At 35.0% G+C, this 63,239-nt stretch overlaps 2 protein-coding genes and 2 long non-coding RNA genes across 4 annotated transcripts; 1 reads left to right on the top strand and 3 right to left on the bottom strand.

Annotated features, from left to right (window-relative positions):
* Window positions 1-28,205: 28,205 nt before the first annotated feature.
* Tsen34 (tRNA splicing endonuclease subunit 34) lies at window positions 28,206-34,081 on the bottom strand. Its single transcript, XM_073984744.1, has 5 exons — window positions 33,950-34,081; window positions 32,481-32,588; window positions 32,264-32,417; window positions 28,882-29,084; window positions 28,206-28,811 (listed from the first exon to the last, which is right to left on the bottom strand). The coding sequence occupies exons 1-3, from the start codon at window positions 33,996-33,998 to the stop codon at window positions 32,335-32,337; spliced, it is 240 nt and encodes a 79-aa protein (XP_073840845.1). The 5' UTR covers window positions 33,999-34,081; the 3' UTR covers window positions 28,206-28,811; window positions 28,882-29,084; window positions 32,264-32,334.
* A 4,794-nt stretch (window positions 34,082-38,875) lies between these two features.
* Window positions 38,876-39,914, top strand: LOC141403670 (uncharacterized). The gene is made up of 3 exons (XR_012412877.1): window positions 38,876-39,131; window positions 39,340-39,426; window positions 39,490-39,914. It is a non-coding gene; the product is annotated as an uncharacterized lncRNA (long non-coding RNA).
* A 2,103-nt stretch (window positions 39,915-42,017) lies between these two features.
* LOC141403234 (speckle-type POZ protein-like) lies at window positions 42,018-42,416 on the bottom strand. The gene has a single exon (XM_073985420.1). The coding sequence runs from the start codon at window positions 42,414-42,416 to the stop codon at window positions 42,018-42,020; it is 399 nt and encodes a 132-aa protein (XP_073841521.1).
* Window positions 42,417-55,068: 12,652 nt separating this feature from the next.
* LOC141400823 (uncharacterized) lies at window positions 55,069-57,351 on the bottom strand. Its single transcript, XR_012412202.1, has 2 exons — window positions 57,184-57,351; window positions 55,069-56,309 (listed from the first exon to the last, which is right to left on the bottom strand). It is a non-coding gene; the product is annotated as an uncharacterized lncRNA (long non-coding RNA).
* Window positions 57,352-63,239: the final 5,888 nt, after the last annotated feature.

Below are 63,239 nucleotides of genomic sequence, written 5' to 3' on the forward strand. Positions count from 1 at the left end.
GACCGATGTAGCTATATTTTAACATTTAGGGTTCTTAAGTGTCAATAACAAAAATGAGAAGACACGTGTCTCGCCGTTTTTCCCTATCTCATCAACTTTCGCGGTTACAGGCCTCCAAAGGTTTGTGGCTTTGATGTAAAAAGGGTCATTTAGTCAGGACTATATCTTCCAAACCGTTACGAATTTTGAATTTATCTCAGAGGCAAAGTTGTAGCTCTTGTCTTAAGGAACAAAAATTTTGAACACATATAACCCATCAAACTTCATCTGCAAGGTCAAAATCGCCATGGTCAAATTTCTTTTAAAATTTTTCTCAAGTTTTGTTATACAGCTTTCAAACCGATCAAATTTGAAGCAAACAGCCTACTACAAAAATGTACTCCAGATCTAAATACACATCTTTCTAGAATATACGAACTCTGTACAAACGGATCTTAATGGTCAAAATAGCAAAACAATTGCGATTTGTATCCTCTTTTCTAGGATTCTGTCCCATAGATATTAAACCGTTCAAAATTCAAGAAAACCATCAACCACAATAGTATAGCAAAGGTTTCAATAAACAACTTTCTGGAATATGCGAAATACCTATGAATGGTTCTTAATGGTAAAAATAGCAAAAAACTTTTGAAAATATCTAATTTTTATACTTTTTTCTCCGACTCTGGTCCAAAGATACGCAACCGCCCAAAAATTAAGGATTTAGTCAACTACAAAAATGTACCTTAGATTCCAACAAACAAGTTTCTAGAACAAATGAAGATTCTAGGAACGATTCTTCAAGCTCAAAATTCGATTGTTTTAGATCGTTATTTCCTGTTCAGGTCCGTAAATAACAAACCTTTTTAACAGTTTGTTATTTCCAAACCTGAGCAGGGGGAATGTTAAAAAATTTAATTGTTCGTGAATTTCAGCCCTAAGAATCATTCCTAAAATCTTCATATGTTCTAAAAACTTGTTTATTGAAATCTTAGGTAAATTTTTGTGGTTGACGGTATCCTTAATTTTTGGGCGGTTGCGTATCTTTGGATCAGAGTCGGAGAAAAAAGTATAAAAAATAGAGACTTTCAAAAGTTTTTTGCTATTTTTACCATTAAGAACCGTTCATAGATATTTCGCATATTCCAAAAAGTTGTTTATTGAAGCCTTTGCTACACTATTGTGGTTGATGGTTTTCTTGAATTTTGAACGGTTTAATATCTATGGGGCAGAATCCTAGAAAAGAGGATAAAAATCGCAATTGTTTTGCTATTTTGACCATTACGATCCGTTTGTACAGAGTTCGTATATTCTAGAAAGATGTTTATTTAGATCTGGGGTACATTTTTGTAGTTGGTTGTTTGCTTCAAATTTGATCGGTTTGAAAGCTGTATAACAAAACTTGAGAAAAATTTTAAAAGAAATTTGACCGTTGCGATTTTGACCTTGCAGATGAAGTTTGATGGGTTATATGTGTTCAAAATTTTTGTTCCTTAAGACAAGAGCTACAACTTTGCCTCTGAGATAAATTCAAATTTCCTAACGGTTTGGAAGATATAGTCCTGACTAAATGACCCTCTTTACATCAAAGCCTCAAACCTTTGGAGGCCTATAACCGCGAAAGTTGATGAGATAGGGAAAAACGGCGAGACACGTATCTTCTCATTTTTGGAGTTCTATCACACTGCGGTGTCAGAATGTGGTTAATAATTTTCGTGTTGCACAGTGTAAACTTATATAACAAAAGTTGTGGACATAGGTTCCCGTTTTGGTATAGCCCCCATATAACGGTGCCCCCCGATTTACGGTGTTTTGATGTTTTTAGCTACATTTTCAGACCGATATAGCTATAATTTGACATTTAGGGTTCTTAAGTGTCAATAAACTTATATAACAAAAGTTGTGGACATAGGTCCACGTTTCGGTATAGCCCCCATATAACGGTACCCCCCGATTTACGGTATTTTGACAGTTTTAGCTACATTTTCAGACCGATTTAGCTATATTTTGACACTTAGGGTTCTTAAGTGTCAATAAACTTATATAGCAAAATTTGTGGACATAGGTCCACGTTTTGGTATAGCCCCCATATAACGGTACCCCCGATTTGCGGTTTTTTGACGTTTGTAGCTACATTTTCAGACCGATGTAGCTATAATTTGACATTTAAAGTTCTTAAATGTCAATAAACTTATATGACAAAACTTGTTGACATAGCTCCACGTTTTGGTATAGCCCCCATATAACGGTTCATTTAAGTTCATATTTTAGTATAGCCCAGATACCTCCGAAATAGCTATTAATGACATTTGAAGTTCCCACGTTATGTACCGATTTTCGATATTTTGAAGATTCTAGCTAAATTTTTTAACCGAATTAGGAGTTATTTGACATTAAAGGCTCCCATCAAAAGCTGTCAACATAGGTTCTTAAGTGTCAATAAACTTATATAGCAAAATTTGTGGACATAGGTCCACGTTTTGGTATAGCCCCCATATAACGGTACCCCCGATTTGCGGTTTTTTGACGTTTGTAGCTACATTTTCAGACCGATGTAGCTATAATTTGACATTTAAAGTTCTTAAATGTCAATAAACTTATATGACAAAACTTGTTGACATAGCTCCACGTTTTGGTATAGCCCCCATATAACGGTTCATTTAAGTTCATATTTTAGTATAGCCCAGATACCTCCGAAATAGCTATTAATGACATTTGAAGTTCCCACGTTATGTACCGATTTTCGATATTTTGAAGATTCTAGCTAAATTTTTTAACCGAATTAGGAGTTATTTGACATTAAAGGCTCCCATCAAAAGCTGTCAACATAGGCCCATGTTTTATTATAACCCCTATATAACAGTACCTCCCAATTTCTAGCCCACCAAAAATTGTCAACATACATAGTTAGATATAGGCACCATAAAAAAGGGCCTCCCGAATGAAGCATAAATGTACATAAACATTATCTGACATTTTAACGTACCCACTTAAAGTTGGGGACAGGAATGAAAAGTAATTATTCCATTTTAGTTCAGAATATTTTATGGTGGAGGGTATGAAAAGTTCGGCCCGGCCGAACTTAATGCTTTTTTACTTGTTTTTCATTTTCAAAGCTTCCAAAGGCCTCCAAAAATATTTTAAAAAAAAATTCTAAGCACTCAAGGCATTTAAAAAAATTTAAAGACATTTTCGAACCCTTCAAATGACATTAAAAATATATATTTTTTTAATATTTCGAAGCCATCAGGACCTTAAAAAATACATTTTTAAATTTTCGAGGCTTTCAAAGGTCTTTAAAATAATTTAAAAATGGCTTTAAAAAAATTTTAAAAATGTTCGAAACCTTCTGTGGCCTTTAAAAATACATCTTTGAATTTTCGAAGCTTTCAAAGGTCTTTAAAAAATATTTTTTTTACAAATTTCCGAAGTCTTCTTTAAAGATATTTTTAAACATTTTCCAAGCTTTCAAAAGCTTAAAAATATTTCTAAAAACTTTCGAACCGTTCAAAGGACTTATTATTTAATTTCTTTTCTGCTTTCAAGGACCTTTAAAAATATTAGAAAACAATTTTCAAAGCTTTAAAAGGCCTTAAAAATATTTTTAAAACATTTCCGAACCCTTTAAATAATAGCCTTTGACAAAAAAATATATATTTTTTTTTAATTTTCGAAGCCTTCAGTGGCCTTAAAAACCCATTTTAAGTTTTCCAAGCATTCAAAGTACTTTCAATTTTCAAAAAAATTTCGAAGCCCTCCGAAGCTTTGAAAGATATGTTTTAAACATTTTCGAAGCCTTCAAAGGATTTTAAAAATATTTTAAAAATACTTTCGGACCATTCGAAGGACTTATTATTTTAATTTTTTCCACTTCAAAGCTTCCAAAGGCCTTTAAAATATTTAAAAAATGTTCAAAGCCTTCAAAGGTATTCAAAAGTAATTTTAAAATTTTTCGAAACCTTCAGAAGTTTGAAGCTATCAAATGTATATAAAAATATTTTTTAAAAATTTTCGAAATCCTTAGTGGCTTTAAAAATACATTTTTAAGTTTTCGAAGCTTACAAAGGGTTTTAAAAATATTTTTTAAATTTTTTCAAAGCTCCAAAGGCGTTTAAAAATATTTCCAAAAACTTTCGAACCGTTCAAAGGACCTTTAAAATATTTAAAAAAATATCGAAACCTTCAAAGGCCTTAAAATATTTTTAAAACATTTTCGATCCCTTTGAAGGATTTTAAAAATATTTTTCAAAACATTTCGAACCGTTTTTTTCATTTAAAAGCTAACAAAGACCTTTAAAACTATTTTAAAAATTTTCGAAGCCTTCAAAGTATTTTCAAATTATTTAAAAAAATATTTCGAACTATTCAAAAGCCTTTAAAATAAAATTAAACCTTTTTGAAGCCTTTAGTGACTTTTAAAATTTCTTTTCTAAATTTACAAAGCATTCTCTGAAATAAAATAAACATAGTTGTTCTTTTTAATTTTCGAAGTCCTCTGAGACCTTTAAACGTTTTCGAAGGCTTCAAATGCGTTTAGAACCATTCAAAGGACTTGTTATTATAATTTCAAAGACCTTTAAAAATATTTTAAAGCCTTCAAAAGTTTTTAGAATAGTTTTATAACATTTCCGAACCCTTCAAAGGATATTACAAATATTTTTTTTTTAATTTCGATGCCTTCAGTGGCCTTTAAAAAACATTTTTAAGTTTTCGAAGCTTTCAAAGTATTTTCAAAATATTTTATAAAAATTTGCCTTCAGAGGCCTTTAAAGATATCTTCTAAACATTTTCGAAGCCTTAAGAGGCCTTTTAAGAACTTTTTTATAATTTTTCGAATCCATTTTCGAACAGTTCAAAGGACTTAATATTTTTTCCATTTTAAAAGTTTTCAAGGGCATTCAAAAATATTAGTTAACAATTTTCAAAGCTTTCAAAGGCCTTTAAAATACTTTTAAAAGGACATTAAAAATATTTTTTAAAATTTCGAAGCCTTCGGTTGGCTTCAAAGATAAATTTTTAAATTTATCGAAGCTTTCAAAGGTCTTTAAAAATATTTTTTAAATTTTTCGAAGTCTTTAGAGGCCTTTATGGATATCTTTTCAACATTGTCGATGCCTTCAAAGGCGTTTAAAAATACTTTTAAAAACTTTCGAACCATTCAAAGGACTTATTATTTTAATTTTTTCCATTTTTAGGGCTTCCAAAGGCCTTTCAAATATTTAAAACAAAATGTTTGAAGTCTTCAAAGGGCTTAAAATAGTTTTAAAAACTTTTTCGGACTCTTCAAATACCTTAAAAATACATTTTTAAGTTTTCAAAGCTTTTAAAGATCTTTAAAAATATTTTTTACAATTGTTTAAACATTTTTGAAGCCTTCAAATATTTTTAAAGCCTTCAAAAGTTTTTAAAATAGCTTTAAAACATTTCCGAACCCTTCAAAGGATATTAAAATATATTTTTTTTTAAATTTCGAAACCTTCAGTGCCCTTTGAAAAACATTTTTAAGTTTTCGAAGCTTTCAAAGTATTTTTTAAAAATTGTCGAAGCCTTTAAAGATATCTTCTAAACATTTTCGAAGCCTTCAGAGGCCTCTTAAGAACTAATTTATGATTTTTCGAGGCCATTTTCGAACCGTTCAAAGGACTTATTTTTTCTATTATAAAAGCTTCCAAGGGCCTTTAAAAATATTAGTTAATATTTTTCAAAGCTTTCAAAGGTCTTTAAAATATTTTTAAAACATTTCAGTGGCCATTAAAAATACATTTTTAAATTTATCGAAGCTTCTAAGGTTTTAAAACTTTTCCGAACCCTTCAAAGGATATTAAAATATTTTTTTTTTTAAATTTCGAAGCCTTCAGTGGCCTTTAAAAAAACATTTTTAAGTTTTCGAAGCTTTCAAAGTATTTTTTAAAAATTGTCGAAGCCTTTAAGAAGAGGCCTTCAGAGGCCTCTTAAGAACTAATTTATGATTTTTCGAGGCCATTTTCGAACCGTTCAAAGGACTTATTTTTTCCATTTTAAAAGCTTCCAAGGGCCTTTAAAAATATTAGTTTATAATTTTCAACGCTTTCAAAGGTCTTTAAAATATTTTAAAATATATTGGCCATTAAAAATACATTTTTAAATTTATCGAAACATTTTTAAGGTTTCGAAGCCTTTAAAGATCTTTAAAAATATTTTTACAATTGTTTAAACATTTTCGAAGCCTTCAATGCCGTTTAAAAATATTTCTAAAAACGTTCGAACCATTCAAAGGACTTATTATTTTAACTTTTTCTATTTTCAAAGCTGATAAATGCCTTTAAAATATTTTAAACAATTCGAAGCCTTCAAAGGCCTAAAAATGATTTTAAAAAATTTTTCAGCCCATCAAAAGCCATTAAATTTTTTTTTTTTTTTAATTTAAAAGCCTTCAGTGTCCTTTAAAAATACCTTTTTAAATTTTCGGAGCTTTACAATTACATTAAAGATATTTTTAATTTTAAAAGTCTTCAGAAGCTTTTAAAACTATTTCGAAGCCTTAAATGGCCTTTAAAAATACATTTTTAAATTTTGGAAGCATTCAAAGGTCTTTAAACATATTTTTTAAAAATTGTGGAAGAAATCAGAAAGAAGCCTTTTAATATTTTTTTTAAATTTTCGAAGCCATCAGAGGCTTTAAAAATATTTTTGAAACCTTTTGGAAGCCTTCCAAGGTCTTTAAAATAATTGTAAAACATTTCCAATCCCTCAAAGGATTTTAAAAATAATTTTTAAATTTTCGAAGCCTTCAGTGGTCTTTAAAAATATTTATTTTTCATTTCCGAAGTCTTCGGAATAGGGATAGGTAGTGGAAAGCAAAAATCGATTTTTCGACTTTTCGATTTTGGTCTAAAACTAAAAATGCGATTTTTCGGTCTTGCGATTACTTCAGTTGTCTTAGAACTCGACTATCGACTTTTTCATAACCGCAGAAAATCGTTTAAAATCGACTATTCGTCGATTTTCGAGTTTTCTTTTGAAACTGTAAAACCGCCAAAAGTGTAAAACCGCCAAGTCAAAAATCGACGGACAAACTCGAAAATCGACAACAAGATAATCGATTATGCGATTTTCCCTCCAGACAAAAGTCGACTACGATTTTTAGATGTTTGACTTCGGAAGCCCTTAAAGATATTCTTAAATATTTTCGAAGCCTTCAAAAGCGTTTAAAATATTTCTAAAAACTTTCGAACCGTTCAAAGGACATTAAAAATACTTTTTAAAATTTCAAAGTCCTTTGTGGCCTTTAAAAATTCATTTCTAACTTTTCGATGACTTCAAATGCCTTTAAAAATATTTTTAAAAATTTTCGAATCCTTCAAAGGATTTTAAACATATTTTTTAAATCCACTAACCGTTTATTAAAAATTAAAATCGACGAAGCTTTCGAGTCCTTTAAAACAATTATTTCAAAATTCTCAAAGCCTTCAAGAATATTGTTTAACAATTTTCGAAGCATCCAGGGACTTCAGAAATTCAAGAAGCCTTAAATGCAACGTTTTTATTTTAACGTACTTTTAAAAATATTTTCTAAAAAATGTCAAAGCCTTTAAGACTGAAATGAACAGAAAGACACAAGTGCCTTTAATTTAAATTCGAAGCCTTGAAAGGTCTTTAAGGGCCAAACCTATAGCTCTGCGTGTGCGTTCAAAAATACAAAAACAAAAATACAAAAACAAAACACATGTATTTTAATTTGAAATACATGTATTTTGTTTTTGTATTTTTGAACGCACAGGCAGAGCTATAGGTTTGACCCTGTTAAAAATGTTCGAAGTCTTCAGAGTGTTTTTTAAAATGTACGAAGCCTTCAAGGATTCATAAGTATTATTTCAAAACCCTCGAAGCATTCAAGAATAATTTTTAAATATCATCGCAGCATCCGAAGCCTTCAGAAATTCAAGAAGAATCCTTAAAAGTTATCCTATATATTGACATTTAAATTTAGTAATATTCGAATAGAGCCGGAACTCTTTAAAAAAACTGATTTATTTTAGTTTTTAATCCTTAAAGAGATTTCAAAATATATTTTTTTTAGTTTGCTAAGCTTTAAGACAGATATTATTTCAAAATCCTCGAAGCCTTCAAAAATATTGTTTAAAAATTCTCGGACCATCTAAGAACTTCAGAAATTTTATAAGACCTTTAAAAATATGTTTTAATATTAATTTAAATTGTGCCCGCTATGCCTTCAAAGGTCTTCAAAGATATCTTTTAAACATTTTCGAAAACTTCAGATGCCTTTAAAAATATTTTTTTTAAGATTTTCGATGTATTCAGAGTCTTTAAATGATATCTTTTTAAAATGTGGAAACCTTCAAGGCTTCGTAAATATTATTTTAAAATCTTCTAAGCCTTCAAGAATATTATTTAAATATCCTCGCATCATCCGAGGTCTTTAGAAATTCAAGAAGCCTTAATGGCTACCTTAAAGATTGTCATATGAATTTAGTAATATTCGAATAGAGTCGGAATCCTTTGAAGCCTTCAAGGCCTTTTCAACCTAACAGAAGACCTCTTGCTCTTGTATGAGAAGACTCTCTGGTCTTTTTTAAGACAGGTAGCTTCTTCTATGAAAAGACTATATGCTCATCTATGGTAAGACTACCTGTTCTTCTATGAGGAGACTACCTGTTCATCTATTGTAAGACTACCTGGTCTACTATGAGAATACTACCTGCTCTTCTATGGAAAGACTACCTACTCTTCAGTGATATAACTACCTGCTATTCTTTGAGAAGACCCTTACTCTTCTTTTAAAGGGCCTTTTGGTGTTTTTAGAAGTCCCGGCCATCAATATGAGAATACCTCTGGTATTCTATTAGAAGACCTCCTGGTCCTGGGGCTTCTATAGACCTTTTCTGAATTAAAGATAGATTCTATAGTCCCTTTCTGAAAGAAAGGACGCTTCTATAGTCCCTTTCTAAAAGAAAGTGTGCTTCTATAGTCCCTTTCTGAAAGAAAGGATGCTTCTATAGTCCGTCTCTGAATGAAAGGCTGCTTCTATAGACCCTTTCTGAAAGAAAAGGTGCTTCTATAGTCCCTTTCTGAAAGAAAGATTGCTTCTATAGTCCCTTTCTGAAAGAAAGGATGATTCTATAGTCCCTCTCTGAATGAAAAGCCGCTTCTATATTCCCTTTCTGAAAGAAAAGGTGCTTCTACAGTCCCTTTCTGAAAGAAAGGGTGCTTCTATAGTCCCTTTCTGAAAGAAAGGACGCTTCTATAGTCCCTCTCTGCATGAAAGGCTGCTTCTATAGACCCTTTCTGAAAGAAAGGGTGCTTCTATAGTCCCTTTCGGAAAGAAAGGGTGATTCTATAGTGTCTTTCTGAAAGAAAGTGTGCTTCTATAGTCCCTTTCTGAAAGAAAGTGTGCTTCTATAGTCCCTTTATGAAAGAAAGTGTGCTTCTATAGTCCCTTTCTTAAAGAAAGAGTGCTTCTGTAGTCACTTTCTTAAATAAAGGGCGTCTCTATAGTCCCTTTCTTAAAGAAAGAGTGCTACTATATACCCTTTCTGAAAGAAAGGGTGCTACTATAGTTGTTTTCTGAAAGAAAAAATGCTTCTACAGTCCCTTTCTGAAAGAAAGGCTGCTTCTATAGTCCCTTTCTGAGAGAAAGGGTGCCTCTATAGTCCCTATCTGAAAGAAATGATAATTCTATCATTCCTTTCTGAAAAAAGGGTACTTCTATAGTTCAAAGGGTGCTTCTATAGTCCTTTTCTGAAAGAAAGGTACTTCTATAATCCTTTTTCTGAAAAAACGTGCTTCTATAGACCCTTTCTTAAGGCAGTATCCTTTAACCAAGAAAATATATTAGTCTGTAGATAAAGATTTAACTTCCAAAAATGGATAAAAACTCTTAAAATTGATCACTATCATCAACCTCATCATCATCGTTATTATGTTGATTTAACGAACTACTATCTGCAACTACCTAATTTTGGCAATCCACTTATTTTTGGTGGTTTTTTTCTGAACAGGCCATTTCTAGTCATTTTCAACTAATGGTCAATGCAATTTGACTTCCAAATAAATGCTAGGCAATGCGTAACTAACAGCCACTACCAAATCACTGACACGACTAGCTGGTCTGATGTTCTCTCCTCGTGTTTAGATGCCAAAGCGAATTGTTGAGATTGACTGTCAACCAGCCCGGCAGATGGGTAAGACATGGCAAGCTAAAAAGAACATCAATGCTATCAATTCAACAAGTAAGCGTCATGTTCATGCCACAAACCAAGGCAACATGTTGCTTGCCACAAGCGTAACCAATACCACCACCACCTAGCCAAGCACCTTACGAAGTTCCACACAAAAAAAGAAACTCATATTTGGTATCAATACATGCTGTTAGGAAGTTGAAGTTGATCGTTTGCCTCTATGCTTGAAATTGATACTTGGGTGCCTGCCTTGGTATTTCAGTTCTTTTGGTTTTGGTAGGTAAAAAACCAACAACAACACGCCTGCCTTTGGGGTCTAATTTCATTTATTACCATAAACGGTGGCAGCGGCAATGTTGGCCATTTTCGGCTTGTCATGGCTTATTTAGGATAGCATTTTAGCCCCCTCGAAACCTAGTCTAACTAAAGGCATGTCTCTAAGATTTGACTCGCACATACACACAGCAGCGAAGGAACCTGCTGCTTCTGAAGCATTTGGCTATTCGCTGGTCAAGTATTCATGTTCAATCACAGCAACATGGGAGTAGTCATCATTACCAATGTCCAAAAAAACTCCAACGAACAAAACAAAATATTATCAGCTTTATTGCTATCTCTCGGCCTAAATATGGTCTTTATCGAATTGAACATTGTTATCTCCGGCTCATTAATCTGCGAAGATGATAACGACGAAGACGACAACGACGAATAATGACGGAAGAACAGAATGTTTGATGAAAGACAAGCTGGACATAAATGGGGAGATATTGCATTGCTGGACATTGATTTCAGAAAGGAACTATAGAAGCACCCTTTCGTTTAGAAAGGGACAATAGAAGCGCCCTTTCGTTTATAGAAGCACCCTTTCGTTTAGAAAGGGACAATAGAAGCGCCCTTTCGTTTATAGAAGCACCCTTTCGTTTAGAAAGGGACTATAGAAGCACCCTTTCGTTTAGAAAGGGACTATAGAAGCACCCTTTCGTTTAGAAAGGGACTATAGAAGCACCCTTTCGTTTAGAAAGGGACTATAGAAGCACCCTTTCGTTTATAGAAGCACCCTTTCGTTTAGAAAGGGACTATAGAAGCACCCTTTCGTTTAGAAAGGCACTATAGAAGCACCCTTTCGTTTAGAAAGGGACTATAGAAGCACCCTTTCGTTTAGAAAGGAACTATAGAAGCACCCTTTCGTTTAGAAAGGGACAATAGAAGCGCCCTTTCTTTCGGAAAGGGACTATAGAAGCACCCTTTCGTTTAGAAAGGGACTATAGAAGCACTCCTTTGTTTAGAAAGGGACTATAGAAGCACTCCTTTGTTTAGAAAGGGACTATAGAAGCAACCCTTCGTTTAGAGAGGGACTATAGAAGCACCCTTTCGTTTAGAAAGAGACTATAGAAGCACCCCTTCGTTTAGAAAGGGACTATAGAAGCGCCCTTTGGTTTAGAAAGTGACTATAGAAGCACCATTTCTTTCAGAAAGGGACTATAGAAACACCCTTTCGTTTAGAAAGGGACTATAGAAGCACCATTTCTTTCAGAAAGGGACTATAGAAGCACCCTTTCGTTTAGAAAGGGACAATAGAAGCGCCCTTTCTTTCGGAAAGGGACTATAGAAGCACCCTTTCGTTTAGAAAGGGACTATAGAAGCACTCCTTTGTTTAGAAAGGGACTATAGAAGCACTCCTTTGTTTAGAAAGGGACTATAGAAGCAACCCTTCGTTTAGAAAGGGACTATAGAAGCACCCTTTCGTTTAGAAAGCGACTATAGAAGCACCCCTTCGTTTAGAAAGGGACTATAGAAGCACCCTTTCGTTTAGAAAGTGACCATAGAAGCACAATTTCTTTCAGAAAGGGACTATAGAAGCACCCTTTCGTTTAGAAAGGGACTATAGAAGCACCATTTCTTTCAGAAATGGACTATAGAAGCACCCTTTCGTTTAGAAAGGGACTATAGAAGCACCCTTTCGTTTAGAAGGAGACTATAGAAGCACCCTTTCGTTTAGAAAGGGACTATAGGAGCAACCTTTCGTTTAGAAAGGGACTATAAAAGTACCTTTTCTTTCGGAAAGGGACGATAAAAGCACAATTTCTTTCAGAAAGGGACTATAGAAGCAACCTTTCCTTCAAAAAGGGACTATAGAAACACCCTTTTTTCAGAAAGGGACTATAGAAACACCCTTTTTTCAGAAAGGGACTATAGAAGCACCCTTTCATTGCGAAAGGGTCTCAAAGACCCTTTGTGAAAGAAAGGGTGCCTCCAAAGACCTTTTGTGATAGAAAGGGTGCATCCAACGACCGTTCGTGAAAGAAAGTGTGCTCTTAAAGAACCTTTAGAAAAGAAACGGTGCTTCTAAAGACCATTTGTGAAAGAAAAGGGTGATTCTAAAAACCCTTTGTGAAAGAAATGGTGTTTCTAAAGATCCTTTGTGAAAGAAGGGGTGCCTCCAAACACACTTTGTGAAAGAAAGGGTGACTCCAAAGACCCTTTGTGAAAGAAAGGGTGCTTCTAAAACTTCTTTGTGAATAAAAGGGTGCATCTAAAGACCCTTTGTGAAAGAAAGTGTGCTTCTAAAGACCCTTTGTGAATGAAAGGTTGCCTCCAAAGACACTTTGTGAAAGAAAGGATGCTTCTATAGACCCTTTGTGAAAGAAAGGGTGCTTCTAAAGACCCTTTGTGAAAGAAAGGGTGCTTCTAAAGACCCTTTATGAAAGAAAGGGTGCTTCTAAAGACCCTTTGTGAAAGAAAGGGTGCTTCCAAGACTATTTGTGAAAGAAACGGTGCTTCTAAAGACTCTTTGTGAAGGAAAGGGTGACTCCAAAGACCCTTTGTGAAAGAAAGGGTGCTTTTAAAGGCACCTTGTGAAAGAAGGGGTGCTTGTAAAGACCATTTGTAAATAAAGGGGTGCTTCTAAAGACCCTTTGTGAAAGAAGGGGTGCTTGTAAAGACCATTTGTAAATAAAGGGGTGCTTCTAAAGACCCTTTGTGAAAGAAAGGGTGACTCCAAAGACGCTTTGTGAAAGAAATGGTGACTTCATAGACCCTTTGTGAAAGAAATGGTGACTCCATAGACCCTTTGTGAAAGAAAGGGTGCTTCTAAAGACCCTTTGTGAATGAAAGGGGTGCCTCCAACGACCCTTTGTGAATGAAAGGGGTGCCTCCAACGACCCTTTGTGAAAGAATGGGTGCTTCTAAAGACCTTTTGTGAAAGAAGGGGTGCTTGTAAAGACCATTTGTAAAAGACAGGGTCCTTCTAAAGACCCTTTGTGAAAGAGAAGGTGACTCCAAAGACCCTTTGTGAATGAAATGGTGAGTCCATAGCCCCTTTGTAAAAGAAAGGGTGCTTCTAAAGACCCTTTGTGAATGAAAGGGGTGCCTCCAAAGACCCTTTTGGGGACCTTGTAAAGACCCTTTGTGAAAGAAGGGGACCTTGTAAAGACCCTTTGTGAAAGAAAGGGTGCTTCTAAAGACCCTTTGTGAAAGAAAGGGTGCTCCTAAAGACCCTTTCCGAAAGAAAGGGTGCCTCCAAAGACCCTTTGTGAAAGAAAGGGTGCTTCAAAAGACCCTTGGTGAAAGAAAGGTTGCTTCAAAAGACCCTTCGTGAAAGAAGGGGTGCTCGTAAAGACCATTTGTAAAAGAAAGGGTCCTTCTAAAGGCCCTTTGTGAAAGAAACGGCGATTCAAAGACCCCTTGTGAACGAAAGGGTGCTACTAATGACCATTTGTGAAAGAAAGGGTGCTTCTAAAGACCGTTTCTGAAAGAAAGGGTGCCTCCAAAGACCCTTTGTGAAAGGAAGGGTGCTTCAAAAGACCCTTCGTGAAAGAAGGGGTGCTCGTAAAGACCCTTTGTGAATGAAAATGTGCTTCCAAACACCCTTTGTGAAAGAAAAAGTGCTTCTAAAGACCCTTTGTGAAAGAAAGGGTTCCTTCAAAGACCCTTTGTGAAAGAAAGGGTGCTACTAAAGACCATTTGTGAAAGAAAGGGTGCTTCAAAGGACCCTTTGTGAAAGAAAGGGTGCTTCCAACGACACTTTGTGAAAGAAAGGGTGCCTCCAAATAACTTTTGTGAAAGAAACTGTGTTTCTATAGACACTTTGTGAAAGAAAGGGTGCTTCTAAAGACCCTTTTTGAATGAACGGGAGCTTCGAAAAACCCTTTGTGAATGAAAGGGTGCCTCCAAAGACACCTTGTGAATGAAAGGGTGCTTCTAAAGACCCTTTGTAAAAGAGGGGTGCTTCTAAAGACCCTTTGTAAAAGAGAGGGTGCTTATAAAGACCCTTTGTAAAAGAGAGGGTGCTTCTAAAGATCCTTTGTATAAGAGAGGGTGCTTCTAAAGACCCTTTTTCCTCTAATTCCTCTAAAGACCCTTTGTGAAAGCAAGGGTGCTTGGAGGTCTTCTCATAGAAGACTTGGAAGTCTTTTCATAGAAGTCCTGGAGGATCTCTCACAGAAGTCCTGGTGGTTTTCTACCTATCTATATAACGCTAAATTCATAACTGTGAATGAATGCAGGCAGACAGATCGTAATCATTTAATAATGATCAGCTTCTTAGGAACTTCTATGAATATCATAGAAAAAAACTGAAAGGCATTCTGGTAGCAGAAGGCCATTAAAATAATAGAAAGGAGTGTAAAGAAGAAATTGGCTGCTACTACCACATCATAGTAGGCCATTTTTAAAATCACACTGCACTACCATAACAAATTGCAGTTATTAATAAAATATTTGCACCAATGTTCTGACAATAGAATTCGCAGTGGCTGCAATGGATGTTTATAACGCGCATGGAGGTGAGATTAGGAAACATAAAAAATTATGGTTTAAGTGGTTTCTGTATTGGCTACTGTATTTCTAAAAAGGCTTTTTATGAGTGAAGTTTTTTATGATCCTTTCTGAATAAGAGGTAATTATATTGTCGGCGAAAAAACATATGCTTAGAGATCTTGCTTTTTTATTGTTTATAGATGGTGGATGGTGGCCAATAGAAAGTATTTTGTGGCGATATTGTGTAGTGGTGTAGTGAAGAAGGAGGCACTTATTTACCTGTCAAAATGCTACCGAATGAAAATACCACGTCGAATACCTTTCTGAAAGAAAGGGTGCTTATATAGACCCTTTATGAAAGAATTGATGCTTTATACACCCTTTCCGCAAGATAGTGTGCTTTTATTGACCCTTTCTGCGTATATAGTTCCTCTTCCTGTCTTCGCTCCTTATCCTTATCACCCAGCCTGTAATTGTTTGATAGTTGATTTTACGTTCGACACCATTAGTTGCTGTATCAGATAGACGTACATTACCCACCAATTCTAAAGCTTCCAATGTACCATTTTCCAGCATCACCACAACAAAGGAGAAGCATGATATTGCAAAGGATCTCCGGGATAAATAAGAAAGTCAACATCAAAAGCATAACCACAGGTGACATATTTCCCCCGTGACAATAATTCACGAAAGATCAAGTACTTGAGAGAGGTATCGGATTCTTGGAAATTCACTCTGTGGGCATCTAAACGGAAAGAGGATACGGTATTTTATTAGAAAAAAAATATGAAGGATATTCATTTGACTTACCATGTGTTTCAGGGTGTGCACAGGGTATTTCAAGCAAAGCAGTTTTTCTTTCAAATTTGAGACCTCGATGCGTTTTCGCAAGAATTTCCTGGGGATCCAATTTAATATCCATAAAAAGCAGTAGAAAAAGAAAAGATTTTACTAAAATATCGTCTAGCCTGTGGTGGATAAAAAAATGTTTATGGATATTTTTTCTTGGATCATCGGAACAAAAAAGCGTGGAATTTTAACAGCAATCTTCTAAAGACCCTTTCTGAAACAAAGAGTGCTATTACAGAATCTTTCTGGAACAAAGGGCGTTTCAATTGGCCTTTTCTGAATGAAACGCTGCTTCTAGACCCTTTCTGAATAAAAGGCTGATTCTAAAGACCCTTATGAAAGAAAGGTTGCTTCCCAAGGCCCCTTCAGAAAGAAGAGGTGCTTCTGAAAGAAATGGTGCTTCTAAAGACCATTTCTGAAAGAAAGGATGCTTCTAAAGACAATTTCTTAAAGGAAAGGAGCTTCTAAATGCCCTTTCTTTTCAGGTGCGTTCAATTCTGAACTTAGAATTGGAGGCAAAAATTGATTACAGAATATAGTAGCTGTTACAATAACAACAACCTTGTGGTCATCTAAAATAAGGTCCATAGGGTTCCATTTAAATCATCTTAGAAGACCTAATCGTGTTTGTTATTGAATATGCCATTCTCACTTCTTCAATTGGTTGCACAGAAATTTTATTCTGTAATTAAAGGACAAGTTTTTGCAGTCATAAGATCGGCATCAAAAAGTCCATAAGTCTACTCTCTAAATAATTCCCTCCTCCGGTCATAGTAAAAGACTCCATTCTGGTCATTGAAAGGCTTAATGATATTGTCAACCACTTCTTTGTGATCGATTTAAATAGGTTCTTTTCAACAGGCACTCCCTCTAATATATTAGAAAAATCTTTAATAACAAACGATGTGTTTGCTATCGGTCGGACATATAACTTTATTAAAAAAAAGTCACACATGTTGAAAACCCACCCCATGACCATCGATAAAACAGCACACATCTGTACAAAGTATAGGCCAACTGATAGTTTCACTAGAGATAGGCCTTGATGTGCTAATAACAACACAACACAAATTATTTTGAATGGAAAGCCAAACTTTTATGTTCCAATTAGTATCCAAGTATCCTCAAATAAATTTACTTTCATTTCGTCTCCTACCTTTTTCTGCAACTCCCTGTTCCAATTGTTGTTGTAGCAGCTAGAAACCTACGTATAAGCATAGGTTTTTTTTGCTGGGTTGGCAGCCGCTGGCCGAAACACAATGGTTTCGGGTCAATCCGGTACGAAAGAACCCGCTGCCGTGGGATTGTACTCCCTGTTCCAATAGTTTCTTACGCTTTCGTGTCATAATTTTATCAATATTTCCCTCAAATTGTTTGTCATCTTTCAAAGCTTTCTCTTGTTGGGATAGACGTTTTTCCAACGCTTCTTGATACTATTTACGTTCATCTTCACTTTCATTCCTTAGCAAGAAGGTGCTTTTTGAAACCACTATTGCCCAACTTTTTCCACCAATAAACGTCTCTGCCAGAGAGTTATGTCGGCAGGCATTGCTTCATTAATGAGATGATTAGATTAGAAACATATCAAAATGAGAGAGATATCCTGACGGCTTACCACATTCATTCGCTGATCATCCTCTGTTCGAACATGTTCCAATAAGAGAGTCCACTATGTGATGTCCATTCGCAGTTTCATGTAATCTGTAAAGAAGTCTATTGTTGATTATTAGGGAAATGTGAAAGATGGTGTTGATGTAGCAGCCTAGAATTGATGTTGGGTTAGTTTAGCTGCATAGATTATCACTGTGGTCACATACATATAATTCGATAGATTACCACTATGGTCACCCATAGCTCAGCAACTATCGATTTGCTGTCACCCTATTCAAATAATGGGACGAAAATCGGGGTGCAATGGTTACCTTGTCCGCCTTACACACAGAAGACACCAACAAAACATCCGTCCTCACTCCTGACCACGTCCTTCAGATCTTGGAGGAAATGGTTTTGTTATTAATTGTCAATGAAAATAATTATAAAAATGATGTGTGTTATTGTATGAATGTAGGGATTGCAGCATGGACATACTTGACAGTTTAATTGGAAATAACCCATATAGTCAATAGAATTACTAGCTTTTACGCGGGATAAATCAGTCCTTACTCGCCCCATGATAGTTTAAGCTAAAACCAATGCCGAAAATACAAAGAAATTTAAAAAGTTCTGATTCAAATTTTCAAAATTGAAATCCCTATTTGTTTCAAATTAAGCCTTTACCTAATCAACTGCGTGTTGCGTGTGCGTTCAAAAAAACAAAAACAAAATACATGTATTTGTTTTTGTTGTCAATTTGAAATACATGTATTTTGTTTTTGTATTTTTGAACGCACACGCAACACGCAGTTAATTAGGTAAAGGCTTTAAATATATGACAATTTTCAAATTGAAGTTCAGTCTGACAAACCCCCCCAAAAGGTAAGAACATCAAAAAAGGAAGAAAAGGAAAAAAATAAAAATAAACCGTCAAAAACATGGAAATAGTGAAATTTATATTTCAAAAAGGTGTGGAACAGTTCGGGTAAGTAGAGTGTGAATTAAAAAAGAGTGATTAGTGAAATGAATTAATTTGTGGATTTTCTTCTTAAGATATCCAAAAATGTTTTGGTTTTGCGGAATATCGATATTGTATCTGTTGCAACAATTTATTGCTATAGCAGTTAAATGTGTTTGGTGTATTATTAAAATATTGGATACAATTATTTGGCACGATTTCCGCAATACCAATTCGTGGATAGTCAAGATAGAAAAATCATTTGGATTTCATAAGAAAAATGTCATTCTATCAATTTTTATTGTATTTCTTCTTTATGTTATACATATATTAGTAATAATATTTTTCATATATTTTGTCATATTGTATATCAAAATTCTTTGGTATTTATTTTGGAATTATTTATTATTATTCCGTTAATACCATAATCTTATCTATTGTTTTGTTTTTTGTTGTTGTATGAATTTGAGAAATAAAATAAGAATTTGACAAAACTAAAACAAATATTTTCTTTCTATTTTCCAGACTTGTCATTAGAATGGCAATGGAATGCCTATGGATATCTGGGGCTTAGTTGAAATAAAAACTTCAAAAAGGACATAATAATAGAGCCAATAAATACTAAACGATATATTGAAATATTAACGGAAAACCAGGGTGACCACAATTCAAAATAGTAGAAGGACGATTGCATTCCGTATGATGAGAAGGAATCTTTTGGAATTTGGATCTTGTTGAATCCTTTTGTTAGAAAGGGAGGTATTCCTAAATTGGGCCATTATATTCTTTGAGGGGATTGGAGTGAAGATGAAATTACGTTTTAATAATTCTGTACTTCAATATATGTAAATGATGGATATGTTGCAATAAAATATAATACATTGCCTCTGGGCCTATATATATAACGATGGATGTCCTCTGAGTCCTTATATAGAACTACAGGAGCCTCTGAATCCATCTATAGAACAATGATGACCTCTGATCCCATTTATAGAACGATACATGGCTTCTGAGTTCATCTATAGAACGATATATGGCCTCTCAGTCCATCCATAGGAAGATAGAGGGCCTCTGAGTTCTCCTACAGAACCTGAGCTCATCTGAAGAACGATAGATGGCATCTGATTCCATATATAGGGCCATAGATGGCCTCTAAGTTATTTTATAGAACGATAGATGGCCTCTGAATCCATCTATAGAACGATGTTGACCTCTGATCCCATTTATAGAAAGATACATGGCCTCTGTGTTCACCTGTAGAATGATAGATGGCCTCCGAGTACATCTATAGAACGATAGATGGCCTCTCAGCCCATCTATAGAACGAAATATGTCCTCTTAGTTCATGTATAGAACGATATATGGCCTCTCAGTCCATGTATAGAACGATATATGGCCTCTCAGTCCATGTATAGAACGATATATGGCCTCTCAGTCCATCTATAGAACGATATATGGCCTCTCGGTCAATGCATAGAAAGATAGATGACCTCTAATCCCATGAACTATAGATGGTCACTGGGTTAATATAGACAACGATATACCTTATGAGCCCATCTATGGTAATTTAGACGGTCTCAGATGCCATCTGTCATTCTATAGATGAGATTAGAGGTCATCTATCTTTCTACAAATGGGCTCATAGGTCATTTATCATTGTATATATGGGTACAGAGGCAATCTATTGTACTATAGAAGAACTCAGATGTAATTTATCGTCCTATTGATGGAATCAGAGGTCATCTATCGTTCTACAGATGAGCTCCGAAGCCATCTATCGTTCTATAGATGGACTCAGAGGCCATATATCGTTCTATACATGAACTGAGGGGTCATCTATCGTTCTATAGATGGACTCAGAGGCCATGTATCGTTCTAAAAATGGGATCAGAGGTCATCATCGCTCTATAGATGGATTCAGAGGCTCCTGTCGTTCTATATAAGGGCTCAGAGGACATCTATCGTTATATATTAGCCCAGAGGCAATATATTGTATTTTATTGCAACATATCCATCATTTACATACATATATTGAAGTACAGAATTATTAAAAGTGATTTCATCTTAACTCCAATCCTCTCAAAGAATATAATGGCCCAATTCAGGAATATGTCCCTCTCTAACAAAGGGTTTCAACAAGATCCAAATTTACAAAGATTTCTTCTCATCAAACGGAATGCAATCATCCTTCTACCATTTTGAATTGTAGTCACCCTTGTTTTACGTTATTATTTCAATATGTCCGTTAATGTTTATTGACTGTATTGTTGTGTCCTTTTTGCAGTTTTTATTTCAAGCTAGCCTCCATATGTCCATAGGCATTCCATTTCCATTCTAATGACAAGTCTGGAAAATAAAAAGAAACATTTGTTTTAGTTTTGTCAAATTCTTTTTTTATTTCTCAAATTCATACAACAACAAAAAACAAAACAATAGATAAGATTATGGTATTAACGGAATAATACTAAATAATTCCAAAATAAATACCAAAGAATTTTGATATACAATATGACAAAATATATGAAAAATATTATTACTAATATATGTATAACATAAAGAAGCAATACAATAAAAATTGATAGAATGACATTTTTCTTATGAAATCCAAATGATTTTTCTATCTTGAATATCCACGAATTGGTATTGCGGAAATCGTGCCAAATAATTGTATCCAATATTTTAATAATACACCAAACACATTTAACTGCTATAGCAATAAATTGTTGCAACAGATACAATGTCGATATTCCGCAAAACCAAAACATTTTTGGATATCTTAAGAAGAAAATCCACAAATTAATTCATTTCACTAATCACTCTTTTTTTTAATTCACACTCTACTTACCCGAACTGTTCCACACCTTTTTGAAATATAAATTTCACTATTTCCATGTTTTTGGCGGTTTATTTTTATTTTTTTCCTTTTCTTCCTTTTTTGATGTTCTTACCTTTTGGGGGGGTTTGTCAGACTGAACTTCAATTTGAAAATTGTCATATATTCAATTTGAAACAAATAGGGATTTAAATTTTGAAAATTTGAATCAGAACTTTTTTAATTTTTTTGCATTTTCGGCATTGGTTTTAGCTTAAACTATCATGGGGCGAGTAAGGACTGATTTATGCTGCGTAAAAGCTATTAATTTTATAGAATATATGGGTTATTTTCAATTAAATTGTCAAGTATGTCGATGCTGCAATCCCTACATTCATACAACAAAGGCCAGAACAGAATCAATCGTCACTTGCTTTGCTTGCTTTCCAAATGTCAATTTATAAAGGAATGCCAGAGCCTCCTAAAGGGGAACGCAGGCGGATTCGCAAAGAGGCTCTGGCATTCCTTTATAATTTGACATTTGGGGAAGCAAGCAAAGCAAGTGATTCTGTTCTGGCCATACATAACAAATCATTTTTATAATTATTTTCATTGACAATTAATAAAAAACCATTTCCGTCAGGCGTGAGGATGGATGTTTTGCTGGTGTCTTCTGTGTGTAAGGCGGACATGGTAATCATTACACCCCGATTTTCGTCCCATTTTCGATAGTTGCTGAACTAGATGTGACCAGACCATAGTGGTAATCTATCGAATTATATGTGGCCACAGTAATAATTCTATGCGGCTAAACTAACCCAGCATCAATTCTAGGCTGCTACAAGACCACCAACTTTCACATTTCCCTAATAATCAATAATAAACTTGTTTGCGCATTACATGAAACTGCGAAGATAACATCACATAGTGGGCTCTCTTATTGGACATGTTCCAACAGAGGATGGTTTTTTTAAAAAGAAAGGGTGTTTCTGACGATCCTTTGTTTCTAAAAAGCCTTTCATGAAAGAAAGGGTGTCTCCAAAGACCTTTGTGAAAGGAATGGTGCTTCTAAAGACCTGAAGGTGTTCTCATAGAAGACGAAACTTTTATCTGACGTACAAAAACTTACCCTTTACTCATCGAAGAACTGCTTAAAACCAATTAACACCAACAAACAGCTAACTTCATAGCTGTGAATGAATGCAGGCAGACAGGCCGTAATCATTTAATAATGATAAGTTTGCTAGGAACCCCTATAAACATCACTTTGAATGCGTTTTATTGTCTATAAAACTACAAGGCATTTTACCGCCAGGACCATTTCTTAATGGAATAGAAAGGAGTGTAAAGAAAAAATTGGCTGCTCCTACCACATCATGGCAGGCCGTTTTTACAATCACGCTGCCCTTCCATAACAATTTGCAGTTAATAAAATATTTGCACCAATGCACGATGGGACGATGACAGGTTTTTCAGGCAAAAAAATCACAGGGACAAGCCAGACCTTCAAAATTTCGTGCAGATGTTTATAATCGGCCTAGAAACTAATCTGCCAAATTTGGTTGATACCGGTTCATATATAAATATAGCTCTCATATATATGTTCGCCCGGTTTCGAGTAATTGATGGACCAAACACGAAAATTCTGTCAAATTATGATGATATTTGGAATATGTGGGGGAATTCGGACTAGAAATAAGTTTGCCAAGTTATTTTGAAATCGGTTCAGATTTGGATATAGCTTCCATATATATTTTCGCCCGATTTGAGGTATTTGGTGCAACAAACACGCAATTTCTGTCCAATTTCGATGAAATTTGCAACGTGCGACAGGATTCGGTCTAGAAATATCTTTGCCAAATTATATTGAAATCGGTTCAGATTTGGATATAGCTCTCATATAAATTTTCGCCCGATTTGAGGCAAATTCTGTCCAATTTCGATGAAATTTAAAATGTGTGACGGAATTAGGTCTAGAAAAAAGTATGCCAAATTTATATATATTTTCACCCGATTTTAGGTATTTCGTGCATCAATCACGCTATATATGTCCAATTGTGATGAAATTTAAAGTGTCTGGCGGAATTTGGTCTAGAAAACATTATTGAGACATCATATTGAAATCGGTTCAGATTTGGATATATCGTTCATAAATTTTCTCTGTCGATGTTAATTGTTTTCTCATATTAGTTGGTTGATATCGAACTTCCTTGAGAACATTGGTTTGGTTTGTTGGCAGCTACTTCACTCGGACACCTTGAGGTCCATTGTGATCATCCTTAAATTTAGCTGTATGTTGTGGTTGTTTGTTTAAAGTTGAGTGTGGTGTTGATGAGTTGTGATGATAAGCTGTTGTGTGTGATGACTGGTATATTCTGTGTTGTGTTGCAGATTAGTTGTTATGGAGTGGTGTGATGGATGTGACGATTAATGGATATGGGTGTGTGCCTGCTGGGGTTGTGGTAGATGGTGGACTGAGGTTGTTTGATGTGAAGAGAAAGATGTACTGTGGATGCGGGTGTGTGGCTGATGAGGCCATGGTTCAGAGATGAGCCGGTTATTGTCCCCTGTGTGAAGAAGAATAAAAACAAAAGATTAATTAGTTTTGTTTGCTAGCCATGCAAGATTTTTGGCAAATTGGTATAAGTAGATGGGGTCTATGTCGGAGAAGAAAGTCAGAGTATTTATCTCATATCTACCGAAGAATCGATGTCTCCTCGTGAGTAGCGAGGGGCACCTACATAGTAGATGTTCGACCACCGTCTCTGTTTCTTCTGGGTCTTGACATAGCCTACAATAGTCTAAACTATTGTTGTCCCATCTAGAAGTTAGGGACCTGACCATGTTATGACCGTTAATGAGTCCTACAGTGGTCTTTATCCCTAACTTATTTAGTGAAAAGAGAGAATTCGTTCTATATTGAGATACGGAACATCATAGACTTTAAATCCCCGCAAGATTAAAAACGCAGATTCATTCGTTTTGGGATAAATATGCTAACAATAACAATAATGTATGTGTTCTATACGCAAAATGTATTTTCAAAATCTGTTAGCCGGCATTGTCACCTGTCACCAGATACATATTTTTACGAGAATACTCCCCGATACCGAAAGATCTACTCCAAAGAACACATGGACGATACCACAGGCTACATCCAAAAACATCACTTACTGACACAACAAATTATTGACCACATCTAATATTACATTTACATTTTAAATAATAATCCTAATTTACATACTATTAACCTATTTTCCATTTTTAAAAAAATATATAATATCAACAGATCAGGTTTTGGCGCCAAAATAGTTAAATTGTTTAATTATGACTGAATGTCAGAAATAAACGGAATGAAAATTATGACATCTTTGGCAGCTTGGCATGTCGCCGGAGGCCGTTGCTCGATTGTATTTTTTTTTTTTTTTTTTTTGTTTTGGAGGTTTGAAAGTGTTAAGAATATAATTCCGTTATTATTTGATTTCAATCACTGACTTGAAAAAATGACTTTTTGCCTCAAAAACCTGCCATTGGCCCCATCGTGCAATGTGCTGGCAATAGAATTCGCAATGGCTGCAAGAAATGTTAGGTTAGAGCACATAAAAAATTATGGTTTAAGTGGTTTTTGTATTGGCTACTGTATTTCAAAAAAGCCTTTTTATGAGCGGAGTTTTTTATGATCCTTTCTGAATAAGAGGTTATTATATTGTCGGTCAAACAGAATACGTTTAGAGATCTTGCTTTTCGCAATCATCATAGATCCACCATCTGGCCAAATGAAAGTATTTTTTTTATTTACGTATGTCTATAGATACAAGATCCTTACAGACTATGTTACATGATACAAATACACAGGTAGCCGCATCGGCAATTGTTGGCAACATAAGATGTCAAAATTTGACATCAATTCAATGCAGTTGACACATTATGTTACCATCAGCTGGCATGATAATGCTACCTGTATTATTGTACCATGCTATGTTAATTATAAATAATAGCTGTGTTCCTTTACTTACCTGAGGTTACCACTTTTACCATTTGGACCTTAACCCCGAAAAGTGGCAAAACTGGAAGCAATTTTTAAGAGAGTGGAGAGAGAGCTAAAATGGCTTTCTCTTCTACCACAGGCTACCAGCAAAATTTCTGCAGGTAAAAAATGGCAGAACTGATTTTTCGACTTTTGTTTGACGCATGGTGTAATAAGAAAGGTTAGCCAAAGCTTTTTATGTGGAGAAAACTTAACTCTTCATTCATTTTTCGCGTTTTTTATAAAATGCTCAAAAATGCATTGTAAACAAACCCACATGTTGCTTTTATTTTGAAGTTTTAGGAATTCAAGGAAAAGAAGGGTTCTATAGATTTTTTCATTTAAATCTACCTCTTTATGGGTACTTTACACGATATGTATTTTACATATGGGTTGTCACTTTTTATATACAAAATGTATACGCAAAGTGACAACCCATATGTAAAATACATATCGTGTAAAGTACCCTTTACTTATACCATGGTTTGACGATTATTTCACAATGAAAAAGAAATGGACGAAAAACAGAAGAAAAAGTCGAACGCTGACAAAACTAAATTAAAAACTGTGAAATAAAAGACGAAAATCGATTTTTTATGTTTCTTTTTGACATTGCTGCCTGATCTACCATTTTCCGTTCCTTTACTTTTCTGGTAAAAATGTTCATAAGAGACCAATTATGAGCAATTTTGAAACTTTTCTCCTTTATCACCCTTACCATTAAAAAAGTAAAGGAACAAAGCTAATTATATATATCATGGTACAATAATACAGGTAGCATTATCAAGCCAGCTGATGGTAACATAATATGTCAATTGCATTGAACTGATGTCAAATGTTGACATCTTATGTTACCAACAATTGCCGATGCGGCTACCTGTGTATTTGTACCATGATATATATACAAATATTAGGAGTGCCAAGGGATTATATTCATTGTGATCCATTAAGTATAATATTATTTTCCTCTTCAATACATCACGGTTTTCAGACAGATCAATCAGATGGTATAGTTTGTTGAATTCAATTAGTAGTCGGCGTAGTGGATTGTTATTGGCATAGTTTATATTAAAGTACTCAATGTCAAGTAGCTGATAATTGCGCGTTAATCTAACCGGAACATTTATACAAATTCGTTCTAATACAAAATCAGATACAATTTTTCCTTGTATGATATTTAAGAGAAAGGTCACATTAAGCATAGATCGTCTGCTTTTTAGGGTAGGCAGTTTAATTAAACCTAATCTGGACTCATAAGATGGCAGTGACTCTAAACTCCAGCCTCTATGTTGGAGACAGACCAATAAAAATTGTTTTTGTACCGATTCTATTGAGTTAGAGTGGATGTTATATGCTGGATTCCAAATAATTGAACCCTATTCTAAAATGCAACGCACAAATGATATGAATAATTGTTTAGTTATAAGTGGATCAGAAAATTCTTTACTCCATCTCTTTATAAAACCCAAACTTTTATATGCTTTGTTAGTAGTAAATGAAATGTGATCTCTAAAGTCTTGCCTGTGATCTAAAAGGATTCCTAGGTCATTAATGGAATTTACAGATTCATGTAGTCGTTCATTAAGGTAGTAGTTTGTGTCGATCTTCTGTAATCTAAAAAATGACATGTGTTTACATTTTAAGATATTTAGCACCAGCAAGTTAACTTTACACCCATGATACAAGGTAAACTCACGCTCACAACTCACAGAGTTGTATTCGCTTTGCCGTCCCTTCATTGGCAAAATGATTTTGACAAACTTTGTATGTATATGTTAAAACATACATATGTCATGTTCATTTACATTTCAAATACCAAACTAATTTAATTTAAAATTTTTAAATTTTCAGACATTTTGGTGTCGATTTTGCCCTTTCTGTCCGCCCGTCTAAAGGATAAATCTCGAACGGATAAGCTGATGCTGTCCTCGTCACATTTTTTCAAAATATTATTCAATTTAGAGAATGGGGCATATCGGTCGACATCTTCCGATACGTCCTCCATAAAAGTTCATAGATTTGGTGCGTACGATAACTCACGAACGGATCAACTGAGTTTGCCTAAAAATTATTCCTCGCAATATTTTTTCCAGACATACATACATATATCAAGCATGGACTATGTCGATCCAGTCCTTCCAGCTTTGAAATTCCTTAGTCGATGGTCAGACTAGCACGATTTCAACATGGCGGCGTCAAGTTTATAGGCGAGGGGTATGAAGTAGTGAAACCCATGTACATGGTTTTCGGTGTTTGTTGTGTTGCCTCTTCTTGTTCTTCGTTGCAATATTTTTTCTTCAATTTTCTTTCATTTTTATTTTCTCAAGCAAACGTTAACAACAAAACAAACATAAATATATTTAATAAAAACATTTAATTAATGAAATAGTGAAAATGTAACTATTAATATTAATTTAATTATTAATGTTAATTATTTTGTGTTGTTTTTTGGTTTATTTATGTCTTTTTTTGTTTTTATTGGTATGAGAAACACAACAAACGCGAATGGTAAAATAAAGAGGACACGCAAAGATCTTAAATTTCACGTTAACGTGTGTGGACATTAACGAAATTTGAAAAGAAACTTTAACGAAATTGGTTTCATGAAACCTTGCTAGTCTGACCATCGACTTATGGTCCTGTTAAGAATGATATGATGTGTTTCGTGATCAAGTCTATGATTTCAAATATATTTGTACAAAAGTTTTAAAGCTCCTACAGCGACCAATATATATGGCTGGTCCAACCTTTGCACATCGGAATATTTCTCCCAAACATGGACAAGTCATTGCTTCCTGTCATAATGATCCAAATCTCAAACAATCATACGGTGACACTAAAATGGATGTTTGGCACAATGAATATTGAAATGATTCCCTATATATGATATAATAATTTGTATAATGACTACAACATTATATATTTTTTCCTTGGGAAATTTTTATTTTTGTAAAGACAAAAAATACATATCATCACCTGAAATGCCGAAAGACGTAACCCTCAAAGGGTTACGTCTTTGGGAATTTCAGGTGACGATATGTAGATGCCGGTTTCCTTATGTTGGTTTTATATACATATTCTTAAATATTATATATTTTGTAGAATAAAAATAATACAATACACAGATTTTATAAGATTTCAAAAGTTTACATCTTGGGGGGCAGCGGCGTCTTTCTTCTTTCTAGCTTCACGTGTTCTATAGTGTTTTAGCGCGGTTGGCAGCAGCATTAGTGGTAGCAACAGCAAAGTGGTTCTTAGGCAATTCCTTCTTCAAGGTGGAACTACATTTGCAAGAAAACCTTCATCTTTGTGGTATTCGATTACCGTGACCAACACGGAGTTGTTGGGATCTGTACACCTTTTTGATGCCAGTCCAGATCTTCGAGCGCCTGCGGAAAACAGCCTTTTTGGTCTTTTGCAACTTTTTTTTACAAAGGAAATTCATATACGCCATCAATTAAATAGGTAGATAAATCGTAGCGGCGTTGGTTATATTGACCTTCCTGTTCCAACTGCGAAAAGTCTTAGTAGAGGCGACCATCACAGCACGTGTTACCAAAAGTACCTGACCAGAGCGATGAACACCGCAATCACGGACATGAGGAATCCATGCCACAGCACTACCAGTGTTCCATGATTCGACAGAGATTTGATGACCTGTAACAAACAGCACGCATTCAATATCAAAATATAAACCCATTCATCTTCGCTCCAAACATTTACTTACCGGCTTTTTTCCTGGCAGCAATAAGGCTAACTCTAGTTACCGTGTGCGTGTGGAGATATTGTTGCCGAGATCAGGGTGAATAGAAACCTTGAACACTGCTGGCATTTAAATACTCTTTTCCGTGATTTGTCTTTTCCTTCCACGAAAAACAATGCAATAACATTCAAGTTGGAACTTTATGTACGTTGAGAGGACCGAGAAGCCTAAAAAATACGAACTTATATTATTCTCCAGCCGCAGAAACGTTCTCTATGGACCAATAGAATACCAAAAAAGTAAACTCTTCACACACTCTCGCGAAATATTAAAATATTTATTCCAATAAAAATATAAATAAAACGTAAACAAACAATATGTTGCTTTGTTGTAATTGACATACAATAACAACAACAACTTTCATATTGTTTCGAGTGCATGGTTGTATTTGGCAGCTCAAGGGCGGTTTTTTCAAATGAGATTACCTTCTTATTCTGCCATGCTTTACACCTTTGATAAAAAATGTCTAGGTCTGATTGCAATTTGAGTTGATCTATTGGATTGCTTAATGAGTAAAATATCTTCACGTCATCTGCATACATTAAAACTTTAGAATAACATATCACGTTCGGCAAATCATTAATGAATAAGGTAAATAGCACTGGGCCTAGGAAGGTATGGAGATTTTATTGGAAATAGCTGATTCAAACTTGACCCTTTGTACTCTGCCAGTTAAATATGATGTTAGCCATTGGAGCAATGATTGACTAAATCCAATTTTATTCAGTTTTTCTAACAGAAATTTTATATTAACTTTACCGAAGGCTTTGCTGGAATCGGTATAGATACAATCAGTTTGATAGTCGATGGTCAGACTAGCATGATTTCAACATGGCGACGTCAAGTTTATAGGCGAGGGGTATGAAGTAGTGAAACCCATGTACATGGTTTTCTGTGTTTGTTGTGTTGCCTCTTCTTGTCATTCGTTGCAAGATTTTTTCTTCCATTTTCTTTCATTTTTAATTTCTCAAGCAAACGTTAACAACTAAACAAGCATAAAAAGATTTAATAAAACTATTTAATTAACGAAATAGTGAAAATTTAACTGCTATTATTAATTTAATTATTAATGTTAATTACTTTGTGTTGTTTTTTAGTTTATTTATGTTTGTTTTGTTTTTATTGGTATGAGGAACACAACAAACGCGAATGGTAAAATAAAGAGGACACGCAAAATCTTAAATTTCACGTTTACGTGTGTGGACACTAACGAAACTTGAAAAGAAACTTTAACGAAATTGGTTTCAAGAAACCTTGCTAGTCTGACCATCGACATACTTATTTCGAAAACCATCATTAACTAAAGTTGTTAGTTCCAAAAGATTTATTACAGTGGAATGGCGTTTTCGAAATCCATGTTGGAATTTCGATAATACAGACGATACCTGAAATGATACCAAGTCTGTGACTATTTTTTCAAACAATTTTGGGATACTATTTAGTTTAGCAATACCTCTATAATTACAGACATCGTTTCTATTTCCCGATTTAAAAAGAGGGATAATATAAGATTCTTTCCATTTTTCTGTAAAATAACCCAAGGTAAGCGATTTGTTAAACATTATAGATAATGGAAGAGCTAGGTTCTCTGCACAGTCCATCTGGACCAGGCGTAGTTACACTTTTAAGGCCGGTTATCACAGAATAAGTATCAATATTATGAACATGTATAGATTTGTACTCTGAAATATTGTAGGGATATTGGGATGTGTCATCATATGAGTTATTGGAATATGTTGTTTTGAAGAAGGAAGCAAAAATGTTTGCGATGCCCACATCATCGTCGGCAACCGAAGTTCCATATTTTAGAATTTTTGGATAAGTTTTTGTTCGGCGCTTTGTATTAATAAAGCGATAGAAATTTTTAGGATTGCTTCTTACTTCTTTCTTTGCATTACAGATGTCGTTCTGGTAGAGTATTTTGTTTAAGATAGTATATTCTGATCTAGCAATAGTATAAGCAGCATAGTTAGTTGTTGTGCTACTTTTTTTAAATTTTTTATATAGTTTGTTTTTGCGATTCTTTAACCTCGACAAAGCAGAATTATTCCATGGAGGACCAGTGTTATTGAAGAGAACTTTTTTTGGAACTGTTTGTGATTTAAAATTATCTAAAGTATTGTTACGAATGTAACTGATAGTTTTAAGTTAGTTTAGTTTAATTTCCGTTAATTTAAAAATTTGAATTGTAACGTAAAGTTTTATTTCACAGTTACTTTATTTAAGCAACAACCACTACCATGTAGAACTCTCTTCATTATTCTAGATGTTACTTTACATTTCATTAATGTGCTTTTATTTTGTTTTGCCATAATCATGTAATTATCGTTTAGTTTCTACTTCTTGTATTTCGTGTATTTGTTTGTTGTTGTAATTACTTTATTACTGTGCTGGTCTACTTGTATGTATATGAGTATGGTTGTTCGCTTAGTGGGAATGTGCGTCTGTGTGTTCGCTGCACAGATTCGAGAAGTTGCCAGATTACTGGATAATTCTAGACCAAGGAGATTTTGGATATAAATAGCGGTAGGAACGGCAACATGAGTGAGTTGTGTTTTAAGCGTTGAACTGAACAGAACGGTTAAAGAATAGCTGCGTGCTAACAAGAGACTTGCTGTGTGCTTAGTAATTAAAGTCGGTTCTGAATAAGTGTAATAAAGTAAATAAAGCATTGTAGAAACGTAATCTAAAACGAACCCTGTTTTATTTGGTACAAATCGTATCGGGGAATAAAACAACGTCTACACGGAGATTAGTTAAATCTAATTCCGTAACAGTATGATAAAAAATGTCTAACATTTCATACAGGGTTTTTAATGAATAGAGCTTATTCCAGTCAAAGGAGCTCAAAAGTGAGTTCAATTGAACATAATTTGTTTTCGAAAAACTGTATTTACAAATATTATTCTTATTTCGATTTATATTAGTGCTGTGTAATGGAATTTGGATGTTTATAGTGGGATGGTATTTATCTTCAGGGCGAACAATTGGCTCGCACTGAGAGATTACAATATCATTAGGATGGTATTGTGTAGTGATGTGATGAAGAAGGAGGTAATTATTCATCTGTCAAAATGCTACCGAATGAAAATACTACGTCAAATACCTTTCTGCAAGAAAGGGTGCTTCTATAGAACCTTTCTGCTTCTATAGTTCCTTTCTAAAAGAATGGGGGCTTCTAAAGTCCTTTTCTGAAGGAAGTGGTGCTTACATAACCCCTTTCAGAAGAAAATAGTCTGAAACGGATTGGATTTGTGTATCGTTGGTATTTTTTTCTTTTTATTTCATTTTACGTTTAAACTTCTCTTTAACTCAGTCTGCGGTAACAAGAAACTAATTTACTCACATTTACTTCCAATACCCATCAAGAGCTATCCTATGGACATATTTAGTATTTGTCTTCGCTCCTTATCCTTATCACCCAGCCATGTAATTGTTTGATACAAAGACCAAGTACTTGAGACAGGTATAGGAGGCTTGGAAATTCACTCTGTGGACATCTAAACGGAAAGAGGATACGGTATTTTATTGGAAAAAATATGAAGGATATTCATTGGACTTACAATGTGTTTCAGGGTGTGTACAGGGCATTTCAAGCAAAGCATTTTTTCTTCCAAATTTGAGACCTCGACGAATTTTCGCAAGAATTTCCTGGGGATCCAATTTAATATCTATAAAAAGAAGGAGAAAAAGAAAAGATTTTACTAAAATATCTTCTAGCCTGTGGTGGATAACAAAATGTTCATGGATATTTTCTCTTAGATCATCGGAACAAAGAAGCGTGGAATTTTAACAGCAATATATAGATCTTTTCTGAAAGAAAGGGTGCTTCTAATGACCCTTTGTCACAAAAGGTTGTTTCTAATGACCCTTTCTCATAGAAAGGTAGCTTCTAATGATCCTTTCTGGGGGAAAGGCGCTTCTAAAGACACTTTCAGAAAGAAAGGGTGCTTCTAAAGGAAAGAAAAAGTGCTTTTTATGATCCGTTCGAAAAGAAATGGTGCTTGTAAAGACCCTATCTGACTTAGATGGTGCTTCTAAAAAACGTTTCTGAAAGATAGGGTCCATCTAAAGACACTACCTGAAAAAAGGGGAACTTCTAAAGATCATTTCTAAAATAAAAGGTGCTTCTAAAGACCCACTTTAAAAGATAGGGAACTTCTAAAGACCCTGAAAGAAAGATGGCTTCTAGGTCGCTTCTAGATACCCTTTTTGAAACAAAGGGTGACTTTACAGACCCTTTCTGAAAGAAAGGTGTCTTCTAAAGACAATTTCAAAAAAAAAATGTGCTTCTAAAAATAATTTCTTAAAGGAAAGGAGCTTGTAAATACCGTTTCTTTTCAGTTACCTTCATTTCTGAAATTAGAATTGGAGACAGAATTTGATTACTGATAATAGTAGCTGTTACAATAACAACAACGTTGTGGTTATCTAAAATAAGGTCGGTTCCATTCAAGTAATCAAAGAAGACCTAATCCCTGTTTGTTACTGAATACTCCATTCTCACTTCTTCTTTACTGCACAGACATTTTATTCTGCAACTGACAAGTTCTTGTCGTCTTGAGATTGACATCAAAAAGTCCATAACTCTACTGTCTAAATAATTCGCTCGTCCGATCATTGAAATAGGCACCATTCTGGTCATGGAAGCGCTTAATGTTTAATATTGTCAACAACTTCGATTTGAACAGATTCCATTCAATTAGTTTTAAAAATCTTTAGCAAGGAACGACGTTGTGATTACTATTACCAAGTCAGGTGTAGAGACTCGTTTCCGGTCAGTTATGCAACTTAAAAAAAAGTCTCTTAATGTGGACGTGTTGAAAACCTAACCCATGACCATCGATAAAAACAGCACAAATCTGTCATTAGTATAGTCCAGTTTCACTAGAATCATGTTGATAGCTTCACTGGAGGTAGGCCTTCCTGTGCTAATAACAACACGAAACAGATTCTTTTGAATAGAAAACCAAACTTCTATGTTCCAATTATTATCCAAGTATCTTCAAATAAATTTCATTTCGTCTCTTACCTTTTTCTGCAACTTCCTGTTCCAATAGTTTCTTACGCTTTTCTGCCATAATTTTATCAATATTTCCCTTAAATTGTTTTAGTTTGTCATCTTTCAAAGCTTTCTCTTGTTGGGATAGACGTTTTTCAACGCTTCTTGATACTATTTACGTTCATCTTCACTTTCATTCCTAAGCAAGAAGGTGGTTTTTGAAACCACTACTGCCAAACCTTTTTCCAAAAATAAACGTCTCTGCCAGAGAGTTATGTCGGCAGGCATTGCTTTATTAATGAGATGATTAGATTAGAAACATTTTCAAAATGAGAGAGATATCCTGACGGCTTACCACATTCATTCGCTGATCATCCTCTGTTCGAACATGTTCCAATAAGAGAGACCACTATATGATGTCCTCTTCGCAGATTCATGTAATCTGTAAAGAAGTCTATTGTTGATTATTAGGCAAATGTGAAAGACGGTGTTGATGTAGCAGCCTAGAATTGATGTTGGGTTAGTTTAGCTGCATAGATTATCACTGTGGTCAACTATAATTCGATAGATTACCACTATGGTCACCTATAGTTCAGCAACTATCGATTTGCTGTCACCCTATTCAAATATTGGGACGAAAATCGGGGATTATGGTTCCCATGTCCGCCTTACACCCAGAAGACCCAGTAATACATCCATCCTCGCGGCTGACCACCTCCTTCAGATCTTGGAGGAAATGGTTTTGTTATTAGTTGTCAATGGAAATAATTACAAAAGTGATTTGTTATTTGGTTTGTCTTTTTACGTACTGAACTTTACTGAACATTTTTTCTTCAGTAAAGTTTTGACAATTGTATAATTGAAATGTTGCTAAACATTACTGAAGAAACAATGTTCAGTAAAGTTCAGTACGTAAAAGGACAAACCTATTGTATGAATGTAGGGATTGCAGCATCGACATACTTGACAATTTAATTAAAAATAATCCATATATTCAATACAATTAATAGGTTTTACGCGGGATAAATCAGTCCTTACTCGCCCCATGATAGTTTAAGCTAAAACCAATGCCGAAAATGCAAAGAAATTTAAAATGTTCTGATTCAAATTTTCTACATTGAAATCCCTATTTGTTTCAAATTGAAAATATGACAATTTTCAAATTGAAGTTCAGTCTGACAAACCCCCCCAAAAGGTAAGAACATCAAAAAAGGAAGCTAAAACCAATGCCGAAAATGCAAAGAAATTTAAAATGTTCTGATTCAATTTTTCTACATTGAAATCCCTATTTGTTTCAAATTGAAAATATGACAATTTTCAAATTGAAGTTCAGTCTGACAAACCCCCCCAAAAGGTAAGAACATCAAAAAAGGAAAAAAATGAAAATAAACCGTCAAAAACATGGAAATAGTGAAATTTATATTTCAAAAAGGTGTGGAACAGTTCGGGTAAGTAGAGTGTGAATTAAAAAAAAGAGTGATTAGTGAAATGAATTAATTTGTGGATTTTCTTCTTAAGATATCCAAAAATGTTTTGGTTTTGCGGAATATCGACATTGTATCTGTTGCAACAATTTATTGCTATAGCAGTTAAATGTGTTTGGTGTATTATTAAAATATTGGATACAATTATTTGGCACGATTTCCGCAATACCAATTCGTGGATATTGAAGATAGAAAAATCATTTGGATTTCATAAGAAAAATGTCATTCTATCAATTTTTATTGTATTTCTTCTTTATGTTATACATATATTAGTAATAATATTTTTCATACATTTTGTCATATTGTATATCAAAATTCTTTGGTATTTATTTTGGAATTATTTAGTATTATTCCGTTAATACCATAATCTTATCTATTGTTTTGTTTTTTGTTGTTGTATGAATTTGAGAAATAAAAAAAGAATTTGACAATACTGAAACAAATATTTTCTTTTTATTTTCCAGACTTGTCATTAGAATGGAAATGGAATGCCTATGGACATATGGAGGCTAACTTGAAATAAAAACTGCAAAAAGGACACAACAATACAGTCAATAAACATTAACGGACATATTGAAATAATAACGTAAAACAAGGGTGACTACAATTCAAAATGGTAGAAGGATGATTGCATTCCGTTTGATGAGATGAAATCTTTGGAAATTTAGATCTTGTTGAATCCCTTTGTTAGAAAGAGACATATTCCTGAATTGGGCCATTATATTCTTTGAGGGGATTGGAGTCAAGATGAAATCACGTTTTAATAATTCTGTACTTCAATATATGTACATATGTAAATGATAGATATGTCACAATAAAATACAATACATTGCCTCTGGGCTAATATATAACGATCGATGTCCTCTGATCCCTTATATAGAACGACAGGAGCCTCTGAATCCATCTATAGAACGATTATGACCTCTGATCCCATTTAAAGAACGATACATGGCCTCTGAGTCCATCTATAGAACGATATATGCCTTCTCAGTCCATCCATAGGAAGATAGAGGGCCTCTGAGTTCTTCTACAGAACCTGAGCTCATCTGAAGAACGATAGATGGCATCTGATTCCATATATAGGGCCATAGATGGCCTCTGAGTTATTTTATAGAACGATAGATGGCCTCTGAATCCATCTATAGAACGATGTTGACCTCTGATCCCATTTATAGAACGATATATGGCCTCTGTGTTCACCTGTAGAATGATAGATGGCCTCCGAGTACATCTATAGAACGATAGATGGCCTCTCAGCCCATATATAGAACGAAATATGTCCTCTCAGTTCATGTAAAGAACGATATATGGCCTCTCAGTCCATCTGTAGAACGATATATGGCCTCTCAGTCTATGTATAGAACGATATATGGCCTCTCAGTCCATCTATAGAACGATATATGGCCTCTCGGTCAATGCATAGAAAGATAGATGACCTCTAATCCCATCTATAGAATGATAATCGCCTATGGGCCAACACAATGAACTATAGATGGTCTCTGGGTTAATATAGAGAACGATATATCTTATGAGCCCATCTATGGTAATTTAGACGGTCTCAGATGCCATCTATCATTCTATAGATGAGATTAGAGGTCATCTATCTTTCTACAAATGGGCTCATAGGTCATTTATCATTGTATATATGGGCACAGAGGCAATCTATTATACTATAGAAGAACTCAGATGTAATCTATCGCCCTATAGATGGAATCAGAGGTCATCTATCGTTGTACAGATGACCTCCGATGCCATCTATCGTTGTACAGATGACCTCCGATGCCATCTATCGTTCTATAGACGAACTCAGAGGCCATATATCGTTCTATAGATGGACTGAGAACCCATATATCGTTCTATACATGGACTGAGAGGCCATATATCGTTCTGTACATGGACTGAGAGGCCATATTTCGTTCTATAGATGGACAGAGAGGGCATCAGTCGTTCTATAGATGGACTCAGAGGCCATCTATCGTTCTATAGATGGACTGAGAGGCCATCTGTCGTTCTATAGACGGACTGAGAGGCCATATATCGTTCTAAAGATTGACTGAGAAGCCATATATCGTTCTATAAGTGGACTGAGAGGAAATATTTCGTTCTATAGATGGTCTGATAGGCCATCTATCGTTCTATAGATGTACTCGAAGGCCATCTATCATTCTACAGGTGAACTCAGAGGCCATATATCGTTCTATAAATGGGATCAGAGGTCAACATCGTTCTATAGATGGATTCAGAGGCCATCTATCGTTCTATAGATGTACTCGGAGGCCATCTATCATTCTACAGGTGAACTCAGAGGCCATGTATCGTTCTATATAAGGGCTCAGAGGACATCTATCGTTATAAATATATTGGCCCACAGGCAATGTATTGTATTTTATTGCAACATATCCATCATTTACATATATTGAAGTACAGAATTATTAAAACGTGATTTCATCTTGACTCCAATTCCCTCAAAGAATATAATGGTCCAATTCAGGAATACGTCCCTTTCTAATAAAGGGATTCAACAAGATCCAAATTTCCAAAGATTTCTTCTCATCAAACGGAATGCAGCCGTCCTTCTACTATTTTGAATTGTATTCACCCTGGTTTCCGTTAACATTGCAATATATCGTTTAGTATTTATTGGCTGTATTGTGTCATTTTGGCAGTTTTTATTTCAACTAAGCCCCAGAAGTCCATAGGCATTCCATTTCCATTCTAATGACAAGTCTGGAAAATAAAAAGAAAATATTTGTTTCAGTTTTGTCAAATTCTTTTTTTATTTCTCAAATTCATACAACAACAAAACACAAAACAATAGATAAGATTATGTTATTAACGGAATAATACTATATAATTCCAAAATAAATACCAAAGAATTTTGATATACAATATGACAAAATATATGAAAAATATTATTACTAATATATGTATAACATAAAGAAGAAATACAATAAAAATTGATAGAATGACATTTTTCTTATGAAATCCGAATGATTTTTCTATCTTCAATATCCACGAATTGGTATTGCGGAAATCGTGCCAAATAATTGTATCCAATATTTTAATAATACACCAAACACATTTAACTGCTATAGCAATAAATTGTTGCAACAGATACAATGTCGATATTCCGCAAAACCAAAACATTTTTGGATATCTTAAGAAGAAAATCCACAAATTAATTCATTTCACTAATCACTATTTGTTTTTTTAATTCACACTCTACTTACCCGAACTGTTCCACACCTTTTTGAAATATAAATTTCACTATTTCCATGTTTTTGGCGGTTTATTTTTATTTTTGTCCTTTTCTTCCTTTTTTGATGTTCTTACCTTTTGGGGGGGTTTGTCAGACTGAACTTCAATTTGAAAATTGTCATATTTTCAATTTGAAACAAATAGGGATTTCAATGTAGAAAATTTGAATCAGAACTTTTTTAATTTTTTTTTTTTTTGCATTTTCGGCATTGGTTTTAGCTTAAACTATTATGGGGCGAGTAAGGAGTGATTTATCCCGCGTAAAAGCTATTAATTGTATTGGATATATGGATTATTTTTAATTAAACTGTCAAGTATGTCGATGCTGCAATCCCTACATTCATACAATAACAAATCATTTTTATAATTATTTCCATTGACAATTGATAACAAAACCATTTCTTCCAAGGACGTGGTCAGGCGCGAGGATGGATGTCTTGCTGGTGTCTCCTGTGTGTAAAGTGGCCATGGTAACCATTGCACCCCATTTTCGTCCCATTATTTGAATAGGATGATAGCAAATCGATAGTTGCTGAACTATAGGTGAACATAGTGGTCGTGTGTAGGTGACCACAGTGACAATCTATGCAGCTAAACTAACCCAGCATCAATCCTAGGCTGCTACATCAACACCAACGTTCACAATTGCCTAATAATCAACAATAAACTTCTTTACAGCTTACATGAAACTGCGAAGAGGACATCACATAGTGGGCTCTCTTATTGAAACATGTTCGAACAGGGTATGGCCAGTGAATGAATGTGGTAAACCTTCAGGATATCTCTCTCATTTTGATATGTTCTAATCTAATCATCTCATTAATAAAGCAATGCCTGTCGAGTTAACTCTCTGGGAGACATTTTTATTGGTGGAAAAAAGTCACCCTTGCTTCGAAAAGAAATTAAAGAAGAACAACGTAATCAATATCAAGAAGAGTTTGAAAAACGTCTATCCCAACAAGAGGATGTTTTAAAGAATGAAACACTAAAACAATCTGAGGGGAATTATGGCAGAAAAGCGTAAAAAAACTACTGAAACAGGGAGATGCAGAAAGAGGTAAGAGCAAAATTAAATTTATTTGAGGATATGTGGATAATAATTTGACCATAGAATGTTGCCTCCCCATTTAAAAGAATATGTATCGTGTTACTAACGACCTACTGTGTCGAATTCGTTGCTCGCTCCATGTACATAATATTCGTGATGTTTGAATCAGAACTTATTAATTTCCTATAAATTACACTTATAAATTCCTATTAATCTCAGTAACTTTTCTTGTATATATGTATATAATATATATTTCCAATTATGCTGTATATATTAAATTCAGTTTTGTAAAATTGCTTCAGTATTTATTATATCGTGCGCATATGGTCTCTGTTACCCGGCGCCTGAAATCTACATTTTATAAATTAATTTGTAAAATATATTGTAAATAAATAAATAAATAAATAAATGTATCGTGTTGTTATTACCACAGCAAGGCCTAGATCTAGTGAATTGATCAACATGATACGAGCCAAGCTGGAAATACTTATTACAGACTTGTGCTGTTTTTTATCGATGGTCATTGGGAAGGATTTCAACCCGACCACATAGGCGTTTTTTTATAAAGTTGCATGAACTACCAGAAATGAGTCTTCAAACCTGACTTGGTAATAGCAATCACATCGTCGTTCCTTGCTAAAGATTTTTATAATATATCTGTACAAATCCATCACAAGAAGTTGTTGACAACACCAATAAGTGTTTCAATGAATAGAAGGAGCGAATTATTAGACAGTAGATTTTCGGACTTTTCGATGCCGATATTAAGACGACAAGAACTTGTTCTGCAACTGCAGAACAACATTTCTGTGCAACCACCCAGCAAAATGGTCGATGACAAATCATGAGTTGAATCATGGGTGCAAGTGACATGTCATAGGTGACAATTTAGGTGAATCACCAATGACATTTACAAGGGAGTCACACACACCAGTTCATTGTCATAGCATTTTGACACGGCACAGCCAACCCAATAATTGCAGCTCGATATGTTTTACTATATCGGTTTTGGTCGGCTGGTGGAGCTCGTGGTTTATAGACCGGCTCTTTTCCATACTTCTTTTTAATATCCACAAAACGAAGCAGGTTTCCAAACACAAAATATATTTTTCTTTTGTTTTATATCAATTTTATATGCTGTTTATATTAGAGCTTTTTGCAGGGTTAACCTTCTTTGAGAGGATTTGTTTGAAATATAAGCAATGGAATTGACATTTAAAACCCAGTCGGTTTGTTAAATCCGGTTATATATAAACGGGGTATTATATCATGACAATATTATGACAAAGATCGGATCTTTCACCACTTCAATTTCACTCATGAAAAAGATCGGATCTTTCACGACTTCAATTGCACTCATGAAAATTCGATGAAAAAGATCGGATCTTTGACGACTCCTTTCGCACTCATGCAAAACAACCAGTGCAATCATGATTTCACATGGAATCACTTCCATTTAAATTGGCTGGAAACCTGAGCGTGAAAAAGCGGCGTATTTCATTGTGTTTCTACCTTTTACCTTCGAGTTAATTCACGCTCAATTTCATGTAAAAGAGTAAAGAGGAGGTACTATCTAATTAAAATGTCATCTTTCATTTCTTTATTCATTCTGTGGCAAATTATAAAACACTCGAACTACCCTTACAATGAAGGACCTCTCCAACAAAGAAGTCAATCGAGGTATAATGATTCGCGTATTCCTCACTGGCCTACTGAAAACAAATATGATTTTAATTAAATACCTTATAGAAAAACAGCATACAAACTGGCTTGCCTGTAGGTATCTTCAAGAATGTGTTTCAGCATTTTTAATCATTCCATGTGGACTGCATCGAAGGATGTAGTAAATCAAAGCTCTACATTGCAGCACTTCCAATTTTTTTGCTGGGTGGGTTCTTGCTTGCCTCGCTTTATTTCTGGTAAAAGGTCAAAGAACGGCAGAGACAAATTCGAACTAGGTTGCCTTATTTCACTTATTCTTTTACTAAAAATGACACAAGCAAAGCGAAAAAAACAAACGATGAGCTAATTGAATTTTGCCCTGATTTTAATTTTGTAATTTAATTTAGGGTTTCACTATGAAATAGATATTCCATTTGCAATTAGTGATTATTTTGTTAATATCATTCAATTCATTTTTATTGACATATTTTTTGCTTATTTGTATTCTTTGCTATTTTTTTTAGTTTGGCTTTTTTGGTTAATCTTTTTTTTTTTTTTTGCGTTTTTATAATTTAATTTTAGTCCGGATTCCGGCCGGATAGCTCCAAATTATATGCATAATAAAATTATTCATGCCTATAAGTGATCAACGTTGTTGCAATGCTTCTTCCAATACATCTATACATAAATCACGATCAGTTTCCCTCAACCTTTTCCAACTTGCCGTTTGAGTGACAGCTTTAATATTTTCTATTATAAATTGAACAGTCGCCTTTTTAAGGCGTTCACTGGTGTGACTTTCGGCCAAGAAAAGAATATCAGCAACAGTAGCAATTTCCATATTTTCGATTAAAATGCTTTCACACATTTCTTGCAGACCCAATAAAGCATATTTATTCGAAACTATAAAGAGATCTGCAGCTAAATGTTGTGATACTTTTGTATCCGTGTAAATATACTCCAACATTTCTTCAACAACTTCAGCATCCGTATCATCTATGGTTATACGATTTGTTTTATTCTCCAGGAGATCATTGCGAAACATTGCAGCAAAAACCTCACTACGAACAGATAATATAAGTTTATGGGCTTTAAATTCTGTTCCATTTCGGGCGACAAGAGCTACATCGCTAAATTCTTTACTAGCTAGAATACTTGCGATATCATGTGTAATTCGGAAACTGCTGGATACAACAGTGTTGGTTAAACATTTTATTTCAACATCTAAGGCATGTCGATGAATGAAAACGAATTCATATGTTGTAGGATACTTCACATCCATAACCTTGATCCTGTTATCCATCTGGTCTGTTGTTACATTTTTAGTTTGTGTTTCTCCTTGTTCTTCAGTTGTAACTCGATACAGTGCATCTTTGTGGCTCGTTGAAAGCAATTGTATAAAAATCTGCCAATGACCAACAGAATATAATCCTCCATACAGCATCCATTCAGACTTGATATCATCACAACAAGAAACTTCAAACTTGGGAGAACTGCATTCAGTACGGAATATATCAGAAGCTTCGAGTTCCCATATAAATTTATTTTTTTTAATTTCTCCAAAATATTTAGTAGTCATCTTCAGTAGATTTACAATTGTTTACAATTTGCAAGGATCGCAAAATACTGAAGATACAACAATGCATTTTCACGGCTGCATTTTATGCTCGTGCAACGATATCTAAGGCTAGATTTACATCATGGTGAAATTCAAAGGTCAAATTATGCCTGTCTGCGTACTCGATAATTTGTAATAATTATTACTTGGTGTGTCTTTTTACTTACTAAATGTTGCTGATATATTTTTTTTCAGCAACTTTTCCTTTATATAACTGTCAAAATCTGCAACATTAGTAATAATTATTACAAATTATCACGTAAAAAGACACAGCTATTTCCAACGGTTTCGTTTCGTATTTTCCATAGAAACAATACAAAACGAAACATAACCCACGTTGACCGAACTCGCTGTTTAGTTTTGTTTTGTTTACATTCATGAGTGCGAGCAAAACGAATAGCGAAAAGTTCTCAATTCCTCAACAACAGATAAGCTTTGTTCCTTTACGTTAATGTTTCTTCAAGTTTTACCATTTTTAACTCGGAAAGTGTTCCTTAACCCCAAAAAGTAGTAAAACTGAAAACAATTTTTAAGAGAGTGAGAGAGGAGAGAGATCCAAAATGGTTTTCTCTTTTACTACTTTCTGCTCGACAAATTTCGTTGTGTAAAAAGTGGAAAATCTGTCAAACTGCTGATTTGACATTTATTTGACAATGAAGGCAAAAGGCAAAAAGGAAAACTACGCGCTTTGTCAAAGCGAAATAAAAAGAAATAAAATAATAAAAATTTGATTGCTTAAGCTGGAGTATTCCCCCAATGGCTTAACTTCATTTATTACCCTCTATTACAGAGAGTAATGTTTTTCAAAACGAACTGACAGTGTTGCAAAATTTTACTGATCGGTACCAATATCAGGATTTCATCCCGGCGAAGGGAATTATCAATTGGCTTTTTGAAATGATGCCTTTTTTAGCGAAAACCCGAACTCTTTAGGTGTCTAGTATTCTCAAATAAATGAGAATCACACTCACTCACACAAGCCATTGGGGAATACTCCAGCTTAAGCAATCAAATGAGATTGAATCTTCAACAACAAACAAAGAACAGCGAATGGCACGCGCAAAGGAATTTGTAATAAATTCCAACAACAATCACTCGATGAGTTCTTACCCTGCGTTTACAAATGACAGGACAGTTGAGTTCATGTATTGATTGTCAAAAACCCAAAACTTGCCTGTGTGACGGAGGCATCCAGACAACTGCAAAAACAGTTGTAAAATTTTGAATGAAAATCATTGATTTATTTTCGTTTTCCGTTCAAATATACTGTTTTTGTACATATTCCTTTGTTTTCAACACATTTGAGTTATCATCTCACTTCTTTTTCACAAAAATTTCAAAAATTTGTTAACCAGACTGTCTGTGAAAAAATGATGGACAACTGGGAAGCAGCCGACAAATGTATGTATTATGCCATTTAGATATGACACCATTAGCCGGATTTAGCGCATTATCAGGTTTTATTTGCTAAATCCAGCCAAAATCTATCAGATTTCCCATACAAAAATAAATCCTCCTATTGAGTGGATTTGTTTTAAATCTGGCATAAATCCTCGTATACAACTCTGTTTTTTGCAACATGTTGCTAGAAAATACAAAAAGTTGCAAGCTGGCCCAAGAAACAAGGTAGATGCATCGGTGAATTGCTACACTAAAAATAATTTAAAATGTAAAAATTTGTAAACAAGGCGGAAAAATTAAATTTGTTTTGATGTACAAAGTTGATTTTAATCAACCAAGATTACGATGTCTAAACGATAAAATAATTCGTTGATTTATTTTAGATGGGCAAACTGCGATAAAATAATTCTTTATTTGCTCTCATGGTAGAACAAGAAAAGGTAGCAGCAATACCCAGCTGACTGAACTGGGTTGTAGTGTTAGTGTCAAATTCCATTCGACATTTTATGTATTTATTTCTATGTTCGATGTATATTAGGGATATATATTTTTGAAGAACAAATTTATTCAACAGAAAAAAAAACTATTTCCCATAAAGACGGCTTCATATCATTGACATGTAACCTTCTCCAGGTCCGAACGACATGCCGCACACTAAAACATCGCTTATAGAGGCGGTACAATATTTGTTAATATGTGTGGTATTTTGTTAAACTTGAAAAGAATAAAGCCCTAATAAACATGTGCTTTTTTGTTTTCAAAAGCAAATTATTGATACATCTTCTCTTTTTTCAATGAATTACCAGCGACCCGAAACATTTTTGCATGTATTCTACTTTCTGCGAGAAATTATGCATTTAGTGGAATGATATGGAAACATTCAAATTGAAAATCTAACGAGTTTTCATTCATGTTTTCCAAAATATTCAATCAAATGTGAAAAAATATTAGTTTTTTAAATTCCAATAATTTATAGACATTTCCTTGTTTTGTTTACATTTACGTTGACACTAAGGTTTACAAACAAAAACAAATTCCTTTGTGGTTGTTGTTCGAGTTGTATTTGTTGTAGTATTAACTTTACCTTGTATTTGTTCTACCATGATTTGTTCTTTAGTTAGCATTAGTAGCATACTGTGCTAACATTTTCAGTATTAAACAATACATTTTTAATTTGACGTATGTTTTTTGAGACGAATTCAATTTACAAAAAATTCTTTTGACGTTTCACATTCGTTCAGATGGGCTGATGCATCTACCTTGGTAATTGTGCTATGAACAAAAATCAGCTGACTGCCATTTAAATCCTCCAAAATGTATATCTAAATGCAATGAGATTTGTACTGGATTTATTAAATCCAGTCGAGGATTTATGGCTAGTCTAAATAAAAATAAAATAAATAAATAAATGAGCTATATGTGTTAGTAAATCAGAGTTGTATTCGAAGACAAATTGTCTGGTGTAAACGCCTAGTAAGATACTGTTGCACGATCAGAAAATACCGCCGTTAATAGGTAGGTTTCTCCACGTATTTATTAAATGTTGCTGAAACACTTTTTTCAGCAACTTTTCCTTTATACAACTGTCAAAATTTGAAACACTTGTAATAATTCTTACAAATAGAGTTTTGGAATCCTCCGCAAATTGTCAAATTGTAACACTTGCAAATCCACTGAAGATGTCTAAAAAACAATTTGGCAAAATTAATGAAAATAAATTTATATGGGAGTTCAAAGTTTCTGCTACACTCCCAACTGAATGCAGTTCTCCCAAGTTTGAAGTTTTTTGTTGTGATGGTATCAAGTCTGAATGGATGCTGTATGGAGAATTACATTCTATGGGTTATTGGCAGATTTCTATACAATTGATTTCAACGAGTCACAAAGATGCACTGTTTCAAGTTATAATTAATTCCATTGGATATGGACATATGCAAACTAACAATTTAACAGTAGATGGGATGAATAAATGGATAAAGGTTATGAAAATGAAGTATGGTTATGAAGATGAAGTTCCTTTGAATACTTATCCGAGTGCTCCATATACCTTCGAAATTGAAATAAAATGTAAGAACAACTCAGTTGCATCCAGCAATAGCAGAATTACACCCATTAGCAGCATCAGAATTGGACCCATTAGCTGCAGCAGAATTACCCCCATTAGCAGCATCAGAATTGGACCCATTAGCAGCAGCAGAATTACTCCCATTAGCAGCAGCAGAATTACATCCATTAGCGGCAGCAGAATTACATCCATTAGCAGCAGAAGCATTACACATGACATGGCAAATATTTTAGCTAGTAAAAAATTTAGCGATGTAACTCTTGTCGCACGAGATGGAACAGAATTTAAAGCCCATAAATTTTTATTATCTGTTCGTAGTGAGGTTTTTGCTGCAATGTTTTGCAATGATCTCCTGGAGAATAAAACAAATCGTATAACCCTAGATGATACGGATGCTGAAGTAATAGAAGAAATGTTGGAGTATATTTACACGGATAAAGAAGTGTCTCAATATTTGGCTGCAGATCTTTTTGCAGTATCGGATAAATATGCTTTGTTGGGTCTGCAAGAAATGTGTGAAAACATTTTAATGGAAAAAATGGAAATTGCTTCTGTTGCTGATATGCTTTTCTTGGCCGAAAGACATACCAGTAAAAGCCTTAAAAATGCGGCAGTTCAGTTTATAATAAAACATATTAAAGATGTCACTCAAACGCCAAGTTGGAATAAGTTAAGAGATACTGATCGTGATTTATGTATGGATGTTTTGGAGAAAGCATTGCAACAACGTTGATCACTTACTTATGGGCCTATGTTCATATTGAATTCAAAGAAAACCCCAATAAAAATAGTTTCCCAAAAACCAACAAACATTTTATTAGTTATTCAATTTACTAACTAGCTGGAAGAAAATCATACATCTATACATACTGGCCCTTCAGCCAGTTTTCTATACGAAACCTGGCACTTCAGCCAGTTTTCTATACGAAACCTGGCCCTTCAGCCAGTTTTCTATACGAAACCTGGCCCTTCAGCCAGTTTTCTATACGAAACCTGGCCCTTCAGCCAGTTTTCTATACGAAACCTGGCCCTTCAGCCAGTTTTCTATACGAAACCTGGCCCTTCAGCCAGTTTTCTATACGAAACCTGGCCCTTCAGCCAGTTTTCTATACGAAACCTGGCCCTTCAGCCAGTTTTCTATACGAAACCTGGCCCTTCAGCCAGTTTTCTATACGAAACCTGGCCCTTCAGCCAGTTTTCTATACGAAACCTGGCCCTTCAGCCAGTTTTCTATACGAAACCTGGCCCTTCAGCCAGTTTTCTATACGAAACCTGGCCCTTCAGCCAGTTTTCTATACGAAACCTGGCCCTTCAGCCAGTTTTCTATACGAAACCTGGCCCTTCAGCCAGTTTTCTATACGAAACCTGGCCCTTCAGCCAGTTTTCTATACGAAACCTGGCCCTTCAGCCAGTTTTCTATACGAAACCTGGCCCTTCAGCCAGTTTTCTATACGAAACCTGGCCCTTCAGCCAGTTTTCTATACGAAACCTGGCCCTTCAGCCAGTTTTCTATACGAAACCTGGCCCTTCAGCCAGTTTTCTATACGAAACCTGGCCCTTCAGCCAGTTTTCTATACGAAACCTGGCCCTTCAGCCAGTTTTCTATACGAAACCTTGCCCTTCAGCCAGTTTTCTATACGAAACCTTGCCCTTCAGCCAGTTTTCTATACGAAACCTGGCCCTTCAGCCAGTTTTCTATACGAAACCTGGCCCTTCAGCCAGTTTTCTATACGAAACCTGGCCCTTCAGCCAGTTTTCTATACGAAACCTGGCCCTTCAGCCAGTTTTCTATACGAAACCTGGCCCTTCAGCCAGTTTTCTATACGAAACCTGGCCCTTCAGCCAGTTTTCTATACGAAACCTGGCCCTTCAGCCAGTTTTCTATACGAAACCTGGCCCTTCAGCCAGTTTTCTATACGAAACCTGGCCCTTCAGCCAGTTTTCTATACGAAACCTGGCCCTTCAGCCAGTTTTCTATACGAAACCTGGCCCTTCAGCCAGTTTTCTATACGAAACCTGGCCCTTCAGCCAGTTTTCTATACGAAACCTGGCCCTTCAGCCAGTTTTCTATACGAAACCTGGCCCTTCAGCCAGTTTTCTATACGAAACCTGGCCCTTCAGCCAGTTTTCTATACGAAACCTGGCCCTTCAGCCAGTTTTCTATACGAAACCTGGCCCTTCAGCCAGTTTTCTATACGAAACCTGGCCCTTCAGCCAGTTTTCTATACGAAACCTGGCCCTTCAGCCAGTTTTCTATACGAAACCTGGCCCTTCAGCCAGTTTTCTATACGAAACCTGGCCCTTCAGCCAGTTTTCTATACGAAACCTGGCCCTTCAGCCAGTTTTCTATACGAAACCTGGCCCTTCAGCCAGTTTTCTATACGAAACCTGGCCCTTCAGCCAGTTTTCTATACGAAACCTGGCCCTTCAGCCAGTTTTCTATACGAAACCTGGCCCTTCAGCCAGTTTTCTATACGAAACCTGGCCCTTCAGCCAGTTTTCTATACGAAACCTGGCCCTTCAGCCAGTTTTCTATACGAAACCTGGCCCTTCAGCCAGTTTTCTATACGAAACCTGGCCCTTCAGCCAGTTTTCTATACGAAACCTGGCCCTTCAGCCAGTTTTCTATACGAAACCTGGCCCTTCAGCCAGTTTTCTATACGAAACCTGGCCCTTCAGCCAGTTTTCTATACGAAACCTGGCCCTTCAGCCAGTTTTCTATACGAAACCTGGCCCTTCAGCCAGTTTTCTATACGAAACCTGGCCCTTCAGCCAGTTTTCTATACGAAACCTGGCCCTTCAGCCAGTTTTCTATACGAAACCTGGCCCTTCAGCCAGTTTTCTATACGAAACCTGGCCCTTCAGCCAGTTTTCTATACGAAACCTGGCCCTTCAGCCAGTTTTCTATACGAAACCTGGCCCTTCAGCCAGTTTTCTATACGAAACCTGGCCCTTCAGCCAGTTTTCTATACGAAACCTGGCCCTTCAGCCAGTTTTCTATACGAAACCTGGCCCTTCAGCCAGTTTTCTATACGAAACCTGGCCCTTCAGCCAGTTTTCTATACGAAACCTGGCCCTTCAGCCAGTTTTCTATACGAAACCTGGCCCTTCAGCCAGTTTTCTATACGAAACCTGGCCCTTCAGCCAGTTTTCTATACGAAACCTGGCCCTTCAGCCAGTTTTCTATACGAAACCTGGCCCTTCAGCCAGTTTTCTATACGAAACCTGGCCCTTCAGCCAGTTTTCTATACGAAACCTGGCCCTTCAGCCAGTTTTCTATACGAAACCTGGCCCTTCAGCCAGTTTTCTATACGAAACCTGGCCCTTCAGCCAGTTTTCTATACGAAACCTGGCCCTTCAGCCAGTTTTCTATACGAAACCTGGCCCTTCAGCCAGTTTTCTATACGAAACCTGGCCCTTCAGCCAGTTTTCTATACGAAACCTGGCCCTTCAGCCAGTTTTCTATACGAAACCTGGCCCTTCAGCCAGTTTTCTATACGAAACCTGGCCCTTCAGCCAGTTTTCTATACGAAACCTGGCCCTTCAACCAGTTTTCCATACGAAACCTGGCCCTACAGCCAGTTTTCTATACGAAACCTGGCCCTTCCGACAGTTTTCTATACGAAACTTGGCCCTTCCGACATTTTTCTATACGAAACCTGGACCTTCCGACAGTTTTCTATACGAAAATGGCCTTTCCTATAAGTAAGGTTCTTTAAAAGCACACTTTCTATAAGAAAATGTTTTTTAAAGCCGTCTTGTCTATAAGAAAGATTTCTTAGAAGTGTCCCCCAGTAAGTATCGCCTATGTGAATAAAAAATTCATAAGAAGTTGGATGGTGGTGCGTTTATCTTAACATATCTTTTAAAATTGAACGCAAACCACAATTTAAAATTAAAATTTATTATAAATTCATTTTGTTTAACAAAGTGTTATTTAAAGATCACAGTGATCGTCTATAAATGATCAACTACGGCTTTACACAAAATTTCGTAGCATAGCGGCTGATTGGTTTCTTGAAGTTCTTTCCAATTTGATGTTTTCATAATATCTTTAATGTTCATCAACATATATTCAAGGGCGCTTCTTTTTAGTCGTTTATTAGAATTACGCTCCGCCAATAAGAAAATATCAATAACTGATGTATTATCCATTGTTTTATCTTTTATATATATAAATGAGCTTGGTGATAAGTGATTGACTGACTGACTGACTCATCATCAACGCCCAGCCAAAACGGCTAAAGCTAGGAGCTTGAAATTTTACCAGTGGGTCACTGTTGATGCAAATGTGCGAGATAAGGCCGGGTTTTAGAAAATTCGTCCTGGAACCACAAAAAATAACAACAACAAAAATCCTTATTTTTCATTATTATTACGTACTTATGCACTTAGTTGGCCCTCTGCAAGACATGTGTCAAATTAACAATGCTATAACTTCATGATACCGTAAACGATCACACATAATTTCAAATTTTGTAGTTTACTTTTAGGCGCACTTATTTTACCGTAAACCACTAAATAATATAAAGGCAAGACATTTGTTATCTTCCATTGCAACAGATGTCGTGAATAACTAAATGTTTGCAAATCAATGAAAGTGCAATAAAATTGTGCATACTACCACTATTTATTATATCATAACTATTCAATTTCAAAATCTGTAATTTGAAGAAATCGATAACTAATTAATGAAATCAATAATAGGCCCCAGGAATATAGGAATTTGGTATGGAAATCAAGGTTGGGAAGTGGTGCTTCTAAAAGGAAATGGTTTGGAAAATTACCAATCATGTGTACGAAAAGTATTAAATGGTACTAAATTTAGTACAATTTAGATTTGGGTGAACGTAAAGAGCTGGAAACCTGAAATTTGGAATTAAGGTTACTGTTGTAGTGTAGGATTGAGATATGAGGGTAGTTTTGGAAATTCGTGCTTATGTGTATGAAAAGTACTAAATGGTACTAAATTTGATGCAATGGGGATTTGGGTGAACGGATAATAGCTGGAATCTCGATATTTGGAATTGAGATTACAGGTGGGGTGTAGGATTGAGGTAGTTTTGAAAATTCGTACTTATGGGTACGAAAAGTACTAAATGGTACTAAATTTAGTACAATTTGGATTTGAATGAACGGATAGAGCTGGAAACCTGAAATTTGGAATTAATATTGCTGTTGAAGTGTAGGATTGAGATATGAGGGTAGTTTTGGAAATTAGTACTTATGTGTACGAAGAGTACTAAATAGTACTAAATTTGGTACAATAGGGATTTGGGTGAACGGATAGAGCTGGAATCCTGATATTTGGAATTGAGATTACTGTTGGAGTGTAGGATTGAAGAACTTTTGGAAATTCGTACTTATGTGTATGAAAAGTACTAAATGGTACTAAATTTGATACAATGGGGATTTGGGTGAACGGATAAAAGCTGGAATCTCGAAATTTGGAATTGAGATTACTGGTGGGGTGTAGGATTGAGGTAGTTTTGAAAATTCGTACTTATGGGTACGAAAAGTACTAAATGGTACTAAATTTAGTGCAATTTGGATTTGGGTGAACGTATGTATGTAGCTGGAAACCTGAAATTTGGAATTAAGATTACTGTGATGTGTAGGACTGAGATATGAGGGTGGTTTTGGAAATTCGTACTTATGTGTTCGAAAAGTACTAAATTTGGTACAATAGGGATTCGAGTGAACGGACAGAGCTGGAATCCTGAAATTTGAAATTGAGATTATTGTTGGAGCATAGGATTGGGGAAATTTTGGAAATTCGTATTTATGTGTACGAATAGTACTAAATGGTACTAAATTTAGTACAATTTAGATTTGGGTGAACGGAAAGAGCTGGAAAACTGAAATTTGGAATTAATATTACTGTTGAAGTGTAGGATTGAGATATGAGGGTGGTTTTGGAAATTAGTACTTATGTGTACGGAAAGTACTAAATGGAACTAAATTTTGTATAATGGGTATTTGGGTGAACGGATAGCTCTGGAATCTCGAAATTTGGAACTGAGATTACTGGTGGAGTTTAGTATTGTGGAAGTTTTGGAAATTCGTACATAGGGTACGAAAAATACTAAATAGCACTAAATTTGGTACAGTTTCGATTTGGGTGAACGGATAGAGTTTGATTCCTCAAATTTGGACTGAGGACTGAGGATAAGAAATATGCACCAAAGGGTTTTTGGAAACTTGAGTGTACGAAAAGTACTAAATGGTACTAAATTTAGTACAATTTGGATTTGGGTGAACGAATAGAGCTGGATTCCTGAAATTTGGAATTGATATTACTGTTGGAGTGTAGGACTGGGGAAGTTTTGGAAATTCTTACTTATGTTAATGAGAAGTACTAAATTTGGGACAATGGGGATTTGGGTGAACGGATATAGTTGGAATCTCGAAATTTGGAATTGAGATTACTGGTGGGGTGTAGAATTGAGGTAGTTTTGAAAATTCGTACTTATGGGTACGAAAAGTACTAAATGGTACTAAATTTAGTGCAATTTTGGATTTGGGTGAACGTATGTATGTAGCTGGAAACCTGAAATTTGGAATTAAGATTACTGTGAAGTGTAGGACTGAGATATGAGGGTGGTTTTGGAAAGTCGTACTTATGTGTTCGAAAAGTACTAAATTTGGTACAATAGGGATTCGAGTGAACGGACAGAGCTGGAATCCTGAAATTTGAAATTGAGATTATTGTTGGAGCATAGGATTGGGGAAATTTTGGAAATTCGTATTTATGTGTACGAATAGTACTAAATGGTACTAAATTTATTACAATTTGGATTTGGGTGAACGGATAGAACTGGAATCCTGAATTTTAAGTATTTTAATTTTATTTATTTTAATTTAAAGTATGCATTTTAGTAAACGGAAAGAGTTAGAATTTGAAACCCGTTCGCCGTAGGCTATAGAGTAGAATTTGGATTTGGGTGACGGATAGTGTTTGAGTCCTGAAATTTGAAATTAGGATAACTATTGGAGTGTAGGACTGAGGTAGTAAGGGTACGAAAATTACTAAGTGGTACTACCTGTGATACAATTTGGAATCCTGGAATTCGGTCAGACGGCTGTTGAAGTATAAGATTGAGATGGAAGTAGTTTTTGAAATTCGTACTTATGGGTACGAAATGTACCAAATGGTACAACTTGGATTTGAGTGCACGTATAGCGCTGGAATCCTGTTATTTGGAATTATGGTTACTGTTTAAGTAAAGGATTAAGGTTGTTTTGGAAAATCGAATTGTACAGAATTTGGTACAATTTGTTTTTGTGTAAAGGGGTTTTTGGAAATTCGTCGTAGAAAGGTACGAAAAGTGCTAAAGTGTACTAAATATGGAATCCATTGTATTAGGCAAACGCGAAGAGCTAGAATTCTGAAATTTTGAACGAGTGGTCATTGGTGGAGAGTTAGGAAGATGTACTAAAGGATATTTAGAAACTCGACCTATAAGTGTACGAAAAGTACTAAAAGTTTCTAAATTTGGTACCAATTGCATATTTTTAATGGATAAAGCTAGAATCTTCAAATTTGGTATGGGAATCAAGGTTGGGAAATGGCGTTGAAATAAGGATATGGTTTTGGAAGTTCGTTTTTATGATTACGAGCAGTAATAAATTTGGATTTGGGTGAACGGATAGAGATGAAATCCTAAAGTTTTGAATTAAGATTACTGTAGGGGTGTAGGATTGAGATAGTTTTGGAAATTCGTACCTTTGGGTACGAAAAGTACTAAATGGTACTAAATTTGGTACAATTTAGATTTGGATGAACGGAACTAAGATTACTGCCGGACAGTAGAATTGAGGTAGTTTGGAAATTCGTACTTATGGGTACGAAAACCACTAAATTTGGTACAATTTGAATTTTAGTAAACGGATAGTGTTGGAATTAAGATTACTGTAGGAGTGTAGTATTGAGGAAATTTTGAAAAGTCGTACGTATGGGTACGAGAAGTACTAAATATGGTACAATATAGATTTGGGTGAACGTGTAGACCTAGAATCCTGAAAATTTTGTTTGGGAATGAAATGGTACTAAATTTGATACAATTTGGATTCTGGTGAATTAATAGAGCTGGAATCCTGAAATTTGGAATTACGATTACAGTCGAAGAGTAGGATTCAGGTTGTTTTGAAAAAGCAAACTTATGGTACTAAATTTAATACAATTTGTATGTAGGTGAACGGATAGCGGTGGAATCCTGCAATTTGAAAGTATGATTATTGTAGCCCTGTTGCGTTGAGGAAGTTTTGAAAATTGGTACGAAAATTCTAAATTGTTCTAAATTTTGTACAATTTTAATTTGGTTTAACGGATAGAGTTTGAATCCTGAAATTTGGAAGTAAGATTACTACTAAAGTGAAGGATTGAGGTAGTTTTGGAAAATCTTACTTATGGATACGAAGAGTTTGACTTGATACTAAGTTTGGTACAATTTGGAATTGGACGAACGGATACAGCTGGAATCTTGAGATTTGGAAATACTGTAATTATTATGGAATTTACTGTAATTATTTTGTATTAATGTCTGTGTATGGATGAGATATATCGTCGAAATACGTACCATAAGTATACGAAAATTATTTAATGGTACTCAATTTGTTTTTGGGTGTAGGGACAGTGCTGGAATTTTTATTTTTTGGAGTTAGGGTGTGTATTGGTGTGCAACGTTGATCTCGCTGTTAATGTGTAAGGGTGAGATACGGCTGATCTTTTTGAAAATCGAACTTAAAGGGTACGTACAGTACTAAGATAAAAATAAATATTGATTAAAATTGGTATTAGTGCGACCAAATTTTCAGTGTTTGTCATTTCCATATTATATATTGTTTATTTGTTTTTTTTTATATCCTTTCCGCATACGAAGTAGCGGGCATTTTGCTAGTTTAAAATATTTTCACACATTTTTTGCAAGTCCGTCAGTTGATATTTATTGGCAGCATAGTAGAGATCGGTTGCCATTTCCTCGGGTATTCTCTGGCATGTATATATAAAACTCAGCATTTCCTGTATTACTTTGGCACTGATGTCATTAATAGTAATACGATTTGTTTTACTCTCTTCGAAATCATTGCGAAACATAGTGGCAAAAACTTCACTTCGGGCACACAATACAGATTTGTGAGCTTTCAATTCAATTCCTTCTTGGCCAGCGACAATTGTTATATCGCTAAATTCTTTACTAGTTAAGATCTTATTGAAGTCATTTGATAACCTGATATTTGCTGTCCTCCGCCGTTCTGTGACTGAAAATTCACATCTACTCAGTACCCCTTCAACATCAAGAAGAATTTGTATTGAATCTTGTAAAATTGAATAAAATTTCATAGTTTCAGAATGAGCCAGTGTAAAAGGATAAATCGCACCAACTTTACAGTTTTCTATCGTTTTAGTAAGCATTAGTTTCCCAGATAATATTCCAGATATGGATATATTTGTATAAATATCATCGTTGTTTCCAGAAATATAGTGTACCCAAATATACAAAGTATTATTATTTCTTATGCCCGCTCTCATTTTCCATTCAGTTCTAATATCACCGAAGACTGCTTGAATATTTGAAGTGCTATACTCTTTGACATTCTTGGTAATTTTCAACAGTGAGTAATTTTGAATTTCCCATAGATATTTATAATTACTCTTCTGCAAAGCAGTTACATCTTTACGATCAATATCGTATGTTTGTATGGCATTTGGTTCATTGCCGTTTTCTTGATTTTCCGAAGACATTTTTGTTGTTATCTTTTTTTCTTTCTTGGGATGTATTGTTTTCACAACTTGAAAATGTTATCTCTTTATGTACTGCTCCTCAATAGGCACGCGTCACACCAAAGAACTCCTGTGAATATAAACCAAAATCTTTTTTATATATGAGTAGGTATATATGAATGTACATACATATCGATGCCATTTTTGAGGAGATACCTATAAAAAAAATTGTTTTTAGATACATCGGTTAAAACCCCGATGGAATTAAGTGTATCCAACTTTCTAATAATTGCCTTTAAACTTTTTTTTCCAAAACCCCGATGTATCAAAATATGATCTTTTTGTAACTCCTCTCAAGCATTTTATTTTTTAAGATATGTGGTTGAGGAAGTTGGGCATCGATATCACATATACATACATACATACATATTTACGAAATCCAGTGGATTTCAAATGTCAAATTCATTGTGTAAAATAATGACGAAATGGATGAAATTTTTTTCACAGATAGTTCAAAATATATGGTCTTTTCCGGTACTGCAAGAATCTACTAATTTTTACTAGGAACAACTCTAGTTTAGTAAAAACTCTCCGATTTTTTTGAAATTTTTTCCAGAGGTAGATATTGTTGCGCTGATCATGGGAATGTATAATTTTCTTGGGGGACGGATCCGGTTACCCGGCTATTGGACCCGAAAGTCCGGGTACAAAACCCGGATTAGACCCGGAAAAATCGGAGAGTTTTTACTAAACTAAAGTTAACCCGAACACAGCAATTATATACATACATACATATGTATCTAACTGTGATGTGATCTGGGCATGAAATTTTTTTAACCGGTAGATCTCGGTTAAAAAAAATTTCATGCCGATCCAAACTTAGCGAGAGTCAGCTCTTCCTGCGGTAAACGGAGAACACAAATATTTCCATGACACGTATCTTGAATTTATGTTACCACTTTACTTTATTCCCGCTCTCAAGAAATATAATTAAAAATACTTACATATATTCTTTCAGCGTTTTCTGCTAGATTTTATGCGAAAAATTTGCGGGGAAACCCCTCTCTCATAAAATGTTATCAATGTTTACAGCAATCAGACGCCAACACGAATGAATTAAAAGTAAGATCAGTAGAGTTGTGTAGTTCCGAATCAAACTAGTTCCAAGGAACTATTCCGGACAAGGAACTATTGGAACTATATCCAGCTGTTGCATTCATATAGTTCCATTGGTTCATATACATAGTTCCTTTCTTTCTCATTAGCTTTGTTCCCGTACTTTTTAATAGTAAAACTCGTAAAAAAGAGAAAGGGAAAAAATGTACAGCGTGTTTTTGTAAAAAGTTTTTACCCATTCATTCGTCGATTTCATTAACGAAGACAGAATTTGGTTTTCATAGCGATTGACGTTTGTATTCGTGTGACAAACAAATGAAAGCTTTTTATTTTCGTATTTCTTTTGGTTTTCGTAACAAAATCAGACGAACGAATACGTCAAAAATAAACGAATGTAAATGGCAATTTACATGGGAGCAGTTTACCACTTTTACCATTTTCTGCCACTGTTACTACCCAGCAAAATTTTATGGAAGTGGTTCCATGAGATGCCATGATTTCACTGGATCTTTTGCATTGGTTCAAATGAAGTCGTGAAAGATCCGATCTTTTCATCAGCATTTGAACCCATTCGAAGGAAGTCGTGAAAGATCCGATCGTTTCATCAGCATTTGAACCAATTCAAAGGAAGTCGTGATAGATCCGATCTTTTCCTTAGCATTTGAACCCATTCCATCGATCCAATAGAGATGAATTTTGTGTTTTTATTTTTACACATGTAGATATTCTTTTATTTATCTAAATATGTACGTTTAAAGCAATGTAAGATTGATTATGCTAGGAAGTCCCAATCATTGACTGCGCTCTTTGGTATTAGTCGTGTTCCTTTACGTGCCTGAGGTTACCAGTTTTTACCCGCAAAGTGTTTCCTTACTTTTAAAAGCATAAATTGTATGCTATGAGAGCATTTCACCACTTTTACCATTTTTGCAACAATTACCATTTTTAAAAGTAAAGGAACAGACCAATTATAAAAGTTTCCTTGCCTGCACTAGAGAACCCCGCTCAAAAAGTCGATTTGTAGATCCCTACAAAACAACAAACATTTCCAAAACGTTGTAAAATAAAATTCACGAAATAGTAATCTACAGTTGGAGTCAATGTCGAAATCTACACTGCACTGATGGGAAGTAAAATCCTTTTGTAAGGTGAATCAAAACCTGTTGCGGAGGAAGTAAACTCTGTTGCGTGCATCGGCGGTGTTTAGACTGCAACAGCTGGGACGGTCGGAAGTCAAGTTTCTCACTTAAATTTACAACCTGTCGCTTGCCAAACACATCGTTCCCGAAGTCTGGAAAATAGGCCAGCTACTGAAGCCCGAAAAGGATGCCAGCAAAGGCGAATCTTACAAACCGATTTCGCTTTTGTCGCCCGTAGCAAGGACCCTTGTGGCTATAGTTCTTCCATCCAGTTGCCGATCAATAGCATAGGATCCGTAAGCAGCACAACAACTGCGCTGAAGGCCATCTCCATATTAGCAGAGGACTCACTCAGAGCAAGCCGTGCTCATAATCTAGAAAGAGAAGTCTAACGTTACAAGAGAGAACCTCTAGATCAAAAAGCCTTTCAACCAGGTTTAAGTAGCATTCACACGAATGCAGTCGCAGATGCAGTAAACAGTTGTCGTGTGAATGCGGTCCTTGGAGAACATCTACCATCTATCGCAGCTGAGAAGCGCCAGCTGTCAGGACAAACCAGATTAGTTTTGGGTCAATACGCTCGGGATGGTGCAGACGTCAAAATTCCTATAGGGCAAGTACTGATGACACCGTGGAAAACATCTGCCCAGCATACAGCACAGGCACCCACGACACACTGCTCCTTTTCAATTGCCCTACCAATCCTGCTAAGAAACTTAAGTTTGCAGCTTTGTGGTTACAAACCATTAGATTAAGCAGAAAAATGAGAATACAAACATATTAACTACTGTTACAACAACGAGAAGAAACTGCAATTATTGATGTAAACTTTATGATGATACATAAATTATAGTTATTTCATTAATTCCTTTGAATAATTAAAATAAAAAGATAAAAATCATTTTTCAATACAGCATTTTCCATTTTCCGAACAATACGTGAAAATTACATGCCAAAGGGTTGGTGAAAATGACATGCCAAAGATTAGTGAAAATGCTATTCTTGGGAATTGGTTAAGATGGCATGCCAAAGGATTGGTATAGATGCCATGCCAAAGAATTGTTGAAGATGTCATTCCATCGAGTTAGTAAAGATGACATGCTTAGGATCTGAAAATGAATTGCATCTTTTGGGGGTCACGCTCTTGTAAAAAGAATGAGTGAAGATCCTGAAAAAATGACATTCCATTTCACTTGCACCCATTCTTGAATAGCATCTTTGGCATCGAACATTTTGCTGGGTATTTATGAACGCACACGCAACACGCAGACTTATAGGTTTGGCCCTTATTTTTTGTTTGTCATCTGTTTATCGGGGTTGCCATCAAGTAACACATATTACGTACAGATGCCTATGCAAAATTCACAAAATAAGTATTATGGAAACCCTGAAATATAAAAGCTTTTCTGAAATAGACGAAAGCTTTTAAGGTAGAAACAGAATCAATCGTCGCTTGCTTTGCTTGCTTCCGAAATGTCAAATTATTGGTCTGTTCCTTTACTTTAGAAAATGCTAAAACCGGCAAAGGTAGTAAAAGTTGTAAAATGCTCCCATATGAATTGTATGGTGTCTGAAGTAAAGGAACACTTTTCGAGTAAAAAGTGGTAAAACTTGAAGATTCTTGAACGTAAAGGAACAGAGCTTATAAAGGAATGCCAGAGCCTCCTAAAGAAGAACGCTGGCAGATTTGCAAGGAGGCTCTGGCATTCCTTTATAATTTGACATTTGGGGAAGCAAGCAAAGCAAGCGACGATAGATTCTGTTCTGGCCCTTAGATAAAAACGAATGGTTCGTAAAATTTTACAAGAACCAAATTTTGAACGATAACGTTTTAGTACGAACGGTTCGTGTGACAGGCAAGCATTTTTACGAAAACAGGCTATTAGGCTTGGATAAGCATGAATTTCTCATTCTGTTCGCACTGTTCGCTGGCAAAAAATCGATGGCACTATCGATAAAATCGATTATTTTTTAAAAATTAAATATCGATAGATAGTTTTACCTATCGATATTATCGGAACAAAAACCCCCCAACCAAGGCAAATTTATGTAAGGTATATGCATGAATTACAACAAATAACAAATTTACAAAAAGAACATTGTTGTTATTGAAAACTAATTGTCGAAGATAAATATTGAATAATAGGGTCGGTCCAAAAATTGTTTCAGGTAAAACATAAATACATTTTGAAAATACTCTAAAATAGAACAAATTTGAATCAAAATATATATGTAAAGCATTCAGAACTCTCGAAGGTAATTTTTATTACACGTTTAGGATGAAAAGCAGTATTTTATGGTAGCAAATTTAGAAGTTTCAAATTTCATGAGTAGACCCTATTACATTTTGAAAACCAAATTTCATGGTAGAACAAATACAAGGTAAAGTTAATACTACAACAAATACAACTCAACAACAACCACATTGAAATTTGTTTTTGTTTGTAAACCTTAGTGTCAACGTAAATGTAGACAAAACAAGGAAATGTCTATAAATTATTGGAATTTAAAAAACAAATAATTTTTCACATTTGATTGAATATATTGGAAAACATGAATGAAAACTCGTTAGATTTTCAATTTGAATGTTTCCATATCATTCCACTAAATGCATAATTTCTCGCAGAAAGTAGAATACTTGCAAAAATGTTTCGGGTCGCTGGTAATTCATTGAAAAAAGAGAAGCTGTTTCAATCATTTGCTTTTGAAAACAAAAAAGCACATGTTTATTAGGGCTTTATTCTTTCAAGTTTAACAAAATACCACACATATTAACAAATCTCTATAAGCGGTGTTTTAGTGTGCGGAATGTCGTTCGGACCTGGAGGAGGTTACATGTCAATGATATAAAGTCGTCTTTATGGGAAATAGTTGTTTTTCTGATGAATAAATTTGTTCTTCAAAAATATGTATCCCTAATATACATCGAACATTTGACACTAACACTACACCCCAGTTCAGTCAGCTGGGTATTGCTGCTACCTTTTCTTGTTCTACCATGACCAAATTTACAAAAAAGTAAAAATACAGCTGATTGTCACTTCTACCTTCTATAAATGTGCCTTGGTAAGGAGGGATTTCCCCGCATATTTTTCTCATAGTCTAGCCCAGGGATGCCAACTGTTCTGAGGCAAAAATAGGTACAGCCACATACGCACCATAGGTTTGTAGCGATTTTTACCTTGAAACAGTAGTGGAATTCTGTAACTCGTTTTTCGAGTTACCGACAAAAGTCGGTAAAATTAAAATGTTTATAATTTCGGTAATTAACGAAATTTTTTGGTAAGTTAACAACCAAAATGAAGTTGTCGGTAAATCCTACCGATAGCAACTGTGTTGTCAACTTTTATTGATACTTTTCATTCATAATTTTACGTTTTAATTTTACCGATTTTTTTCGGTAACTCGAAAAACGAGTTACAGAATTTCACTACAGATGACATTCCTACTTATGGGTACTTTACACGATATGTTTTTTTTCCATATGAGTTGTCACTTCTCCCACACAAATGCTTCGTTCCAGAACTAAAAAGTTATTACACATTTAACACATTTTGCACATTTCCCCCCAAAATGCGTTCCCGTACACTAAAAAAGTTGCAAAATGTTTACTTCTCTTTGAACAAAAATGGCGCTGAATGGCTTTCTCTTTAGAAACTTTTTACACGACAAATTTGAGCGAGCAAAAATGTGCAACATGTTTGCCGGCTTCCGATTGGCTGACACGACGACTTTGACATTTGTTCCAGATATTTTGACGTTTCTGCCATTTTTCCGTTCCCGTACATTTTGGAAAAATGTGTGCGTTGAACTCTTTTTTTACAGTTTTCTCTTTTGAACATTTTACCATTAAAAAAGTACTGGAACGAAGCTAAAATGTATATGAAAAGTGACAACTCATATGTAAAAAACATATCGTGTAAAGTACCCATTAAACAGTGGTTTTTGTACGTCAAAAATCACCAACTTGGCACCCCTGGTCTAGCCTAGGGATAGGTAATGGAAAGCAATAATCGATTTTTCGACTTTTCAATTTTGGTCTAACTGCTATGCCTAAATACGACCGTATTCCCAAAACGTATGTGGTGAAAAAAGTAGAACACATGTATTCTTATGAGAACTACCGAAATACGTCGAGCGTATACTTTTTGTAAGTTGAACATTTTCAACTTTGACAGAACGTACGATATGTTATTGTATGTATGTATGTGCGTGTTTTGTATTTTGAAAACAAAGGCCCAACAAAACATGAAATACAATTTATTGCAAAGGAAAAATGTTTGTTTAACGAATGAAAACATTTAATAAAGTTTCTGTCGCGGGTTTGGGGTTTTAAATGGGATTTTGGATTCAACGTATTTGGGTAATACGGACGCTCAGAGAGCGTTGTTGTGGTAGGTAGGTGAATATTTTTTGTACGTCACGACTTAAATTAGGTATAGCTGTAAAACTAAAAATGCGATTTTTCGGTCTGGCGATTTTTCGGATTGTCATAAAACTCGACTTTCGACTTTCTCATAACCGCAGAAAAACGATTATTCGTCGATTTTCGAGTTTTCTTTTAAAAATTTAAAACCGCCAAAACTGTAAAACCGCCAAGTCAGCCATCAATGGGCAAACTCGAAAATGGATCACAAGATAATCGATTATGCGATTTCCTTCCAGCCAAAAGTCGACCACGATTTTTAGACTTTTTACTGTAAAAAGTCGACTAATCGAAAGTCGACTTACCTATCCCTAGTCTAGCCGAAAACGCTGAAATAAAATGAAAATATTCTAATCTTGTGTTTTAAGCGCGGAAATAA

The sequence above is a fragment of the Musca autumnalis genome, unplaced genomic scaffold (genome assembly GCF_047663935.1).
Source record: "Musca autumnalis isolate F117 unplaced genomic scaffold, ASM4766393v1 scaffold_4, whole genome shotgun sequence".
NCBI lineage: Eukaryota > Metazoa > Arthropoda > Insecta > Diptera > Muscidae > Musca > Musca autumnalis.

Coding starts and splice junctions, on each gene's coding strand:
- Tsen34 (XM_073984744.1), bottom strand. CDS start 33,998: ATGGCAGAAAAGCGTAAGAAACTATTGGAACAGGAAGTTGCAGAAAAA. Junction 32,589..33,949: donor ACAGGAAGTTGCAGAAAAAG/GTAAGAGACGAA, acceptor TTCTTTTTATAG/ATATTAAATTGGATCCCCAG. Junction 32,418..32,480: donor TACACACCCTGAAACACATT/GTAAGTCCAATG, acceptor CTTTCCGTTTAG/ATGTCCACAGAGTGAATTTC.
- LOC141403234 (XM_073985420.1), bottom strand. CDS start 42,416: ATGTTTCGCAATGATCTCCTGGAGAATAAAACAAATCGTATAACCATA.